Source organism: Myxine glutinosa, chromosome 3 (assembly GCF_964187855.1).
Source record: "Myxine glutinosa chromosome 3, kmMyxGlut1.1, whole genome shotgun sequence".
NCBI classification, from domain to species: Eukaryota; Metazoa; Chordata; class Myxini; order Myxiniformes; family Myxinidae; genus Myxine; species Myxine glutinosa.
The window spans coordinates 129,124,047-129,196,135 of NC_136263.1; the positions used below are offsets into that span (position 1 = coordinate 129,124,047).

General features: G+C 40.9%; 1 protein-coding gene and 2 pseudogenes across 1 annotated transcript; all 3 read right to left on the reverse strand.

Moving 5' to 3' along the window:
- The window catches only part of LOC144891224 (uncharacterized), a 23,331-nt pseudogene extending 16,993 nt beyond the window's left edge, over nucleotides 1–6,338 (reverse strand).
- Nucleotides 6,339–6,685: 347 nt separating this feature from the next.
- Nucleotides 6,686–7,740, reverse strand: LOC137424167 (uncharacterized). The gene is made up of 5 exons (XM_078773610.1): nucleotides 7,688–7,740; nucleotides 7,312–7,551; nucleotides 7,129–7,225; nucleotides 6,863–7,036; nucleotides 6,686–6,769 (listed from the first exon to the last, which is right to left on the reverse strand). Exons 1-5 carry the CDS (start codon nucleotides 7,738–7,740, stop codon nucleotides 6,686–6,688), a joined length of 648 nt encoding a protein of 215 aa, XP_078629736.1.
- Nucleotides 7,741–9,217: 1,477 nt separating this feature from the next.
- On the reverse strand, nucleotides 9,218–25,592 carry LOC144891225 (uncharacterized; annotated as a pseudogene).
- Between the last annotated feature and the right edge of the window lie 46,497 nt (nucleotides 25,593–72,089).

Below are 72,089 nucleotides of genomic sequence, written 5' to 3' on the forward strand. Positions count from 1 at the left end.
TCTGATCATGTGCTTGTCAAAGTGGACATCTCTCTGACCATTCTCAGAGAGCCTCCTCAGCGTCGACGAGTCTGGCATTTCACTCAGGCTAACTGGCACGGTCTTCAAGCAGCCATCAATCATCTGGACTGGTCTCCCATCTCTACCGCCTCTGACACCAACTCATCCTGGGAATTCTTTCAAAGTAAATTGCTCTCTCTCATGCACAGATTTATACCATCTCGTCTTCAGTTGTCATACCCTTCCTCCCGTCCATGGTACATGGAATCTTGTGGTGAGGCTGTTGCCCTGAAACAACTTGCTTTCGTCTCCTGGAAAGCAAATCCAACGGAAGGAAATCTCATTTCCTTTCACAAAGCCCGAAACAAGTGTGTGTCCACCCTCAGGAGAGCCAGGAAACAATATCTCACCATTCTCAAGACCGAACTCTCTTATCTGTCTCACTCTTCCAAATCCTGGTGGCGTCTGGTCAAATCTGTTTCTGGTGTTTGTTCCCCCTCCATCCCCTCCCTCACCTCAAACGGCTTAACGGCTGACTCCGCACGTGAAAAAGCTGAATGCCTCAACTCTGTGTTTGCCTCTAAATCTTGTGTCCCAAACCCATCCCTCTCTGTACCCACCGTACCCAGTCGTACCCAGCTGCTCCTGGACTCTGTGCCCTTTCCTCCTGACAAGGTGGAAAAGTTTCTGGCAACCCTCGACTCTGATTCTGCAACTGGTCCTGACGGCATCAGCCCACAGGTCCTAAAATCATGTTCTTCTGCACTTTCACTCCCTCTTCTCTGTTCTCTTCACCCTCTCTTTTGCTCAAGGTCATCTGCCATCTGCTTGGAAATCAGCCAACATCACCGCTTTGCACAAAAAAGGTGCAAAAACAGATCCCAGCAACTACAGACCAATCAGCCTTCTCCCAATTATCAGCAAAGTCATGGAATCCATCATTGCTTCAGATATTAAATCTTTCCTCTTCTCCAATGGCTTGATCTCTGATCATCAATTTGGTTTCAGACCTGGTCACTCTACTCTGGACATGCTGCTTCTGCTTTCTCAACAATGGATGGAGGTCCTCAACGCCAAACAGGAAATTAGAGCTGTCTCCCTTGACATTTCACGTGCCTTCGATACGGTCTGGCACCCTGCTCTGCTCTCCAAACTCTCCTCCTTTGGTATCCATGGAAATCTCCACGCATGGCTGGCGGACTTCCTCTCTGGTCCTAGTCAACGTGTGGCCCTGAATGGGTTTCTCTCATCTCCTCTTCCTGTTCAGGCTGGAGTTACCCAAGGTAGTGTTCTGGGCCCTGTGCTTTTTCTGGTCTTCATCAATGATCTCTCTGACTCTCTTGAAAATCCTCTCTATCTCTTTGCTGACGACTCTACTCTCTGTCGCTCCATTCCTCATCCCTCAGATCGGCAGTCTGCAGCCTCCTCACTCTCTGCAGACCTGGACAAAATCACAGACTGGTCAAACAAGTGGAACATGGCTTTCAATCCTGACAAATCTCACACTCTTACAATGTCTCTCCGAAAGGACCGACTGGACAACCCTCCCATCTACTTTCTCAACAATCCTCTCCAAGGAGTTCTGTCGCTCAAGCTTTTGGGTCTCACTATCTGCCATGATCTTTCTTGGGAAAACCACATTTCCAAGCTGGCCTCCAAAGCCATTCGCCGACTGGGCATCCTCCATCGTGCGAAGTCCTTCCTTGGCACACCTGAGCTCCTCACCACATACAAGGCTTTCATCCGCAGCTCAATGGAATACTGTTCCCCCCTCTGGGCTGGTGCTCCTGCCTCACACCTTGCTCGGCTTCACGCTGTTGAGGCCAAAGCTTTCAGAATCATTGGAATCTCCTGCGATGTAGTCAACGCCGAGGGCCTTTCACTCACTCACCGCAGGCAGGTTGGTGGTCTTTCTGTCTTCTACCGACTCCTCTCCGGCCTTGCTCCCCCAGCTCTCTCTGTGCTCTGTCCCCCCAATATTCCTTCAGGTCGCACAATATCTGCCTGCAACCCTCTTCTGGTTAAACTGCCAAAGTCTAGGCTCTCTGCTCACCTTCACTCTTTCATTCCCCTTTTCTCCCGCCTCTGGAACAAACTCCCCCACTCCCTTCAATCCCACTCCTCCCTCCAGGTCTTTAAAACAGCTGTTCACCACCATCTCTTATCTTCCCCCATCGAAAACCTTGATCTTTTCTACCCCCGGTAATTCACCCCAGAGTCCTTGCAGTGTTCATATGTTTTAATCCTCTCCCACCTCCCCCCAAGTCCTCCCGATGTCCCTGCTCTCAAATGTTGTGTTTGTGTCCTTCCCCCTCTCTTTTGTGTCCTTCCCCCTCTCTCCCCATCTTGTCTACCGCTCCCCTTGTTTTTTGTGTTTTGTGTGTTGGTTTGTCTTTTTGTGTGATTAATGTTAGCTCTTTCACGAGCCTCGATCTTGTATACAAAAAAAAAAAAAAAAAAAAAAGGAATGATAATGTAAATAGATTGCTTTTGGGGCTGAAAATGCTTTTGGTGAAAATAATAAATTTGTTATTAATGATTTGTGTTGGTATATCAGTGAATATACTCCTAATCTTAAAACGGAAGAGATGTTAAATAGAACACTTGCTGGTTCAAGTGCGGCAGGAGCCTTGACAGGAGGTATTTCAGCTGCGGTAAAAACCGCTAATGAAAGGAAGGCTCAACTGCAAGCTCAAAAGGAGTTGGAAAGACACAACAAAGAGTTGGAGAAACAAATTAGTGGAAATGGTGTAATTGTGGATTTTGCCCAAAAACCTGAAAGCCTACTTGATAAAGCTAGATTGTTGGTTGGAGATATGCTTTCCTCTATCGCTCAAACGGGTGTTAAACTAACTAAAAGGGGTAATGGGTTATATCTTTCTCATAAATATATGGATAAATGGTTTAAACAATTTGGAAAGTATACAACGTCAAATGTAGAACTTGCTAAATATTGTAAAAAACTAAAAATTGATAATGTGGTTATTTGTATGAGAGATGAATTAACAAAGTTGTCCAAGAATACAAAGAATATTATTATGAATTTAGACACACAGAATGGTTCTCATTGGGTTTGTATTCATAATAGTCAGGATAAATATTATTTTGATACTTATGGTATGCCACCACCTGTTGAAGAAATACAATTCTTACAGAATTGTGTTTATCAAACATTTCAAGTTCAAGAAATGAATTCAAAATGTTGTGGTCAATTATGTTTATATGTATTATTTCAACTCAACTTTAATAAAAAAAATTATGATGTCATTTTTAATCTAATATAAATGACATGTTGGAAAATATGGTTCTATCTTTGGAGAATCCCCTCAGGATATTGATTTATCAAATTATTATGCAAAGGCACAGGCTGAACGACAAAAATATAGTATAAGTAAAAATATTAATATGAAGACTACTTATAAATTAATCAATTATCCGGGTCCTACTGACGTGAATGACTTGGTGAGATTAAGTGATTTATTGCAATATACAGTATATTCCAAAAGAAAAAAGCACGTTTTGTTAAACAAGTAAAATTTACAACCACAACACCTAGTTATACAGACCATACACCTTTCCTCATTAAATTTAACTATCTGCTTACAATTGAATTTTATAAAGAAGGAGATATAGTTAATATGCGAATAGATAAGTGGGGGTATGATATGCCTGATTTAGGGTATAATTGGTTTTTTTTCAATAAACTTAGAAGACGTACATGATTTTAATCAGTCTCGTAAAGAAGAATATTATCCGCTTGGTGAGGATAAGGAGTTATGTGGAAGTACTATTAGCAAACAACAAATACACGAGTTAGGAAATTTAAAAAAAAATGATAGCATAGCGATGGTTTGCATGACAAAGAAGGAAGGTAATGAGATAAAGATAGAAAGCCGAGGAATGCAAACCGATTTGGTAGTGGGAAGATGGGGTGGTATTACCTGTCATAATATTAATCTCACATATATTTCTGATACATAAATGGCAGGAAGAAGACAACAAGAGAATTATAATTTTTGTATTCAGGGATACCTACAAGAAAAGGGTGCTCGGTTTTACATACCTTATGAATTGGAACATATACATGGGAATTTTGTAATTAAAAACTGGCCTTATACTGATATTGCTAAACCCACAAATAGAGACTTGATTAAAATAAGAAATGAAAATGATCTTCTCAAAGTTATGAAATATAAAACTCTTTTAGAAATCATGAACAAATCTTATTGGTATCCTATTATGAGAAAAATAATTATAGATACAAGAATATCTCAAAATCCAGATAAATATAGGTATGATATTCTTTGGGGCTCAAACTCAAGGGTAGCAAGGGATGAGGAAGGAGTTGAAGAAGAGAAGGAGGAAAGAGAGAAAAGAGAGAAGGAAGTGAGTGAGAAAAAGGAGAGGGAAAAAAGGGAGAAAGAGGAAAGAGAGAAAAGAGAGAAGGAAGAGAGTGAGAAAAAGGAAAGGGAAAAAAGAGAGCAGGAGGAGAGGGAGAAAAGAGAGAGGGAGGAAAGAGAGAAGGAGGAAAGAGAAAAGAGAGAAGGACGAGAGGGATGAAAGAGAGAGGGAGGAAAAATATAAAAAGATGGAAATCAGTGAGATTAATGAAAGATTGAAGGTATTACAGCAAATAAATCAAACTCAACGCACTGAGGAGGAAAATAAAGAAATGAAAAGACTAATGGAAATATTAGTATCAAGAATAACGACGTCAACGTCTGATGATGTTGGTGTTATTCGCTTTAGTTAGTTTTATTTGTAAATAAATGGAAGAGAGAGTGAAGGCATTCCTAAGGATTCTTTATGTTTTAAAAATTAAGATAAAAATGTATATGTTGAAAACCAAAAAGGTTTTTGTACACTGTAGGAATTTTTCTTCTAAATAAATGAGTTATTGTGTTCAGTGTAAAAAGAAAACTAATACGAAAAGTATATCATATGTTAAAGGTAAAAATAATAGAGTTTATCAAAAAGGAATATGTCAAGTGTATGGCTCTAAAAATTGTCAATTCATCTCTCCTAAAAGTGGAGGAGACATACAAAAGTTTTTGTCAGGGAGCAAATTTACAACAACTGGAATTCCAGGGGAATTACACCTTCCAGGGTGTTCTTTCTGTGGTCCAGGAACAAACTTGGATAAAAGATTAGATGAGGCTGACAATCCTAAACCTTGGTCTAAACCTCTAAATAGGGTTGACGAAGTGTGTATGAAGCATGATATTGATTATGGGAATACCACTACAGTGGATGAAAAACATGAAGCAGACAGAGAAATGTTGTATAATTTGTTTTTGATACGAAATCCTACGTTGAGAGAGAAAGTTGATAGGTTTATTTTGAAAAAAATGATAAGTGCTAAATTGAAACTTGGTCTTGGTTATTCACCCTCAAAAAACTATTAGGCTCTAATGATGTCAACAAGACTGAGGAGCTTTTGGCTGATGAATTGCATAAACCTATAATCACAAAGTTTAAAAGAAGGAAAGTTTATTCTAAAGACACCAACCACATCTGGTCCGCTGATTTAATTGAATTGAATAATGATAGGGGATACAGGTATGCTTTAACCATTATTGATTTGAGGAGTAGATATGCTTGGGTTGTTCCTTTGAAAAACAAAAGGGGTAATACTCTTATGTTAGCTTTCAGGGGAATATTTAGTAAAAGTAAAAGAAAACCAAAGACGTTATGGACTGACGAGGGAACAGAGTTCTATAACAAAATATTCATGAAATTTCTTAAGGGGGAGGGTATTAAATTATACAGCACCTTTAATGAAGGAAAGACAGTTGTTATTGAGCGTTTTAATGGCACTTTAAAAGAGAGATTATATAAAAAATTCACACATCTCGGTTCTCAAAAGTGGATATCTTTAATTCAGAATATTGTAGATAATTACAATAATACAGTTCATTCATCAACAAAATCAAAACCGTCAGAATCATTTACAAAATTAGAATATGAAAAGGAGATTAATTTGAGAAAATCCAAGTTCAAAGTTGGTGATATTGTAAGAATATACAGATGGAAAAGCCATTTTGAGAAAGGTTATACAAAAAATGGACTTATGAATTATTTAAAATCGTTGATGTAATGGATACAGTCCCTTGGACCTACAAATTATATGATTTAAATGGAGAAGAAATATTAGGATCATTTTATTCACAGGAATTACAAAAAACAAAGCTGATAAACCATTAAACAACAACCATCCATACTTTCATCCACCCCACCCAGATTAGTTAATTTAATTAGTAGTAATAAAATAAAAAATAAAAAAATGCAAAAGCCATGCCCACACAGACCACGCCCACACAGACCACGTCCACACCCATACAGACCACACCCGCACAGACCACGCCCACACATACCACGCCCACACAGACCACACCCACACAGACCATGCCCACACAGACCATGCCCCTCAGTGTGCCCCCCCCTTGACCCTCCAGCCCCCTCATCCGACCCCCACCTTCCCCACACACACAAGGGGAGGGGAGGGGTGGGATGAGGGGGTGGAGGGTCGTTGGCAGGTGCGCAATCCCCCCTTCTTTTTTCCTTTATTCTCTTTTTATAATTAAGAATTAAATAATTTGTAGGCAAAGCAAATATAATCATATAATATTGAAAACATAAAAATCTTTATATTATTAAAACATTTTTCTTGAGGTATATATTCAGTTTATTCCCAGCACAGCCAAAGCCATTCAGTTTCTTCCCAGCCAAAGGCAGCTCCACCAGATGTATTTAGGTTCTGAATCTCTTTCTGTTTAAGACAAGGGGGAGAGAAAATATTAATATAGGGTTGAGCAAAGAGAAGGTAAAGTGGAAGAGAAAAATATATAAAAATAATCCACACCTCCAAAAGATCGAGCTTTGTGTTAAGGTCGTTGAGTTGAAAATTTAGGGTATCACAGGTTGGAAGTAAATAACCACTCTTTAGGATCTCAAAATAACCCCAATCAGAGGTGTGATCGTGGTCGTGGTTGTGGTCATCGATCTCAACTATCATCTCTGCTATTGAAGTAATGTTCTGTTGGAAAACAAAGTGAGAAACTATAAAATTTGTAATAAGTAAAGTTGAATCTTACCTCAAGTTTATCAAGATGGAAATTTTAAACTCACATGGGCAGGGAATGGGTTTGCACTCCTCAGAACTTCAAGGTTGTGAAATTCGTTGGTTTCATCATCAAACTTCATGTTGTTTGGTTGGTTTTTAATGCTGGAATAATACAAACAGTTAGTTAAAGTTAATAACACACATACACACAGTATCAAAGTTTGTGAATAACTAATTATATCTCTTACCTCTCGCATAACATCTCAAACAAGGTGCTTAATTCGTTGCCAGTCATTTGTTCTGTTGTTGAGACAGCTTTGGGGAATATTAAAGGGTGAGAGAGGCTGTCCAAACACTCAGCCATCTCATTATGAAGTCCCCTGCGAACTTCAGTTAATTCTGTAAGGGTTTCATTCAGATTCTCCTTTTGTTGGTGATAATCATTGGCTTCATTTTCAACATCAACCACCAACTTTGACAAAGTGAGGCTGTTAAAAAAAAAAGAAAAAACAATAATTATAGAGAGGCTGTTAAAAAACAATAATTGTTAATCATGTTCTATATAAAACAATGAATAACTAATCGTAAAAAAAAAAAAAAAAAAACCAAAAAAAAAAAACTTACCTGTCTTGTGATAAAGCTTCAAACTCAATGCCATCTTCAACGTTGCAAAACATTTTTCGAATGAAGCAACCTCAAGTGAGATTCAGTTAATATAGCCAGGATGGGGTAATTTAATGACATCATGGAGACAGAGTTTCTTGAAAATTCCAGGTGTGTCCCTTCAAGGAAGGGGATTAACATTCTTCATAGGATTTATTGTTTTATAATTTCACTTGACTAAGGGATAATATTTTTGCTTCAGGCAAGAGAAGAGTAAAACTGGTTTCTCTGGTAAAACATTCATGTTCGTTGGGTCTCTGTACGAGTATAATGAAAAATGGTGTGTGGCTCTGGAGGCGCTCAATAGTACATGGTGTTATGTAGAATTATTATATGTAAGTGCAAAATTTGCTACACTCGTGGAACCAATGTTTTTTTGCATCTATATACCCTTGGCAACACGACCTGAGTTGGTTCCATTTTTTTCAATGGCGTCTTCGGCGGCCATTTTGAATTTCAAAATGGCCGCCGATTTTTGCAATTTTGTATGTATTCTAATTTCTACAGTCTTAAACTACACATAGATAACTATAATTACAATAATGAAAGAAATATGAACATTTGCTTTATTCTTTTTTATCTTACAGGTATTCATAGACAAGTTGGATTTGAGCTTCACTGCCGCATAATGTCATCGTTTGAAGAGCCGCCTTCTAAGAAGCAATGCACAAGTTATGAACTTTGTGTATTCTGCCAAGAGAGAACTCCTGAAACTTTGGTTGACGTTGCTCATGCCAATTTCAAATGTGCTTCATATGAAACATTTCTTAGCAGCTTACACAAAAGAGTGCAACTTGGCAATTTAAGCTTTGCATCAGCTAGTAAGAGACTATGTGATGTTTCTTCAGTAGTACTTAAAGAAAAAAAGGCTACATGGCAGTAGTGTATATATGTTGCTTCTGGGACACTCATTTTCCCATTGACTTACATGTTAATTTTCCTCTAAACCTCATTGCCCATTAACACCTCTATTTCTCCCACCCTCATCTTTATGAACCTTTTGTCTATAGTACCTATCCTTAATGTTGTTTATTAGACCACTCAAACACTACAAATATTTGTTTTCCCTTATAGACCTATAATCCTTCTTCTACATATCATCTGGCAGATTATCTTTGACCCACTCAAACATCGACCCATTCACTTACATGTTAATTTTATTCTCACCTCTTTACGAACCTTTTAGCCTTTGGACACTCAAACAATGATTCCCCCTTGGTCTTATGGTACTCTTACTATCAATGATCCCGAGTAGACCACTCAAACATTGATCCTACAAATATTTGTTTATGCGTGGGAAATAATTTAATTCTCTTGCCACTCCCTTCACCATCTAATATATTAACAAAAAAGATGTTTGAGTTTGGTTCTTTATTAAGATATTTTAACTGAGCTAAGATAAAATGGTAAACCTCCCTCAATGTTCTTGTCTGAGTGCCTCCAGTGCCACATACCATTTTTAAATTAAAGTATATATTTTCCTGACAACCATCAAAGTTTTCCGTCCACTCAACAATATTTCCAACTTTTTTACCCAATTCACCGGTATTTAAATTAATTCTCGTATTTGTTTTGTAAATTTTTTTACCAGTTGTTTTTTCAATTATACCTATTTGATATTTTTCACATTCGTTATGTTTACCATTTATATACCAAGGTTGATTACACCTCCACTCTTTAGTCTGGTTGGTACTTGGTTCTATCATTTTTATAATAGTAAAAAGGCGGCGGTAGCCCGTTAAAATCCCTAACCCCCCCTTTTTTAACTTATCACTTATATACTTATATAACCATAAGGAAGACTATCAATTCCATTTTCTAAAATAAACCTCTTATCATCAAAAGCCCCCAATGCTTTCTTATTCACCTCTTCTGAATATAATTTATGTTTATTACTTCTTATTCCATTAATCTTTCTAAACTCTTCTTTCTTTGTTGTTAAACAGTTATAATAATCCTTAAAGTTTATTGTTTCTTTAATAACATTTTTCTTTACACCTTCTAACTTCTTATCAGTTTTTTCAACGTTATTCACAATGTATTTATAAGCATAAGCCTTAGACCTCAATCCCACAAATTCACTCATGACATTTCCTCCTAATTCATCCTTAAACTTTCCAATCACCTTTTTATTTTTAGAAGAGAACAACTCACTCTCTGGACTGTAATTACTAGTGTCATCGATATTAATGTCCTTTTTCATGTCTGAATAAACATCATCAGTATTAATTTGTAAAATAAAACTATCTGTATCCATATAAAGTAGATTAACATCATTTTGATATTTATTCCTCAAGTTATTATAAAAGTAATCATACATTAATGACTTTGATAAATCAAGAATTGATGTTCCAATATAAATAGGTTTGTCCATTTCAATACTCTCTTTAATCAAATGGATCGCACAAAAGTTCTCAATAAAGACCTCAGCTCGAGTAAAACTCGGTCTCTTAATTAATTTTGATGCTTGTTTCCAAGATGTTGATAGTCTGATATTTTGTCTTTTCCTCACATTTTCCATGGTCTTACCAAAGACCGCATTATTCATCAATTTATAAAAGTCTTTCTCAAAATCTGTTTTTGACTGTTCTTCTTTGTGTATTAAAATCAATGTACCCCTTTAACCAATGACTTTGATTGAACTTTAGAACCCTATGAATCTTCTCTACTCTTAGACCTTTTGATAAATATTGTCGCAAATTTATTCGGTGTAGAACATAATTTTTCTTGTTATATAATGTAGTAAGTAATTTTTCTGTTGATTCACCTATATTAAATGATTGTTGATAATCACTTAACCACTCCTTCTTTGGACTTTCCTTTTCACAAGCAAATGGGAGATCTTTGTGTAGGTTATGAAGTTCCTCTGGATATTTCAAATCGACCTCAAAATAATAACCAACCTTTGTATCATCCAATTCTTTTTGTGTAGAGATACATACATCTTGTAAAACCTTTTTGTAATCTTTTTCCTTTACCCATCTAAGTTTTCCATAAGGAAGAGCCTGAGACATTGCCCAGCCATACAGGTTGTTTGCATCATAATACATCAAGCAGGAGCTCTCTACCGATGGATCATAATTTGGAATGTACTTGTTATTTGCTTTAGCATATCTCTTTGAACAGATTTGTGAAATTCCTCCTCTCTTTGCCTTTTCAATCATCAAAAGCATATCAACATCGGTTATTAAATCCAAAACTTGTTTTGTCATTTTCAACATCGCACTCCAAGCCAATCCAGGAGCAGTGTAATAATGAGCAGGATCCAATCCATATCCAGAATGACAGATTGTTCTGAAAGCCTCAAACACATCAGCCAACAAAAGCACATCAGTTTTGAGGTATAAATCGTGATACTCACCAAGATTCTTAATGTTATATTTTTTCCAAACATTTTGTGCGTGTACATAATCTTTATCAGATATATGACTATTATTTAATTTGTTATATAAATTTTCTTTTAAAGGAAGTTGTGTTTCATTGAATCTCTCAAATGAGTCCATATAGTCATAGGGGTAAATTCCCTTTTGTGTTAGTAAATCTTTATCTGAAAAATACTCTGAAAGACATGGAAACTCTTTTAGATTTTGAACCAAGTTAGCCAATGGACTTGCCATGAATTTAAATGTATCAAGAAATCTAATATGAGTAATAGGAGATGTGTGAATTGTTTTTGTGAATGAAATGTATTTCTGATCCGTGTTTGGAATTGCTGAGATACTTCCAGAAGTCTTTGAGAGTTCCTTGATAAATAGATGTGTATCATAATGAGCGTTGTTATGAAGAAAAACAGGAATGAAAGAGGGGAGTTGATAATTAATATTACAACTTTGATGAGCCGGACCTCTATATTTACCAGTGAGATGACAATGGTCTCTAACCTTTAGACCTTTACCAATTTTCTTCTCACAAATATGACAGGCAGCCTTTGGCTGTCTAAATTCTCTTTTTTCTTTACTTGTTAAGGACATTGGTTTATTGGTTTCTCTCATTATCTTCGTTAATCGAACAGTCTTTTTCTAGTCGTTTCACAAACTCCTCTGGGGTATTTGAGCCTCTATACATCTCTAACTTGTATATTCATCACCAACGGATGATTTGATATAATAACAAAAACCACAAGGAGTATGTTTTTGATATTTATTTGTGTATGATTCTTTTGGATCTGGAGAAGCAGTATCAATTTTTTCTAAAATACTTTCAAAATCAGCATATATAACAAATGGATGTTTTATTGTTTTCTTTTCATCTTTGAATGTGATCTTTGAGCCTTTTTTAGGCATGTTGATTACCGTTGATTTATGTTCACCACAATAATTTGAATATTTATCTAATCTTTCTTGTGTATGGAAGAAGTTAAGACAACGCATACAAATATATATTTTATTTGTTCTTTTACATACTTGTGGTAATTAATTAATTTTGTAATATCTTTGATGTATGTATAATGTGAATTTTCGTCTGAAATAAAATATAGAAGATTAATATGAGTTTGTTTACAATTGTCAGAAAGCTTTAAAACCTGAATGTTGTTTGTTTCTGTTAGACCATAAACATTAACTGAAAAATTATTCAACTTTTCAAATTTAGGAATATCATTTAAAGTCATCGGAAACTTTAGATCTTTCGTATTTAATGTATTCTCATATTTTTTATAATAAGATACTCTTTCATCATGAAAATGTGGAGGATGTAAGTGTGCTAGAATAGACCAGAGAAAACATTTATTGTCTTTATTTTTGATATTGATAACTGCTTTTCTATTTTTGATAACACTGGGTAAATCAATGTAAGAAGAAGCTTTTAGAGGATCTGATTTAAGAATATGAATGTCTATGTAAATAATTTTTCCTATATTGAATCCACTTCCTACGATTGAATTATCCACATCTTGCTCTTGTTTAATAAGTTCATCATAGACTCCTGATGTTTTAAAATCTTGATATGAAGATATAAAGTGTGGCTCAGTTCTCATGTATGGTGTATCTATAACTCCTTCATCCTTTGCCATTTCTAATTTTACTCTCATATAAAATTTAAGTGGTTTCATTTCTTTTAGTGTTTTTTCAATCAACGTTTGAACAGCAGGTTTAACTATTTCTACAGCATCAACTATAGACTCTGGTCCAGGAGGTTTGAAGTTAAAGACACTTATTTTAATATGTCCTTTGAATGCACCATCAGAGTTTTTAGTTGTGATAAAATTTGATAAATGTTGATTTGTTTTAAGATGGATTTCGAAGCCTTTCTTGAGGATATTTTTATTACAGGCAGAACAGTGTTTTGTTTCCTTCTGAATAGGAGATAGTAGGTGAAGTAGATTAAATGTGTGTTTGTTAGTTTTAAGGTGTCTTTTGTATTATTTATATTCTTGTTCACAAACGTCACAATACGTTGCTTTGATCATATTTATATAGCAAAATTATACTTAAAGTAAAACACCTTTTTAGAGGCTTTTTTAATGATGAAACTGTGCTTAAAGTAAAACACTTATAGAAGAAAGTGCCTTTTTACAGGTTTTTTATATATGAAACTATACTTAAACTAAAACACTTTTTCACTCAGAATCATCTGAGTCATAACTATCACATGAATACTCAGAATCATACTCAGAGTCATCAATAAAGCTACTCTCATAACTATCATTTGAGCACAAACTATTAGCATCATAACTATCATTTGAGTTCAATGAAATGCTATCAACATTATCGTCCGAGTTCAATAAAATAGTAAAATCTTCACTGCTGTAATGACTCATATTTAATTAGCAGGAAAAACATTCCCATCAATATCTATATACTTTCTTTCATTAACAGATTCAATCTCTACATTTTTAATATCAAAAGTTATCTTTAAATAATCTCTAACTATCATAGAACGAAATGACATTTCACCAGAAATATTAACATCATTCATTTTACTAAAATCTACACCCTTTGGATTATTAAAGTAAATACAAATTTCTCCACGAGTATTGTTGATGGTCTTATCAATATTTTTCAAAGTATCGCGATCGATCACTTTTTCAAGCTTTGAATAAATTGCCAGGAGTAGAGGAGAAACTTTTGTTAGATTTACTTTAATGGATGTCTTTCCAGGTATAGTTAGAGCTCTTCCTTTAAATGAAATAGAGGGGCTCATGTTATTTTTCATAACTGGTTTTACCCAAAAATTTCCATATTTATCTTTGTTCAATTTAACATCTTTGACATATTTTTCTATATCTTTCACCGAAGTAGAGATTGATTGAAATTTGTCTTTTGTGCTTTGAAACATTGTATTTATTAATGAATAAACTTGCGTTTAGTTTAAGTAAAAATTTACCATTTAAATATGATAAGTTCTGAAGGATATTTAGAATTTCCAGACTCTCCATATGATAAATTAGAGAATTGTCTGGCTTGTGATAGAATAGGGCTTAATAATGAGGGTTCATATAAACAATGTATTTTCTGTGATTTAATTTTAATTAATGATAATAAAAAATATATAAAAATATATAACTCTTTTAAATTAGAACCAAAAATGAATTACTTTACAAGATTAATAAGAGAGATGAATGTTAAGTATTGTGATAATACACCATTTCTTTCAAGGGAAGAGACTATTTGTATTGAGGAAATGTATAAGGGTTTAATGATATTTATTATTCAAAATAATTTTAATGGAAATGTTAATACAAGATACTATATAAATAAAATAATGAATTATTTTGAAATTAAACCCGAACTCAGGATAAAATATAGAGTTTCTAAAATAGCTCAAAAAAAGTTAGATGACTTGTTTTCCAAATATATAAATGAATGATTTTTTACCCGTTTGGGAAAATAAGATAAAATTTAATAACCATAAAAACATTCCAAATTCATTGAGATGTCTAATAGTTGGTTCAAGCGGATGTGGAAAAACCTGTTTACTTTTAAAGATGCTCCTTGGTCCTAATTTTTTAGATTATGATAATTTAATAATTTTTACGAAGTCAAGTTTTCAACCCGAGTATAAACTACTATCACAAGGTTTTAATGCGGGTCTTAAAAAGGAAGACATCATCGGTTTATTTAAACTTCAAAACAAACTAAATGATTATAATATTGAAGATATAATACAATTATTTTGTGATACACAGAAATCAAAATCGAAACCAAAACCCATAACTTGTATTCTCAGTGATAATACGGATGATATACCTTCACCTCAAGATTTAGATAAATCAAAAAAGAACCTCGTCATCTTTGATGATTGTGTTATTGAGAGAAACCAAACAGTAATGGACAGCTACTATACAAGAGGGAGACAAATCTTTCTTGTAATTGTATTTATCTTAGTCAGTCATATTTTCAACTCCCTCGACGCTCAATAAGAAACAATGCCAATACTTTTATTTTATTTAAGTTAAATTCAATAGATGTAAATAATTTTTGGAGAGATAATTGCTCTACGTTATGTAGTAAAAAAGAATTTGAAAATTATATGAAACACACGATTGGAAAATATAAATATATTGTTGTGAAACAAGATGAGATATTAAAGGATGTATTTTTATTTTAAACATAATTACATATATAAATGATAACTATTATTATTAATCTTGTGGGTAAATCTGCTTCAGGAAATAACTTTCATAAATCTAAACTCTTGAATAGTAAAAATGAAAAGATTGTAAGTTTTTTTAAAAAACACCCTATGATTCGTTTTGTGAGTAATACAACCAGAGCAAAGTGACCAGGAGAAGTAGAAGGGAAAGATTATTACTACATTTCAATGGAGGAACATATGCGATTGAGGAACGAAGGTCAAATATTTGAGGAGGTCTCTCTTGGTTCTACAAAATATTCACATTGTAAGAGTGAGTTAAATGAAGTAAAATCTAATGGTCTTGGGATTTTAGAAACTAATCCTGAAGGAATGAGACAAATTATTAAACAGTTGTGTGGTGATGGAGTTAAGATTTTATCATTCGGTTTTGATATCGATGAAGAGACTCAACGCAAACATATGAAAAGCAGAGATACAAGTATTAGTGAAGAAGAAATAACAACTCGTATTAATACCAATAAAGAATTTGATGAAATATTTAAAGAAAAGGATTTATTTCAACACATTTACTATAATGATGAAGAAAAGGAAAATTTTCCCATTGACCTTTACAATTCATTAAATGATATTTTTCAATACTAAATGAATGCCGAAGAAAGAGCAAGAAAGTTTAAGGAACATCAACAATTAGTTTCAAAAGTTGTTAAACAACAAGAAGGGATAAAGAAGAAACGGAGACAAAAACTGACTGGCGAAGAAGTCTTTGAAAGAAAACAAGAGAAATTCTTGAAACCACTTTTGAAAACTCAACACTCACCTACAGTTCCCACAGTCGAATTTACTCCAAAAAAACTTCAAATGATCAAAGATTTTAGTCAAATGACAGAGCAAGAACTTGGAGAATTACAATATGATGATGAAGGATTATTTCGGAAACTTGAGGAGGTAAATCAACCACCTAATTATGTTGTGGAAGCTATTCAAAACAATGACTATTCGGCGGGTTCAAAAACCAGAGCAGGTCTCATTCCAACAGAAGAACCAGCACAGTTCCATCTTGTGAAAGAAAAGTTATTGATATTTAATGATAAATTGGTGTTCTTAAGTTCTGCTCAACCAAATGTTGAATTAACTCCAAGATTAATGTTTCTTCTAACAAACTCCGGATTCAGCAGTTCAAAATATTTTGAGGAACCACTTGATATGGAAAGAGAGGAAGATAGGGTATATATTGATTTACTAAATGCACTTGATTATATAGTTTCTGTTGCTGGTAAAAGTAAGAAGAATGAGAAGGAGAAACATATTATTGATGCTTTAAGTAAGCTTGGTTCGGGTGTTAGCTTTCTCCCAAATGACCCATCACAATTAGTTAATAGGTTATTATTGTTGTTAGGTTGTAAGAAGGCTGGAAACAACAATTGTTTTAATGAAGCATCCGCCATTTTAGATCAGTTGATGAATATGAAAATAATTAATAAATGTCAATACAAAGATATTTTATTAGATATTAAATAAGATGAGAAGCACAATTCTTAGTTTTAATTTCACAACGAGTGATTACACAGCTTCATTCCCTTACCCACTACAACTTGACCCCCTTGTCTCATATGAGGCTTCTTTATTGTCGATGGAAACTTATAATACACTTTTTAATATCACAGAGAAAAACAACAAGTTTAGTTATAATCCAGGAAGTGAATATAAAACTATAACCCTTTCACCCGGAGCTTACGAGATTTCTCAAATATCTTCTGAAGTCTCTCGCCTTATGAAAGAAAAAGGTGATGAACCAAAAAACATGGTAATAGATATTCAAAAACACACTTCAAAATCAACTATTAAACTTAAAAATAATTATAAAGTTGATTTCACGATTGAAAATTCGTTTAGAGAGCTATTGGGGTTCTCTTCAAAAAAGATTGAAAATAACGGGACGTTTTACAGTGATAATGTTATCCAAATATCCTCCGGTCTAAATTCAGTATTAATTCATTGTGATTTGATTGATGGTGCTTACAACGATGGAATAAGAACAAATACAATATTTTCATTCAGTGCATACTCAACCCCGATTGGTTATAAATTTAATATGGAACCAAAAAATCTTGTCTATTTACCTGTGTCAGGAAAAACCATATACAGAGTAAATTTTAGGATAACCAACCAAGATAATCGTATGATATCCTTTAATGATGAAATTATATCCATCAGAATTCACCTACGTGAAGTTTTTCAATAAATAAATAATGGTTACTGTTAGAAAACACGAGTTGGGAAAATATAAAATAATTACAGGGGAGGGCATGTACCTTTCACCATACTATAAGGGTGAAGGTATGTTTCTAGGGAGAGGATACTATAAACCTAAGAGACAACGAGGTGTAGGTCATCAATTTCGAAATAAAGGAGATGGGATAATTGATACTCTAATGGGTATTGGTTCAACCATCCTTAAACATAAAGACCTAATTGGTTCAACTGCTTCTGCCGTGGGTTCAGTTGCGGGTGCTATAAAGAGTATAAAAGATGCTCAAAAGGAGTCTCATAAATTACAAGCAATCAAAGAAATAAAAAAAGGTAAAACTCAACTATCTTTACAAGAACGACAAAAAATCATTAAAATACTTGGGTCAGGGTTTCAACAATTTTAATGCTATATAAATACAAGTATGGAAGCGATTGATAGTATCTATGATTTGGATGATACGATTATCATTTCAAACTCCACTAAAAAGGAAGACTATTTCAAGGTAAATGCTATAACAGGAACAGACTGGAATTCAAATGGAACAAAAAGTTTTGAAATAAATAATCAACAAACTTACTTGATTGAATATAGCTGATAGTTTCTTGCTGTGTAAATTTAAATTCACTAAGGCTGCGAATAATACTAATGCTACACTCGTAAATGATTTCTTCTGGAAAATGTTTGATAGTGTCCGCCTGTATATTGGAACACAAGAGGTTGAAGCGGTTGATTATGTCTCTGCTACATCTGAAATGATGAAATTTACACTATATTCGTTTAGTGATAGAATGGGTAAGGGAGCTGTTGAAGGTTTTATTCCTGATATGTCAACGGGTACAAACACAGACCCTGGTTATAGTCAAAGGAAGGCAATGTATAATGATGACACAAAACCAGAGAATAGTTTTACCGTAGCAGTACCTCTTAAAGGTATATTTGGATTTTGTGATTATGATAAAGTTTTGTATGGGCTTAAAATTATATTTCAACTACAAAGGAATGATAATGTAAATAGGTTGCTTTTTGGGGTTGAAAATGCTTTTGGAGACAACAATAAATTTGTTATTAATGATTTGTGTTGGTATATCAGTGAATATACTCCTAATCTTAAAACGGAAGAGATGTTAAATAGAAGACTTAACTCAAAGAAACCGCTAAATGTATCATACCTTAAAAGAAGATGTCAACACGTTAAACTGGACCACACTACCTACACTTGGAATTTGGGTGTTCTTCAAGGAAAGCCACGATACCTCTGGCTCATTTTTAAAAAACCAGATGGAGAGGATGGTACTTATAAGAATAATGTGCTGAGTGATAATGCTAAGGTGAAACAACTTCGGGTTTCTCTTGATGGCACATTTTATCCGCGAGATAGATTGGAAATTGATTGGGAAATAAATGATTATGCGAAAGCCTACAAGTCTTACCAAAAGGTGTGTGAAAGCAACGGTAATAATGATCCTATTTTGGATATGGTTGCGTTTCAAAAACTTTATACAATCAACACAATTGACCTGAGTTCTCAAAAGGAAACTATAAAGTCTAATAGAGTGGATACTTCTCTATACATTGAAAGAGGAGAGAATGAAGAAGTTAATGCTTATTGTTTGCTTTTGGAAGAAACAGAATTACAGATTAATACAGATAATGGTGTTATGATTAATATCACATAGGTTTTTTCTCATAAATAAATGGTAGGGGTATATGTTAATCAAATCAATCTTAATAAATTAACATCTTGTATTCAAAATCAAAAGCCTTGTATTATTAATGTTAATACAATTCAAAGAAAAGGAGCTGTAAGAATTGATGTTTTACTCACACACACACAAGTAAAAACACTAAATGATACTGGTTCACTTAAAATTAAAATGACGAAACCTATGTTAAAGAAATATTCAATAGACGAGTCAAGAGGAGGATTTCTCCCATTTCTAATTCCTTTATTTGCTGTTTAAGTGCGGCGGGAGCATTGACTTGTGGTATTTCAGCAGCGGTAAAAACTGCTAACGAAAGGAAGGCACAACTAAAAGCTCAAAAAGAATTGGAAAGACATAACAAGGAGTTGGAGAAACAAATTAGTGGAAGTGGTGTAATTGTAGATTTTGCTGAAAAACTTGAAAGTCTACCTGATTAAGCTAGATTGTTGGTTGGAGATATGCTTTCCACCATCGCTTAAGCGGGTGTTAAACTAACTAAACGGGGTAATGGATTGTATCTTTCTCATAAATAAATGGATAAATGGTTTAAACAATTTGGAAAGAATACAACGTCAAATATAGAACTAGCTAAGTATTGTAAAACACTAAAAATTGATAATGTGGTTATTTGTATGAGAGATGAATTAAGACATATAAATAAGAATACAAAGAATATTATTATGAATTTAGACACACAGAATGGTTCTCATTGGGTTTGTATTCATAATAGTCAGGATAAATATTATTTTGATAGTTATGGTATGCTACCACCTGTTGAAGTAATACAATTCTTACAGAATGGTGTTTATTCAAGTTCAAGAAATTAATTCTAAATGTTGTGGTCAATTATGTTTATATGTATTATTTCAACTCAACAATAATGAAAATTTTAATGATATCATTTTAAATCTAATATAAATGACTTATGTTGGAAAAGATGGTTCTATCTTTGGAGAATCCTCTCAGGATATTGATTTATCAAATTATTATACAAAGGCACAGGCTAAACGACAAAAATATAGTGTAAGTAAAAATATTAATATGAAGAATACTTTTAAATTAATCAATTATCCAAACCCTACAGATGCGAATGACTTAATTAGATTTAGTGATTTATCACAATATATATATTTAAAGAAAACAGCACGTTTTGTTAAACAAGTAAAATTTACAACCACAACACCTGGTTATACTGACCATACACCTTTCCTCATTGAATTTAACTACCTGCTTACAATTGAATTTTATAAAGAAGGACATATAGTTAATATGCGAATTAATAAATGGGGGTATGATATGCCTGATTTAGGGTATAATTGGTCTTTTTCAATAAACATAGAAGACCTACATGATTTGAATCAGTCTCGTAAAGAAGAATATTATCCACTTGGTGAGGATAAGGATTTATGTGGAAGTACAATTAATAAACAACAAATACATGGTTTTAAGAAAAGAAAAATATATGATAGTATAGCGATGGTTAGCATGACAAAGAAGGAAGGTAATGAGATAAGGATAGAAAGCCGAGGAATACAAACCGATTTGGTAGTGGGAAGATGGGTTGGTATTACCTGTCATAATATTAATCTCACATATATTTCTGATACATAAATGGCAGGAAGAAGACTACAAGAGAATTATAATTTTTGTATTCAGGGATACCTACAAGAAAAGGGTGCTCGGTATTACATACCTTATGATTTGGAACATATACATGGGAATTTTGTCATTAAAAACTGGCCTTATACTGATATTGTTAAACCCACAAATAGAGACTTGTTTAAAATATTAAATAAAAATGAACTTTTCAAAGTTATGAAATATAAAACTCTTTTAGAAATCGTCAACAAATCTTAGTGGTATCCTATTATGAGAAAAATAATTATAGATACAAGAATATCTCAAAATCCAGATGAGTATATGTATAATATTCTTTGGGGCTCAAGCTCAAGGGTAGCAAGGGATGAGGAAGGAGTTGAAGAAGAGAAGGAGGAGAGAGAGAAAAAGGAGGGGGAGGAAAGGGAGAAAAGAGAGGGAGAAAAGAGAGAAGGAGGAGAGGGAGCAAAGAGAGAGGGAGGAAAAATATAAAAAGATGGAAATCAGTGAGATTAATAAAAGATTGAAGGTATTACAGCAAATAAATCAAACTCAACGCACTGAGGAGGAAAATAAATAAATGAGAAGTCGAATGAAAATATTATTTTCAAGAATAACGACGTCAATGTCTTCAGTTTCAGGGAGGAGATTTAAACGAGAAAGTGGGGATAAAGAAGAAGAAGAAGGAAAAGATTATGTGGTTGATGATGTCGGTGTAATTGACTTTAGTTAGTTTTATTTGTAAATAAATGGAGGAGAGAGTGAAGGCATTCCTTAGGATTCTTTATGTTTTAAAAATAAAGATTGAAATGTATATGTTAAAAACCAAAAAGGTTTTGATTCTCTGTCGGAATTTTTCTGATAAATAAATATGAGTTATTGTCTCAAATGTAAAAAGAAAACTAAATCTAAAAATATGTCTTATGTTAAAGCTAAAAATAATAGAGTTTATCAAAAAGGGATATGTCAGGTGTGTGGCTCTAAAAAGTGCCAATTCATCTCTCCTAAAAGTGGAGGAGACATACAAAAGTTTCTGTCAGGAAGTAAATTTACAACAACTGGAATTCCAGGGGAATTACACCTTCCAGGGTATTCTTTCTGTGGTCCAGGAACAAACTTGGATAAAAGATTAGATGAGGCTGACAATCCTAAACCTTGGTCCAGACCTATAAATAGGGTTGATGAAGTGTGTATGAAGCATGATATTGCTTATGGGAATAACCTTAATAATAATAAATTATGGAATGGAAATAAATAATAACTTATGGGAACCACTACATTGGAAGAAAAACATGAAGCAGACAGAGAAATGTTGTATAATTTGTCCTTGATACGAAATCCGACATTGAGAGAGAAAGTTGATAGGTTCATTGTGAAAAAAATGATAAGTGTTAAATTGAAACTTGGTCTTGGTTATTTCCCAAAAAACTATTAAACTCCAATGATGTTATCAAGACTGAGGAGCTTTTGGCTAATTAATTACATAAACCTATAATCACAAAGTTTAAAAGAAGGAAAGTTTATTCTAAATACATTGACCACATATGGTCCGCTGATTTAATCGAACTAAATAATGATAAGGGATATAGGTATGCTTTAACCGTTATTGATTTGAGGAGTAGATTTGCCTGGGTTGTTCCTTTGAAAAACAAGAGAGGTAATACTTTAATGTTAGCCTTTAAGCTAATATTTGATAGGAATAAAGATTTGATAGGAAACCAAATAAGTTATGGACCGATGAGGGAACAGAGTTCTATAACAAAATTTTTATGAAATTTCTTAAAGGGGAGGGTATTAAATTGTACAGCACCTTTAATGAAGGAAAAGCAGTTGTTATTGAGCGTTTTAATCGTACTTTGAAAGAGAGACTATATAAAAAATTCACACAACTCGGTTCTCAAAAATGGGTGTATTTAATTCAGGATATTGTCGATAATTACAATAATACAGTTCATTCATCAACAAAATCAAAACCATCGGAAACATTTACAAAATTAGAATCTGAAAAGGAGATTAATTTGAGAAAGCCCAAGTTTAAAGTTGGTGATATTGTAAGAATATACAAATGGAAAAGTCATTTTGAGAAAGGTTATACACAAAAATGGACTCGTGAATTATTTAAAAGCATTGATGTAATGGATACAGCTCCTTGGACCTACAAATTATATGATTTAAATGGAGCAGAAATCTTGGGTTCATTTTACTCGCAATAATTACAAAAAACACAAGTAAGCAGTTAATACCCTTGAAAATAATAAATAAATAAATAAAATGTAATGGGGATACGTTTTTAAATCTGTGAACCCCAAACACAGAATCCCACAACTTTTTAGTTGGGGCTTAACTTTTGTGTGTGTATGTGTGAGTGAGTCATAATAATATACAAACCCTAACCCAACCCCATCCCTAACCCAACCCCATCCCTAACCCAACCCCATCCCTAACCCAACCCCATCCCTAACCCAACCCCATCCCTAACCCAACCCATCCCTAACCCTCATATTCAAAATCCCAACCCTAACCCAACCCATCCCTAACCCAACCCCATCCCTAACCCAACCCCATCCCTAACCCAACCCATCCCTAACCCTCACATTCAAAATCCCAACCCTAACCCAATCCCATCCCTAACCCAACCCCAACCCTAACACACACATTCAAAATCCCAACCCTAACCCAACCCCATCCCTAACCCAACCCCATCCCTAACCCAACCCCATCCCTAACCCAACCCCATCCCAAACCCAAACCCATCCCTAGCCCAACCCCATCCCTAACCCAACCCCATCCCCAACCCAACCCCATCCCAACCCCATCCCTAACCCAACCCCATCCCTAACCCTCATATTCAAAATCCCACCCAAACCCTAACATAATCTTTTTTTTCTTCTTTTTTAAAATACGTTTTTTTTTTTTTTCCTCTTCCCTCCAATTCTGTCTTTCAAGGCTTTCAAGTTTGAAGAAGTAGAAATGGGAAGAAAGAATTTTCCAGCATTTTCTTCCTCGAACCTTCTTGATATTGCTTAAATCAAGAGTCATTAAACAAAGAACATTGTTCATTGCTTTAGAATCCAAAGAGTCTCCAAGATGGACCCCACAGGTAGAGTCTCCAAAATAAAACCAACTTTCCAAGTTCCCAAGGTATAACCACATTCCTGTTGAGCCTCCAAGATAGGTATCACATTCCGAGTCATCAAAACAAAACCCCCATTCCGAGTCTCCAAAAATATAACCATCTTTCCAAGTCTCCAAGGTAGAACCACAATTTTCAGAAATATTGGGGGTTTCTATGATCTGTCTCACATAGTATAACTGCGGACCATCAGAGAGAACGCCCCTTTCCCAATTTTCAGAAATTTGTGGGTCTCCAATGTATGACTTGTATTCTGGCTCATCAAGGTAGAACTTGTTCAGTGGGTTTTGTTTTGATAACTCACAAGTATCATCATGGTAAAACTCTTTTTCAGGATTTTGTGGATCTCCAAGGTATAAACTCTTTGGCTGGGTCATCAAGGTACAACTCGTTCTGGGGGTCTTGGTTGTTCAAAATGTCTTCAAACAAAAAAATAACTTCATCCCAAGTTGTGTTAAAAGCAGAATTTTCATTTCGTATCTCAGATACAATTTCCTGTGAAAGAAAATAACAGTATTAATTTAATACAATATTTTTATTTGTATAAATCAAGCTCTATGAATATGAAAATAAACTTTGTTAACTCTTACACGAGTCTCATCTAAAAAAAAAAAAAAAAATTAAAAGAAATAATTAAATAAATAATTAAATAAATAAATAAATAAATAAATAAACTTACCTCCATTGATAAGAGGTTCGAGTCCAGTTCATCAATCTGAAGGTTGAGTTCTACACAGGTAGTAGGACTCCAAGGAATAGCAAAGTTATCCCATTCCATTTCGGCATAGTAGTCCATTCTCAAGTGAAGCAGAAAGCGTGTTTGAAAAAGCCTGTGTGGTCGGTGCCTTTTATAAGGACTGGGTGTGTCATTTCCTGTGGAAATTCCCTGGGTGTGTCTTAACTGGAAATGATGTGATGGGAATTCCCTGAAAATGATGTAATGTATTACCTGGAAATGATACAATGCTGAAGAGTTTATAAAGTGGGTGGGGCTTAGCAAAAGTGGGTGGGGCTTGGTAGAAGTGGGCGGAGCTTAGCAAAAGGTGGGCAGAGCCTACCAAAAAGTGTGTGGCGCTGGAGGCGCTCAAACAAGAACATTGAGGGAGGTTTACCATTTTATCTTAGCTCAGTTAAAATATCTTAATAAAGAACCAAACTCAAACATCTTTTTTGTTAATATATTAGATGGTGAAGGGAGTGGCAAGAGAATTAAATTATTTCCCACGCATAAACAAATATTTGTAGGATCAATGTTTCAGTGGTCTGCTCGGGATCATTGATAGTAAGAGTACCATAAGACCAAGGGGGAATCATTGTTTGAGTGTCCAAAGGCTAAAAGGTTCGTAAAGAGGTGAGAATAAAATGAACATGTAAGTGAATGGGTCGATGTTTGAGTGGGTCAAAGATAATCTGCCAGATGATATGTAGAAGAAGGATTTTAGGTCTATAAGGGAAAACAAATATTTGTAGTGTTTGAGTGGTCTAATAAACAACATTAAGGATAGGTACTATAGACAAAAGGTTCATAAAGATGAGGGTGGGAGAAATAGAGGTGTTAATGGGCAATGAGGTTTAGAGGAAAATTAACATGTAAGTCAATGGGAAAATGAGAGCGTCCCAGAAGCAACATATATATACACTGCTCATGGCACAAGAAATGTTACAAGGCAGTGACAAATCGTGCTCATATCAAACGTGATGAAGTGAACTTTAGTAAATCTTGTGAATCAAAGAATATTTCAAATCTGACGAACCGCAAGAGGGGACGACCGTCGAATCCTCAAAATAATTCTCGTGTGTACACTCCAGAAGAGAACAAGACACCCAACCTTGATCAAGATCACACAATGCCTATCATTAAGGCACCAGCTCATGAGTGGACAACACTGGTGACAGTTCTTGAGAAGCTTTCGTACCTCAATAGTGTTGTGTGTCCAGAAAACACTGGAACGATCTTAGTTACATTTGACATGGATCTTTACAAGAGGGCCCTAAAGTTAGAATATCTTCATGACCAATATGCTGGGAAATGGATGGTATATTGGTATGCCCTGGTGGTTTCCACACTGTCTTGTGTGCACTAAGGTGCCTTGGGAGGACTGTTGAGCACAGCGGGCTTGATGAAGCTTGGAGCAAGGATCTGTACAGCACTGTGACAGTAAATCAGATACTCAATGGGAATCACCACAATCGTGCTGTTCAAGCGCATGAGCTCACATTAGAGGTATTCTTTGATCTCTGGCTTTCAGAATTTCTGAAAGAGAAGCCTGCAGTTGTAAAAGCTCTATCTGCCTGTATGGATAACTTGGTAGAAGCAAACAAGAAAGAGGTAGGCATTCAGGAAGCCCATCACCAACTTCTAATGGAGATTGAACATCGAAACTTGGAAAAGCAGCTGAGTGATTTTGACAGGAGCCACAGTAAATTCCCAATGTATCAATGGGCACCAATGTACATGAGGCAAGTGTTGGCGCTGATTAACTTCACACGTTCACTGAAGCAGCCAGATTTCTTCCTGTACTTGGCGTCTAGAAAATTTGTGCATATACTTCTTCAGCTACAACTGACTAGATTATGCTCAAAACAAGTTGTTAGCCAAAGATATTTCTCAAAAAACGTCTGTTAACTGGATATAAGTGTTCTGGTGGATTTTCTGTACAAGGAATGACAAAAATGCCAGAAAAAATGGTTAATCAAAGTGTTTTATGTTAAAAGATACATACAAAATTGCAAAAAATGGTGGCCATTTTGAAAATCAAAATGGCCACCAAAGATGCCATTGAAAAAAATGGAACCAACTCAGGTCTTCTTGCCTAGGGTATAAGGATTCCAAAAAACATTGGTTCCACTAGTGTAGCAAATTTTGCACTACAATGACACAACACCATGTACTACAAACAAGAACATTGAGGGAGGTTTACCATTTTATCTTAGCTCAGTTAAAATATCTTGATAAAGACCCAAACTCAAGCATATACTTTGTTAATATATTAGATGGTGATGAGAGTTGTAAGATAATTAAATTATTTCCTACGCATAAACAAATATTTGTCGGATTGTTGTTTAAGTTTATTAATAGTTAAATGCTGGTTGGAGTAAAGAAGGTTATTATTATCTTTTATTTAAGTCAAAAGATAAAGTTTTGGTAGAGAATTAAAAAGAAGATATTTCTTTTGCGATGACTATACGGGTATGCTAAAAAAAAATTTAACTGAAAGGTTAAATGGCCATTAAAGACCAAAAGGGTAGGAATAGAGTTGATAAGAGAAAATGAAGGAATATGAGGTTAAGGGAAAAATTTACATGGAAGTGCATGGAGAAATAGGGGTGGTCCAGGAACAACATTTTCCTTCTACTGACATGAAAATGGACCATTGGTATATACATGAAAATTGGTTAACTTTTCAGCTAGGCTGACCCCCCTGAGCTCCCGGACTAATACTCCAAACTAACACATCTGCAAAACCAACACATCTGCCAAACCAATGCATTCACATCAGGCAGTTTCCAAGTTTCGACTCCAAGGCCATCCAAGCCCGGTGCTTTTGACCTAAAGCTGCATCCAATTCTTCCATTGAGAAAGGATCCGCCGAGATCTCTTGGTGAGTTTCAAAGACTTTTGTTATGTTCATTGCTTCCTCTGGAGTTATTTCTGGAGCTGCAACAGCGATTATGTTTGAGAAATGCTGGCGCTACACTGGGAGTCAATCTTAACACTGCAGTGTGGGTATGTTGGAAGACTTTCCCGAAATATATTTTACGGGTTTCCAAGATTCAGCATCTCGCAGATTAGTGTTTTTGACCATCGATAGGATGTTGTTGTAATGAGCATCTAGTGCTGCATCATATGTATCGCAAAGTTGTCTTTGTGCTGCATGTACTTGCACATGGTGGACTTCATCAAGTACGCCATATGCAGCTCTTACTTGTGCAGAGTTCCGCACCGACACAGAGAACTTCAGCTTCGGTGCCTTCTTCTGTGCATATGTCAACAAACTTCATGGAGGACTGCTCTTCAGGTGTAGTTTCTCTCCACCTTCTGGAAAAAGCATCATTCATGTCCATTTTCAAGATGTTGTAGTTTTAAGACTGACACCAAATAGGTTATTATAAATGCTGCGTTTACACAAGTGAGATAGCCTGAATGACCCTTTCATGTTCAATCCTCCTTAACTGTATATTGTGTACTTTGTAACTATTAGGGAATATAATTTCTTGTCATGCATTTGTCTTGCAAAATAAATAATATAAAATTAAAATATTGTTATGTTTATGGGGGTAGATAAGAGAATACAGTAGGAAAGGTAGAATTGTCTAGAAATAGCATGTACCGATTGTACCGTGTGATGTGTAGGAGCATTTTGATGTACCAAGTAGGGAAAATGTAGCTTAATGTTGTTTTGATCTGTATATTTGTTTTGATAACATGATGAAGACGTGCTAATTAGCTCTAGGAGTCTAGGGTTTAAGGTTAATTTCCCCAGTGCATGAATTCCCTCTGTGACCAACCCTTAAATTATAACAATCCCGGCCAAGCTAAGCCCGCCCTATGACATGTATGGCAAAATAACCCGCCCAGAGGAGGCAGAGCGACTGTGCAAGGGGCGTCGGGAAGAGAGCCAGCAGGCCACGCCCCCAGAGTGACACGGCCAGGTGACGTCAGTCAGAGAGAGCTCAGTGCTGGAGAAGAAAGGATGTTGAGCAGGATGTTGGCCATTGAGTGTGGGGAGGATTTTTGCAGCTCTGAGGAGAGTTTTTACAGCGGCAATTGTGTTGAGAATTCGCTTACTGTGGACTCACAAGTGGGTTGGAGGCCGCATGTGCCTCCCAGACAATGGAGGAAAAAGGAAGCCATCTTTCGTGACACCTCACACTTGTAGTGCCTTCAACGTGCGGCGCTGTCGGTGCCGTTGCCATCTTGTGCGTTTCCTGCGCGGTTGGCTCTGAGCTTCGTCTTCACCACCAATCTCCCAAAAGCACTCATTGGGGCCACAGCTAAGTGCCAGCCGACCAAGAATTATTATTATTTTCTTATTTTCCCCCTTTCGTGTTTTGTCAGTCAGTCTGTGAGGTACAGACTCAGTTAGGAATCTTATTACTTCGGTTTTATTTCCAACATTTTCATTCCGCACCTTATTTGCTTTCAAAACATTATCGGTGCATTTTATTTGTCGTGTTTTGATTTTGTAGGTTTCGGCATAAAACCATGTTTTGTGAGAATAAACCTCCGTGTCTCTTCCCATCTCGCGCGTGCAAATTAACCACCATAATCGGGAGGTTGTCTCAGGAGTTAAAGCTGGTTCGGCTGATCTGTCCCAGGCTGGTCCTAACTCGCTAGGCACATGTCAATAATAAAAATAAAATATATAACATGAATAAAATAACCACCAAAACAGAATGATGAACTTTTTACAACGACAATACAGCTTTTTACAACATTTATTGAGCAGATTTTAATTTTACGTGTCCATGAGTTTTCATTGGAAAAAGGTTAATGGTGTTTATTTTTAAGAGCCACATAACATGTAGGAAAATACATACAGCACAGAATCCCATAACCCAATGCAGTGACAGCAAACATTTCTGCGGCTACAGCAAACTGTCCATAGGTTGTACTGTATGCCACAATGAATGAGGCAAATATCAGGATGCAAAATATCACACTGAAACTCACAAACTTCGCCTCATTCATTTCATCTGAAACTTTCTGGACTTTCAATGCCATTATTAAGCAAGTAATTGTAAGTAAACCGAGGTAAGTCAAAGAACAAGCAGGCCAGGTCACAGATGCCCCTGAACACTCAATAATTACAGTGCCATGTCGATGAGTAGTGTTTCTGGAGGGTGAATTGTGCCCAAAAAGAACCCATCCTGCGCATATAATTATCTGAGGACATAGGCGGAAAATAATCCAAAAATTGCTTTCACAAAACTTTATCAGCTTGAAAGTTCCATTGAAAGACTTTTTTCCTGTTTGGGAACATTTCGGTTTTGAAGTAGCATTTATACTCATACTTATTATTCAAACATAGCGGACTTTATAATATCCAATGGAAAAGGAGGTGTCTTTATCAAAGTAACACAACACACAAAAAACTAACCATGCATCGAAACTTGAATGTGAATGATGAGCTGGAAAAGACAGGAAATTGCAAGTATAATAAGAGTTGATGCAATGGCCTCCCTCCACTGGCAAACTGCATTGGAAGGTCTCCCAACAAAAAGTAGATTACTAAAAAAGCATCCACCAAGTACCATTAAAAGTACACCTTGAACCTTCAAATTGGTACTTCTAAAAACAGGTTTATTGTGATGCAGGAACATAAGCTTACAGATGAATATTACAAGAATAATGCCCAGCATATCAAAGGCAAGAAGTGTACATGTAAGTGGGTTGCTGAAGGACAAATATTCTTCAGGCATTGGTACACATTTATCATGTATTTCATTGGACAAAAATTCCTTCTCACAGCGGTGACATTGCTGAGAATCTGTTTGGAATGGTGGGAGTAATAAAGAAGAAACACTGGCTGTTGTTTTTATAACTTTAAAATTTCAGATCCAAACCAAAATGGTTTAACGTTCAGAACAAAGCGATCTAAGCAAAGCCCAGAGCCAATCTTGCTTTTTCTTAATCTTGCCCAAGCACAGTACTGTACTTAAATATACAGGCCTATCTGAACATTTGAAAATGGAGGCAGGCATGCAAATATTATCTCTGGTCATGTAAATGTTGAACTGCATATAATACTGGTATGTGCAGAATGGCCCCGAAAATTGGATGGACAAGGACAAGGATGGACAATAAATGATGAAGAATCTTCACAGCTAAGATTTTTCTAAGCATGGATGATGGTCAAAGTTTTCTAATGAGCTTTGTAACACTACGTCCATACTTATCAAGAATAAAGAATATGCAGACTCTGAAGAATGAAACGCATGATGTTCCATAGCTACAGCACAATTGTAGAATTGTTCCACAGCTACAGCACATTTGCAGTAGTTTCAAAACGACTTGTGTCAAATAAAACCAAAGCACTGTGGGCCAAAGGTATGAGCCTCAATAAACATGACTTGGAGACAGCGGCAGAGTGTACCATCAAAGTTGGCCTTCAAAACTAGGGAGCACAAGACCTCTCACTCCATGAGTGAGATGACCCAGATGGCACAACTACATTGGACAATAGTTGGGCTGGGTCGAAATTATCATTTTTGGTCATCTATCTTGTTTTAATGGAGCAACCGTGTGTATATATATATATATATATATATATATATATATATATATATATATATATATATATATATATATATATATATACAGACTTGGCATTTAATATGGAATATCTTTTTGTTCTTGACTTGGGTTTACTTTCTTAACTCAGTATATCAATCTGGTGAGTTTCTTTTACACTTTGGTGATTTATTTGTTAAAAGAACCATGTCACTGATTGTCTGTCGCAGCAAGAAGTCAAATTCAGGATTATATCACAGGTGGCGTGGCAAAATGTACGGACAGGTGCATTTGACGATTGGCTTCACAGTCGGGTATACAAGGGTTGTTGCGTTCTGTATTAGTGGAAAACAACTGCTGCGCGTCTCGAAAAGTTATTGCCGCTTCCTCTGGAGATTGTCTGTCAACTCGACAATGCTGTTTGTCATGGAGTGGTGGCTTTACGAAATTACGGCATGAAAGAGCATGCTATTGCTCGGCAGTATGGCATCACTCAATGTCAGGTGTCAAAGATCCTGAAACGAAATGCTCAGAGGGGTCTGAGCTACTCCAATACCGAGGCCAGGACATCCCCACAGAACCACAAGGAGGGATGATCGCCAGCTGCACCGGTTAGTCCGCAATGGCCGTACCAAGTCAGCTAATCGGCTTAGGGCTGAGTGGCAGCAGCTGACAAATGTGCCTGTATCCAGAAAGCTAGTCAACCAATGACTGGTTCAAGCAGGCTATCGTGCCAGGCGTTCCATGAGAAAGCCACGCCTGACCAGACAACACTGCCAGCGCTGATTGCAGTGGGCCAGAGAGCACTGTCAATGGCAGCCAGGACACTGGAATTACGTGATCTTCAGTGACGAGTCTAGATTTCTGGTCTAACGTCAAGATAGCCACGTCCGAGTGCGCAGACAATTGCATGAAGCCTACAACAAAGATTGTATAGTGCCAAGAGTCCAAGCTGGAGGTGGTGGGGTGACCGTTTGGGCTGCTTTTCATGCAGGGCGCAAAACTGACCTGGTTGTTCTGAATGGAAACCTGAACCAGTTCAAGTACAGGGCCATTCTGGAAGAAACATTGCTTCCATTTGGTCGTGCAGCCTTTCGAGGAAAACTTTGTCTTCCAAGATGACAATGCACGGCCTCATCATGCTCGCATGATCAAACACTTTCTTGCTGACCATGGTGTAGAGCATATGGAGTGGCCTGCCATGTCCCTGGATATGAATCCGATAGAGAACTTGTGGGCAGAATTAACGTGTCAAATCGACCACTTGGACTAGCAGCCGACCTCTGTGCATGAATTGCAGCAGGCTATTGTCACTGCATGGCAAGCGATTCCTGTCCAAACCTTGGCAAATCTCGTGAACAGCATGCCTCAACGTGTAGTGCTCTCCTGAATGCTCGTGGGGGTTACATGAAGTACTGAACTGTAATTTTACTGTCCGTAATCCCAGTCGTAATTTAACTTTTGTTTTTGTTAAAAAAATTTTTGGCTGATGTGCAAAATAAAGAGATACTTCTGGAAAACGTGCAGAAGTTTAACACAGTACTGTCCATGAATTGAGTTCGATATGAGTTTACATCACTTTCAAGGATCAATTTATTTGTTTCGAAATGTCAAACGTGGTTTTTGTTTCTTTTAAAGGTCACATTAACAAAATCTAGAATAATTTCAACATAATTCCAATGAACTTTTGGTTCTAAGACATCTTGTAAAGTAAGTTCACCCCCACAAAAAAAATATTCTATATTAAATGCCAAGTCTGTATATATATATATATATATATATATATATATATATATATATATATATATATATATATATATATATATATATATATATATATATATATATATATATATATATATATATATATATATATATATATATATATATATATATATATATATATATATATATATATATATATATATATATATATATATATATATATAGTGACGTGAAAAAGTAAGTACACCCCATGTAAAGTTTTGACTTTTTCAACATATTTCAACATACAGCTATTTGATCTTCATTTCAACAATATTGATAGATAAAGGTGATATAATATAACAAATATCATGAAAGATTTACATTTTGTAGTCCATTGTATAATTTAAATAAACAAAAATGCAAATTTCTATGTGGAAAAAGTAAGTACACCCTTGGCTCTAGTAGGTGGGTATTGCCCTCTTTGGCAGAAACAACCTCAAGTAGGCGTTTCTTATAACTGTCTACCAGTCTCTGACATCGACTGAGAGAATTTTTGCCTACTCCTCCATGCAGAATTCTTTCAGCTGTGCGATGTTTGAGGGGTTTCTTGCATGCACAGCTCGTTTCAAACTCCCCCACAACATCTCGATGGGATTTAGATCCGGGCTTTGGCTTGGCCATTCCAGAACCCTCCATTTCTTTCTTTTCAGCCATTCCTTGGTGGTTTTACTGGTATGTTTAGGGTCATTGTCATATTGCAAGGTCCACCTTCGGTTGAGCTTCAACTTTCCGACAGATGGCCTCATATTATCCTCAAGCACCAAGATTTCAAATTGTTTGGATATCTTTTTAAATCCCCTCCCAGATTCGTAGGCATCTATAACCTTCTTTCTGAAGGCCTCAGAGAGCTCTTTTGATCTAGGCATGGTGACGCTGCACACTTCACCAACAAAGAGCAAACCAAACTAAATGTCTGAGGTTTAAATAAGACAGGTTCCTCCAAGATCCTCTCTAATGATGTTCTAATCATTTGCACCTGAGCTGGTGCACCTGATTCTAATTTTAGGTATTTGAAGTAGTGATAAATGTAGGGGTGTAATGTAGGGGATAAAGTGGGGTCACCCGTGGGAATCCTACGGGCATGGACGTGTGTGACATTTGGACATCTTGATTTCGATGCTGCACATTAAATTTTACGAAATGGTTATTGGCAATTCATCAGATCCAGAAATGGTGTGATGAACACAATTTATTTATTTCACATAATATGTGAAACCTCACTCCTCTCCACCTGACACTCTCCTCTCTCCACCCTCATGCCTCTCCAATCCCACCCCTCCTCACACCCCTCTCCAATCCCTCACACCCCTCTCCAATCCCTCACACCCCTCTCCAATCCCTCACACCCCTCTCCAATGCCTCACACTCCCCTTCAATCGCTCCTCACTCTCCTCTCCATTCGCTCCTCACTCTCATCTACAATCGCTCCTCACTCTTCGCTCCAATCGGCCCTCACTCTCCAACTCCTTGCTCCTCTATCTCCAACTCCTCGCTCCTCACTCTCCAACCCCTAGCTCCTCGCTCTCCAACCCCAAGCTCCTCACTCTCCAACCCCAAGCTCCTCGCTCTCCAACCACTCACTCCTCACTCTCCAACCCCTCGCTCTTCACTCCACAACTCCTCGCTCCTCACTCTCCAACCCCTCGCCCCTCACTCTCCAACCCCTCGCCCCTCACTCTCAATCCCCTCGCCCCTCTCTCCAACCCCTCGCCCCTCACTCTCCAACCCCTCGCTCCTCACTCTCCAACCCCTCGCTCCTCACTCTCCAACCCCTCGCTCCTCTCTCCAACCCCTCGCTCCTCTCTCCAACCCCTCGCTCCTCACTCTCCAACCCCCCGCTCCTCACTCTAACTCCTCGCTCCTCAACCTCACTCCTCAACCCCTTGATCCTCTCCAATTTCTCGCTCCTCTCCAACCCCTAGCTCCTCACTCTCCAACCCCAAGCTCCTCACTCTCCAACCCCTAGATCCTCACTCTCCAACTCCTCACACTCCAACCCCTCACTCCTCACTCTCCAACCCCTCGCACCTCACTCTCCAACCCCAACTCCTCACTCTCCAACCCCTAACTCTTCACCCTCCAACTCCTCGCTCTCCAACCCCTCGCTCCTCACTCTACAACCCCTCACACCTCTCCAATTTCTCGCACCTCTCCTACCCCTAGCTCCTCACTCTCCAACCCAGAGCTCCTCACTCTCCAGCTCCTCTCTCTCCAACCCCTCGCTCCTCACTCTCCAGCCCCTCGCTCCTCACTCTCCAACTCCTCGCTCCTCACTCTCCAACTCCTCCCTCCTCACTCTCCAACTCCTCGCTCTCCAACCCCTCACCCCTCGCTCTCCAACCCCTCACCCTCCAACCCCTAGCTCCTCACTCTTCAACCCCTCGCTCCTCACTCTCCAACCCCTCACCCCTCACTCTCCAACCCCTCGCTCCTCACTCTCCAACCCCTCACTCCTCTCCAATTTCTCACTCCTCTACAACCCCGAACTTCTCACTCTCCAACCCCTAGCTCCTCACTCCCCAACCCCGAGCTCCTCACCCCCCAACCCCAAGCTCCTCACTCCCCAACCCCGAGCTCCTCACTCCCCAACCCCGAGCTCCTCACTCCCCAACCCCAAGCTCCTCACTCCCCAACCCCGAGCTCCTCACTCTCCAACCCCTAGCTCCTCACTCTCCAACCCCTAGCCCCTCACTCTCCAACTTGTCGCTCTCCAACCCCTCGCTCCTCACTCTCCAACCCCTCGCCCCTCACTCTCCAACCCCTCGCTCCTCACTCTCCAACCCCTCACTCCTCACTCTCCAACCCCTCACTGCTCTCCAATTTCTCACTCCTCTACAACCCCGAGCTTCTCACTCTCCAACCCCTAGCTCCTCACTCCCCAACCACGAGCTCCTCACCCCCAACCCCGAGCTCCTCACTCCCCAACCCCGAGCTCCTCACTCCCCAACCCCAAGCTCCTCACTCCCCAACCCCTTGCTCCTCTCCAACCCTCCTCATCGTTGTTGCACCAGCAACCTGTGTGAGTCTGTGATCACGTTCGTCGAGGGTCTCGTTCTCCCATCTCGTTCTTTTTCTTGCTGCAGTCTAGTGGGTTCAGCCGTGGGAATCCCACGGGCATGGACGTGTGTGACATTTGGACATCTTGATTTAAATGCTGCACATTAAATTTTACAAAATGCTTACTGGCAATTCATTAGATCCAGAAATGGTGTAATGAACACAATTTATTTATTTCACATAATATGTGATGCCTCACTCCTCTCCACCTGACACTCTCCAGCCTCATGCCTCTCCAATCCCACTCCTCCTCACACTCCCCTCCAATACCTCCTCACACTCCTCTCCAATACTTCCTCACACTCCTCTCCAATCCCTCACACTCCTCTCCAATTCCTCACACTCCCCTCCAATCGCTCCTCACTCTCCTCTCCAAACGCTCCTCACTCTCCTCTCCAATCACACCTCACTCTCCACTCCAATCGGCCCTCATTCTATATCTCCTTGCTCCTCACTCTCCAACCCCTTGCTCCTCACTCTCCAACCCCTTGCTCCTTGCTCTCCAACCCCTAGCTCCTTGCTCTCAAACCCCTCACTCTCCATCCCCTCGCTCCTCGCTCTCCAACCTCTAGCTCCTCGCTCTCCAACCTCTAGCTCCTCGCTCTCCAACCACTCGCTCCTCGCTCTCCAACCACTCGCTCCTCGCTCTCCAACCACTCGCTCCTCGCTCTTCAACCCCTAGCTCCTCGCTCTCCAACCCATCACTCCTCGCTCTACAACCCCTAGCTCCTCACTCTCCAACCACTCGCTCCTCACTCACCAACCCCTCGCTCTCCAACCCTCGCTCTCCAACCCCTCGCTCCTCGCTCTCCAACCCCTAGCTCCTCGCTCTCCAAGACCTAGCTCCTCGCTCTCAAACCCCTCACTCTCCATCCCCTCGCTCCTCGCTCTCCAACCTCTAGCTCCTCGCTCTCCAACCTCTAGCTCCTCGCTCTCCAACCTCTAGCTTCTTGCACTCCAACCCCGAGCTCCTCGCTCTCCAACCCCTCGCTCCTCGCTCTCCAACCCCTCGCTCTCCAACTCCTAGCTCCTCGCTTTCCAACCCCTCACCCCTCACTCTCCAACCCCTAGCTCCTCACTCTCCAACCCCTCGCAACTCACTCTCCAACCCCTCGCTCTCCAACCCCTCTCTCCTCGCTCTCCAACCCCTTGCTCCTCACTCTCCAACCCCTCGCTCCTCACTCTCCAACCCCTCGCTCCTCACTCTCCAACCCCTCGCTCCTCACTCTCCAACCCCTCGCTCCTCACTCTCCAACTCCTCGCTCCTCACTCTCCAACCCCTCGCCCCTCACTCTCCAGCTCCTCATCCCTCACTCTCCAACTCCTCGCTCCTCACTCTCCAACCCCTTTGCTCCTCACTCTCCAACCCCTCGCCCCTCACTCTCCAACCCCTCGCTCCTCACTCTCCAACTCCTCGCTCCTCTCCCGTCTCATTCATTTTGGAAATGGAAGTTTCCACACAACGCATGAATTGTCACGATCCTCAAGAGGAAGTGTCTTGTAATCATCAAATGGCAAGTAAATTACATTGTGAAAATTAAAGATTTCAAATAAACCTATTTAAAGTGTATGCGCACATAACTAATAAAAAAAACGAAGAAATATCTCTCGGTAATTTCCTGAAACATATTTTATTTTTTACTTCCGGATAATAATGTTGAATGAAATAAGAACGAAGAAATATATGTCGTTTTGTGACGACTGTCATCAAAACTAAAAGTAATATATCTTAACGGAAAAGAAAAAGCGAATTTTTAATGTATGTCGACATTTTCCCCGACTGTTATTTTAGGTGGTGTATTTTCATGTCATCTTGGCACGATTTAAAAAAATATATCTCTGCATTTTCCCATGTTTGTGTGAATGTTCTCAATTATTTCTGACACCGAGTCTAAAACCATCGATAAAAATTAAATCAGATGGTGAATTCGAGATAAAATCGTGAGGGTGACTCAATGAATGGGCTTTATTTTACAGGCCTTTGGGAAATCATTCCGTTCCATAAACGGAAACTTTCATGGGATTCTCTTCCCATTTTTTTTCAACCGAGTCTAAAACTATGTTAGCGACTGTTAAAAATAAAATGATATCTCGAATTAGAGTTTAAATAAACTGGTGTGAGAGAGAAAGACAACACGGGCCTTACTAAACAGGCCTCAAAGCTATTCGAGTTAATAAAATGGTGGATATTTGTTCACATGAAGCCTCTCCAAGAATGGGTGGAGCTACTCTGTAAACTGAGTAAGCCACACCCCCGGACAGACAGACAGACAGACAGATTCACCTTCGCCTATTATAATATAAGCCTATATTATAATAAACCCTAACCCTATAATATCGTATATATATATATATATACAGTCACGTGAAAAATTAAGCACACCCCATGTAAAGTTTTGACTTTTTCAACATATTTCAACATACAGCTAGCTATTTGATCTTCATTTCAACAATATTGATACATAAAGGTGACATAATATAACAAATATCATGAAACATTTACATTTTGGAGTCCATTGTATAATTTAAATAAACAAATGCAAATTTCACATGTGGAAAAACTAATTGCACCCCTACATTTATCACTACTTAAAATACCTAAAATTAGAATCAGATGCACCAGCTCAGGTACAAATGATTAGAACATCGTTATTGAGGATCTTGGAGGAACCTGTCTTATTTAAACCTCAAACATTTAGTTTGGTTTGCTCTTTGTTGCTTAAGTGTGTGGCGTCACCATGCGGAGATCAAAAGAGCTCTCTGAGGCCTTCAGAAAGAAGGTTAAAGATGCCAACGAGTCTGGGAAGGGACTTAAAAAGATCTCCAAACAATTTGAAATCAATCATTCGACTGTCCGGAAGATCATCTACAAGTGGAGAAGATCCCAAACAACTGCCAACTTGTTCAGGCCTGGCCCCCCCAGCAAGTTCAGCCCGAGAGCAGACCGCAAGATGCTTAAAGAAGTCTCTAAGAACCCCAGGATGTCATTACGGGACCTACAGGTAGCTCTTGCCACTGTTGACGTCAAAGTGCACGAGTCTACCATTAGAAAGAGGCTGCACAAATTTGATCTAAATGGGAGGTGTGCCAGGAGGAAACCTTTGCTGTCCAGAAAGAACATCAGGGCAAGACGAAAGTTTGCCAATGAACACTGAGGCAAAGACCAGCACTTCTGGAACAATGTGCTCTGGACAGATTAGTCAAAGGTAGACCTATTTGGCCACAGTACCAGAAGACATGTTTGGCGAAAACCAAAGACAGCATTTGACCACAAGAAGCTGATACCAACTGTAAAGCATGGTGGTGGAAATATTATGGTTTGGGGCAGCTTTGCTGAATCAGGGCCAGGGCAGCTCACCATCATATAATCCACGATGAATTCTTCATTGTACCAGAGGGTGCTTGAGGATAATGTGAGGTCATCTGTCGGAAAGTTGAAGCTCAACCGAAGGTGAACCTTGCAACATGACAATGACCTTAAACATACCAGTAAATTCACCAAGGAATGGCTGAAAAGAAAGAAATGGAGGGTTCTGGAATGGCCAAGTCAAAGCCCGGATCTAAATCCCATCGAGATGTTGTGGGGGGATTTGAAACAAGCTGTGCATGCAAGAAACCCCTCAAACATCGCACAGCTGAAATAATTATGCATGGAGGAGTCGGCAAAAATTTCTCCCAGTCGATGTCAGAGACTGGTAGACAGTTATAAGAAACGCCTACTTGAGGTTGTTTCCGCCAAAGGGGGCAATACCACCTATTACAGCCAAGGGTGTACTGTGACGTGCTCCCCCCCCAAACCCCGGTCACGGTGTACCTCCGAGCCCCGAAAGGAGTCACGGCAAAAAGATGTGTTATTCTGTGTGTCAAAGATCAATGGTGAAACCACATCAATTGTTACCAACAAACAAGTATTGTATTAAGATCACACAAGAATAACAGTACAATAACAATATTAATCAATTGTACAACCAATATATTGTTGCGGATATGAGGACTGTATTTTTTTTTGATTGTGTGCTTTATTATTATTATTATTGTTATTCTGCGCCCCCTGCCTCCGGAGCTGTGTAAAGGTCAAAGGGCGTCCCATAATTAGTCCACAAGCATACACGTCAGCCAATCATAGAATACCCCTGTTCGATAGTTATATCTTATTCTGTGTTTTAGGGTAAGGCTGTGCCTCCCATTAATAGAGGTACTCCATTGCACCAAGTGAAAGAGATAGATTCCCTTCATTCCCATTCCCAAAACCTCCATTCCCCCTTCTCGTCAATTGCCAACTGCATTTTGGGCGGTTTTCCCTTCATCCGCCATTGACCACGAGGCAGGGTTGGGGAAGAAAGGCGGGTCCCCACCTCGTCATAGAGGGGAGGAGTGAACCAGCCCTTGCCGACCAACCCAGAACGAGGGGTTGGCTTTAGAGGGCGGAGAGAGAACGTTTTGGGGAGGTTCGCAAAGGGTCAAGGGTGGGGCTTATATAACCCGAGGCAGAGGCCCCCGGAGAGAGTCGAGGAGGGAGGAGGTCAGAAGACAGAAAGGCCTTGAGTTGGACTAAGCAAGAGAGGAAGTTGTTGGACTGGGTGGGGCTTATATAACCCGAGGCAGAGGCCCCCGGAGAGAGTCGAGGAGGGAGGAGATCAGAAGACAGAAAGGCCTTGAGTTGGACTAAGCAAGAGGGGAAGTTGTTGGACTGGGTGGGACTAAGAAAGAGAGAGAAAGAGTCCTGAAGCTCGTGAGGGAAGGAGAGAGAACCCGTCACACCAACCCCCCACCAGCCGCGTTGGCTCCACCAAGCGTTCACCTCCACCAAGGCTCCACCAAGCTCCACGTTGGCTCCACCAAGCGCTCACCTCCACCAAGGCTCCACCAAGCGTTCACCTCCACCAAGTCTCCACCAAGCTCCGCGTTGGCTCCACCAAGCGTTCACCTCCACCAAGCTCTGCGTTGGCTCCACCAAGCATTCACCTCCACCAAGGCTCCACCAAGCTCCGCGTTGGCTCCACCAAGCGTTCACCTCCACCAAGGCTCCACCAAGCTCCGTGTTGGCTCCACCAAGCGTTCACCTCCACCAAGGCTCCACCAAGCTCCGTGTTGGCTCCACCAAGCGTTCACCTCCACCAAAGCTCCACCAAGCTCCGCGTTGGCTCCACCAAGCGTTCACCTCCAGCCATCCACCTCCTGCGATTCCTGTCATCATTCCCCGCGTGAGTCTGTCTTTTGTTTGTTCTGTCCTGGGTTAATTAAGACTGTAGGTAAGCTAGTATTTTCACTGTGTCACCTGCGTCTTATGTGCTGTAAATAAACGTGACTGCTTTCTTTTTGCTTATGTGTGTAAATAGTAAATAAATTTAGTAGTATTTCCAAACCTTTCTTTGCCTTCGTCTTCCTCTTTGCATTCGTCGTTTTAGTCTTTTCCCTCATTGAGCAGCCGCGGTGCGATCCGGCCAACGTTTGGGTGGAATCGGGTTCTAATCGGGGAGTAACTGTTCGGTCGCGGCAATACCAACCGCTCGGTAAAATAACATCTTTAACCGCGTCCGCAACAATTGGTGTCGGGGAGTGGGATACGAGGCCCGAAGCGCGCTTAACGCGCTCAAAATTACAAAGTGCTGGAAATTTGTGTTGTTGTAAAGGAAAACCCGAATTTTGAAATCGCGCCATGGCTGGTCAAGGTGATCGGATGCCGGTGGGTGAGCTAGAGGAGGGGTTAGGAGTAACCCAGGATCAAATGGAGGGGAGCAATGAGGAGGCGGTTGAGGGAGTATCAGACGCACAAAATGGCGTCCTCACACACGTGGTTGTAGCGGCACCAAATTTTGCCGCGCCCGTGACCGTAGCAGCATCAAATTGCGCTGCGCACGTGGTCGCGGCAGCCGAGCCAGAGATGCCAGAGTACATGCGAGTCTTTATGATTCAAATGATGGCAAAAATGGATGCTCAGGGTGAGCGAATGGGACAAATGGGGAACCGGATGGATGCTCAGAGTGAGCAAATGAGGGCTCAGAGTGAGCAATTTGGGGTAATGGGGGGCGAAATGGGGAGCAAAATGGGAGAAATGGGGGAACGGCTAGAAGCTAAATTTGAGAGGCTAGGAAGCAAAATGGAGCGAATCGGCAAAATTGCGAACAGAATGGGTGACCGCATGCAAGGATGTAGGGAGACCATGGATCGCATGGTGGGCGAGAGGGTCCCAGGGGTGCACGAGGAGGTAACGCGGGTCGAGAAGCGCTGGTTGAGCGAAGCGGAGGAAAGCGCGGGTACAATGACGGGGGTAGAAATCGCGACACGGGGTTTGGAAAAGCCGGCGACCGATGAGGTCGAGGGAATTTTATTAAAACCAACGGTCGTCGAGGTGAGTAAAGAAAAAGTGGAAGTGGGCATTGAAATTGAAGAGACCGGGGACTTAGAAAACCACTCGCGGCGGGAGGAAGAAATGGAATATGTGCAAAGACCCTGCTCACATCACGATTCTGTGCTTAACCCGAATGGAAGCTTGCAGGTTTTGGTGCAGGGAGGAAGAAGAAGCCCGAAGGTGAGACGTGCTGTGTATTGTGCGGGGAGATTTTGTAAAAGGATGTTTGGCGACAAAAGAATTGTCGCGCGATTGGGATCGATATGGCACCCGGGCGTTGGTGAAGGGTCCCGTGTGAGTGGAAATGGCACGCGTGTGAAAAAAAAGTGTGCGTCGGCGAGTGGGTGTGTTATAAAGTGTGGGAGTGAAACCGAGTGCGAGCGAGAATGCACGTCGGGGTGTACGGAGTGTACGTGCGAGGATGAGAGTGACCCGGAGAGTGAGTTGGTGGTGGAGCGGGTGCGAGAATGCATGCTTGGAATGGTTGAGGGTGTGCGAGGAAGCACACCTGAGTTGGTGGTAGCGCGAGTGTGGGAGAGCCCATCTGAGCGCGTTAGTGGGTGGATGCCAGAGTGCACGCCCATGGTGAGTGTTACGGAGGACGTAACGGAGGAGAGGTGTGGACCGAGGTGTGCGCGCGGCGAGTGTGCGCAAGAGTGTGCGCGAGAGGAGTGGTGTGTAACAGGGAGAGCGTTGGTGGAATGTACGGACGGCGTTGGAACGCCGGGTTTGGTGAGGGTGAAAGGGGTAGCGTATGCGTGTGAGCATGCAGGTGAAGCATCGACGGTAACCGGGTTAGCGGTTAGGGCGACGGATAGCCGATGCGAGCACTCGGGGCGCGGTGTGCTTTGTTGGGTGCGAGGCCCGGCGCGGGTCGATGCTGCGTCGCTTCTCTTCGAAGCGTCGTTGCCGATTCGGGCTTGGCCCCGCCCCGCACGGTCGAGTCCGGGCCTTGGCGGGCGAGGCGACCGGTCCGGTTCAAGGGCGAGTGGGAGGAAGCGGACGGTGCACCCTCGTGGGGACGGGGTTCCGACCGGGGGAGATTGAGCCATCGGGCCCGGGACCGCAAGGTGCCGCGCCGAGATGGTGCGTGGAATCTCGGCCCAACCAAACCACCTCCCTTGAACCGAAAGCCGGACGGATTCAACCTGCAGGTGACCAAACCACCCGAATTCATTGCTCGGCTTTACGAACCGAGTTTAATGATGTCACGACGCACCGAGGCTAGGATATAGTGGACTGTGATGATGGTGATAGTGATAGTGATAGTGATTTGATACGAAATTTATAATAGTGGGTAAAATTGGCAGTAAATGGAAAATTTTTGAATTGGTTGGAATTTGGACGAGCAAAATTGATAGTGGGACCTCCCCGATGTGGTGGGATGGCAACTCTGTCATCCCTCACAACGAGGGGGGCAAAGGAGCACTAGGTTTATGGGGTTTATGGCAGTGAAAACTAGCCCGGGTGGGTTAGGATATATCGTGTGTAGAGATCTAGCGAAGATGACATTAGGTAACGTTAAGATTAGTTAGTGACAAGGATACCTGTAGTGGGGACGCAGGTAGATAGAGTGGATGATAATGACGTGTATGTGCTTAGTTTAAAGGGACGACTGGGAAGCGCAAGTTTCAGAGGGGAGTAGTTAGCTGAGATGATGCCGTGTGGGTGAGGATTGAACAGGTGTGATTGAACAGGTGTGATTGCACAGGTGTGCAACTGAACAGGTGGATGGAGCAGTGTATGAGTGAGTGAAGGTGATTGTGTATTGTGATGACCAAATGGTCCAGGAAGAAAGGAGGGTGCAGGTGGCACCAGGTATGATTGCACAGGTGTGCAACGACAGGTGGATGGAGAACAGGTGTATGGAATAAATGGTATGGAGTATTGGAATGGATGGTCGTGGAGTGAGTATGGTGGAAATTGTGGAGTGGAGTGGATGGTGCGAAGGTGTGAATGGGGGAAGAGTGGACCCCCATCACGGATACCCGGGGCGGGTAGTGTAAGTGTTAGGTAGAGGGTATAGGTAAATTGTGGTTGGATATTGGCATCTGTGGTGCGAGTGGAAGAATGATGTTTGGATGGGTGCATTAGTGTTGTGGAAATGGCTGGGCGTGTAGCCTGTTAGTGTGTGTAGTTGGTTTGGGCACTCCACCACTGTGAGGATGTCGGCCAGGTGAGGCCGCAGGTGGGCTCTGGGAGCCGGTAGTTGTGGATGGGGCCCGAGGATCCGGAGGTCGGACCCGGGTAGCCCAGTGCCAGAGGGCACCAAGGGGTGACAGAGCCAGGAGGGGCCTTCCCCAGTTAGATAGGTTAGGGTGAGGAGCAGGTAAGCTCGGGAGGCAACTGCAGTGGTGGAGGTGTGCAGGTGGGTAGACCTGCTGGGAGAGCTACACGTCACAGCCCAGAAATTGTGCAAGGGCACCGGGAGATGAATCGGGGGAGTGAGACCCCAAATTGAGAAGCACCACAGTTTGGTCAATGGGAATTTGGTTTTTAGAACCCATAGTGTAAGTTGGCAAATGGATTGGCAGGGAGAGACCCCGGGTAGTGTAAAGTGTGTTAATGTCATTTAGAGGATAGTTAGGATTAGGAAGTCTCCTCGCACCATCTGCATCTACTCACCTGAGGTGACAGGTACTCCACACCATGCCATGTTTTGATTATTTTTTACTGTGCAAATGTTTGGAATGTGAGACGCATCATGACGTGGGTGTGACATTGTGCTTCATGTTCCATCTCTTCCTCCTTATGAGGATTGATGATGAATTGGGTGATGGGAAATTTTGGTTAGAGGGATTGTGGTGACGAATTTGGTATAGAGGAAATATGGGGAGACGTGACAGTAGCGACGGATTGGTAATGTGTAGATTTTGTACATATGGGGTAAGGGCAAGGGTAGTGTAGGTTACAGGGGGTGATGTACGGTAGGGACGAGCTTTCTCACTTCGCTCTCCGTACGCATTTCGCCTTGCATTGCCTTATTGATGTGTACCCTTGTGACCTTACCCCTCGCTCATTTGTCTCTTTTGTCTCCCACATGACCTGTGCGCCATTGGGCGCCGAGGGGAGCGTGCATGAGTCCTCCATTGTGCGCCCGGAATTCCCAGAACCAGCTGTCTGCATCGATGCACCACATTATGGACCACATGCCTGTGGCCGAGCACCACTGATGGACCCCATGGGTTGGGGCATGGCCCCTCTGCTGGAACCGGCCATGAGGGCCCGAAATCTTGCTGGCGGACCTTGGCCACAGGGCACCGATGCCCCACAGGTGAACCACACGTAGTCGGCCCTGTGGGCCATAAATAAAGAAAATAAAATGGACACGTTGGGCACACTTTATTGCAAATAGGCCGCCAGTAAGAAAATGAGAGAGAATGACAACAACTGGAAAACAAATAATAATAACCAGCAGAGGGAGCCGAAGAGCAAGAGATCACCTGCAGGGTTAGGGGTTGTTGGTTTTATTTTCTTGAACAATGGTGACTGCACCGATTGGTGCTTGGGTGTGTATTGGTGCGTTTTTGGGTGCTTTAATGGTGCATTGATGCGGAGCAGACTGTCTCCCCCCCAGAAAGAACAATTACAGGTCCTGGGTTAGTCTTGTAAATAAAAGCAGAGTCATTGTAAATAATGCTCCCCACCGTCAATGTATAGTTTGAAGTCCATTCCGCAATTCGGTTAACTGTGGGCGTAAGTCTGTTAGGCATGGTGCAATGGAGCAGCGGGACACATTTATTTATGTTTTAAAAACTGTCGCACTCAGGGTCAGGTTAAAAGTAGAGGGAACTACACCTACGTGTCACACTAAATAAAAGTTGTAGGCCCGGACCGTGCCTAAGAGGAGGAGGGTGCAGTGTTGCGGATATGAGGACTGTATTTTTTTTTGATTGTGTGCTTTATTATTATTATTATTGTTATTCTGCGCCCCCTGCCTACGGAGCTGTGTAAAGGTCAAAGGGCGTCCCATAATTAGTCCACAAGCATACACGTCAGCCAATCATAGAATACCCCTGTTCGATAGTTATATCTTATTCTGTGTTTTAGGGTGAGGCTGTGTCTCCCATTAATAGAAGGACTCCATTGCACCAAGTGAAAGAGATAGATTCCCTTCATTCCCATTCCCAAAAACCTCCATTCCCCCTTTTCGGCAATTGCCAACTGCATTTTGGACGGTTTTCCCTTCATCCGCCATTGACCACGAGGCAGGGTTGGGGAAGAAAGGCGGATCCCCACCTCGTCATAGAGGGGAGGAGTGAACCAGCCCTTGCCGACCAACCCAGAACGAGGGGTTGGCTTTAGAGGGTGGAGAGAGAACGTTTTGGGGAGGTTCGCAAATGGTCAAGGGTGGGGCTTATATAACCCGAGGCAGAGGCCCCCGGAGAGAGTCGAGGAGGGAGGAGGTCAGAAGACAGAAAGGCCTTTAGTTGGACTAAGCAAGAGAGGAAGTTGTTGGACTGGGTGGGGCTCATATAACCCGAGGCAGAGGCCCCCGGAGAGAGTCGAGGAGGGAGGAGATCAGAAGACAGAAAGGCCTTGAGTTGGACTAAGCAAGAGAGGAAGTTGTTGGACTGGGTGGGACTAAGAAAGAGAGAGAAAGAGTCCTGAAGCTTGTGAGGGAAGGAGAGAGAACCCGTCACACCAACCCCCCACCAGCCGCGTTGGCTCCACCAAGCGTTCACCTCCACCAAGGCTCCACCAAGCTCCGCGTTGGCTCCACCAAGCGTTCACCTCCACCAAGGCTCCACCAAGCTCCGCGTTGGCTCCACCAAGCGTTCACCTCCACCAAGCTCCACGTTGGCTCCACCAAGTGTTCACCTCCACCAAAGCTCCAACAAGCTCCGCGTTGGCTCCACCAAGCGTTCACCTCCAGCCATCCACCTCCTGCGATTCCTGTCATCATTCCCCACGTGAGTCTGTCTTTTGTTTGTTCTGTCCTGGGTTAATTAAGACTGTAGGTAAGCTAGTATTTTCACTGTGTCACCTGCGTCTTATGTGCTGTAAATAAACGTGACTGCTTTCTTTTTGCTTATGTGTGTAAATAGTAAATAAATTTAGTAGTATTTCCAAACCTTTCTTTGCCTTCGCCTTCCTCTTTGCATTCGTCGTTTTAGTCTTTTCCCTCATTGAGCAGCCACGGTGCGATCCGGCCAACGTTTGGGTGGAATCGGGTTCTAATCGGGGAGTAACTGTTCGGTCGCGGCAATACCAACCGCTCGGTAAAATAACATCTTTAACCGGGTCCGCAACAATATCATTCCTATGATGGTACCATCAGTTTCGTACAATATAACTCACTGTGCTCCAAGTGAGCGAAAATAACATTCCCAATGTCTCTGTCCTAGCTTCAAACCAATGTTGATCCACGCTCCAGTAATCGTCAGAACGATGTTGTTTCGAGGCCAGAATACCGCTCGGTTGACAGTCACACTGCCAAAGATAGGCAACAGTGTCCTCAAGAGGCGGCTGGGAAATCACACCTTCGGGTATGGACGTTCAATGGCTCCCAATCAGCGAACCGCAAATTCACACTCAAAATCCACGTTACACACACACACCAGGTTAACGTCTGGATGCGGTGTAATAGTTGAAGCGAGGTGAAAATCCTGGATCGAGGCGAAATCAGGCGCGAGGCATAATGGCCAACGGTCCGTTCTCGAGACGTAACGGCACTCGCATGATTCTCTTCAGAATCAATCGCAAAACCTTTCGCACAGGTTTATCTATCACAGCGATAACAACTCTTTCACAGGAATCCCTTTCCCAGGAAACCCAAAGCTCACTCATGACCCTCGTTCGCCAGCGTTTGCTCAAGACCTCAAAACAGCTCGGCTCCTTGTCCACTTCACTTGCTCCGCCTCTTCTTCCTCCTCCTCTTCCTCCGGTTTTCGATCCGGTTTCCGGTTCCTTTTAAAACATTAATTTATTTTACCTTTTGAAAACAGATCTCCATTTCACTTAAACCATAACAACAATAGTACATGGAACCAAAAATGTTTACAGTGGATGAGACCCACAACAACGGAAGTGACGAATCCATAACACTTCCCCCCCTCCCCTCAAGAAAGAAAGTTGGAACATAGTGAAAACTTTCTTTGCATGCAAAAACTCTTTTAACAAACAAAAGTAAAACTCACCCCCAAATGATCAATTCACGTGAGCAACAATAATTGATATTCCCCAAAATAAAGCATCAAAACTTCCAAACAACATACAGGAATTTCCAAAGTTAGTTCCCTCTGGATAAAGCATCCGCAACGACATTGTCCCTGCCCTTTACATGCTCAATTTCCAAGTTGAACTCCTACAAAGCCAAACTCCATCTCACCAACCTCTGATTTTTATTTTTCATTTTTTGAATGAAGGTTAAGGGGTTGTGATCAGTGAAGACTTTTATAGGAAAGGTAGTAGTTCCCTGATAAACCTCATAATGCTGAAGGGCTAGCAGGAGAGCAAGGGTCGCTTTTTCCACGGTGGCATAATTTGCCTGTATGGCTGCTTAACTGATGAATTGTGCCTTTTCCCTTAAAAGCATGAAACTTGGCACATGGCTAGAATACCCCAAAAGAAAGATTTTTAGTCCAGGGGGCATCTCCAATTTCACCCCATATGGCGGCCATCTTGAAATTAAAGATGGCCGTCATACAAGACCTGTTTTGATGAATATCTCCATAATTAGAACAGATATCAAAATGGTTGAAGTGCCTATACCTACATTTTTAGGGTCTAGGAATCCAATGGCAACATAAAATATTCAATAGTATATGGCAGCCATCTTGAAATCCAAGATGGCCGCCATAACAGACCTGTTTTGATGAATATCTCCATAATTAGAACAGCTATCTAAATGGTTGCAGTGCCTACACCTACATTTTTAGGGTCTAGGAATCCAATGGTAACATAAAATATTAAGCAGTCATATGAAAATATTAATTTTGCATAGTATCATGCATACTGGGAATGCATATAAATACTCTTAACAGGTTGGCATTCTTCCGTGATTAAAAGTGGCTATGACATCGCAGACTGTAACTGTGCCATCTTGTGGTTTTCTAGTCTTTGCTGCATTCTCCATCACATGCGCAGAGAGAAGTGCAGTAAAGTGCAGCTTTCTTACACCGGCAACGACCAGTACATCCTTTTTTGCACCCACACTTAACAAGTTCATTGCAGATCTTTGCAGCCTCTGGAACTACAGATCCTTTTACACTCGTCTGAATAGGTGGTACGTTCGTGTAGTAATTTGGCAAAGGTTCAAGTTTCTTCATGCCGACAGCACCACCAAGTATGGCTCTTCCACGATCAGTACCCTCATCATGTTCCTTTGGATGCTGGAATAATGAGATGCCAGTTCCATGGAAATGGTCTTTTGCTGTTGTCGAGCTCTTATTGACATCTATGTTGTCAACGGCAGATGTAGAGAACAGGTTCCCCTTAAGTTTAAGTGGACACACGACCTGTTCCAATCTGTATAGCCGGCAAACACTATTCCCCATTTCGGTAGATATCTGAAGAACCCTATCATACGAAATGCTGACACCAAGTTGGGATAGCTTTTCGACCAACTCTCTTTTCCTAGTTTCTGCATGCAACTTCAACCCAACATAAATTGGCACTGGGGTTTCCCGTTCCTGACTGTGTCTTACATAGGTGGATTTATCCTTTTGCTTGCGGACATGCTTTACAGCATTGAACTTAAGAAGCTGTGCTAAGCTTAGTGCAGCTGGACTGGAAGGTTGGAATGCCTGGTCCTTAATACTTGGACCCTCTAGAATCATGTTGACTAGCGATACCAGCAAATCAGGCACAGATTCCTCCTGACATGTTTCACTAAATGAACCATCAAATGGCTTACACTTATCAAACAACTGTCGGCGGACGATTTCAGCTGCCCGAGCAAGGTGATACTATGCAAAATTAATATTTTCATATGGCCGCCACATACTGCTTAATATTTTATGTTGCCATTGGATTCCTAGACCCTAAAAATGTAGGTATAGGCACTTCAACCATTTTGATATCTGTTCTAATTATGGAGATATTCATCAAAACAGGTCTTGTATGACGGCCATCTTGAATTTCAAGATGGCCGCCATATGGGGTGAAATTGGAGATGCCCCCTGGATGAAAAATCTTTCTTTTGGGGTATTCTAGCCATGTGCCAAGTTTCATGCTTTTAAGGGAAAAGGCACAATCGATCCGAATTTTTTAGCTAAGCCGCCCAGCTACTGGTGCTTGTTAAACTTTTTGGAAAAGTAGCACACCGGTGATCCACTCCATCCTCATCTTCCTGTAATAGAACTGCCCCAGCCCCCACATCACTTGCATCAATGGCCAACTTGAAAGGTGCTTGAAAATCCGGGGCTGCTAGGACAGGAGAGCTCATTAATATTGCTTTGACGTGGGCAAAGGCAGCCTGACATTTGTCATCCCAAACAAACTTGGTCTCTTTCCTCAGCAAATTCGTTAAAGGGGCGACCACATCAGAAAAATTCCTGCAGAAACACCGGAAACAACCAGCCATACCCAAGAATCTCATGAGCTCCTTCTTCCCTTTTGGAACTTGGAAGTGATCAATGGCTTCTATCTTGGCTGTCACCGGTTGCACCTGACCCTGACCTACTACATGGCCTTGGAACACCACCTGTGCTTTTACAAACTCACTCTTAGATAAGTTGATGGTCAACCCTGCCTCGGTCAGTTTCTTGAAAAATGCATGAATTTGTTTAATATGATCTTCCATGGTCATGGTGTGGATGATGACATCATCCAGATAAGCCTCCACCCCCTCAAGGTCTGCAATGAGCTTATTAATCAGCCGTTGAAATGTAGCAGGCCGGTTTTTCAATCCAAAGGGAAGAACCTTGTACTGATACAACCCAGTTGGTGTGACTAAAGCCGAGATTTCCTTGGCTCTATCAGAAAGAGGAATCTGCCAATACCCTTTCAGCAAGTCAAATTTAGTTACAAATTTAACTGAGCCTATTCTATCAATAGTCATCAATCCTCGGGATGGGATATGAGTCGGTCTTGGTCACTGCATTAACCCGTTTTAAATCCATACAACAGCGAAAACTGCCATCGGGTTTTGGAACCAACACACATGGTGAGCTCCATTCACTGCTGCTTGGTTCGATGATGTCATTCTCCAACATATACTGAACCTCCTTCGGAAGATACTCCATCTTCACAGGGTTCATCCGAAAGGGGTGTTGCTTCACATGAGTGGCTTCCCCCACCTCAATATCATGATATACCAAGTCAGTACGACCAGGTAATTCTGTGAACAAATGTGCAAACTCAAAAATTAGGCTGGATAGTTGTCCTTGTTGTTCCCTCGTCAAATGAGCTAATTTCTCATCTAAATGACTCAACACTTCTGTGTTCGTCAAACTGGGACAAGCCTGGTCATCAAAGTTATCAAACTTCCCACCGGCCTCAACCTCTGGATTCTCTTGCACACCGACTGCAGGTGAGACAGGTGAGACATGAACCAATTTCCCCACGGGCTTCCTCTCATAATATTTCTTCAGTCGGTTGACATGACACAGCTGCCGCTTTTTCCGTCGGTCGGGAGTTGTCACCACGTAATCTGTTTCATTCACCCTCCTTTCGATTGCATAGGGACCAAAATACCTAGCCTGTAGTGGCTGACCTGGAACAGGAAGCAACACTAACACTCGGTCCTCAGGACTGAAATTTCTTATCTGAGATTTCTTGTCATGTCTCACTTTCATTTTATCCTGTGTCACTTTCAAGTTTCTTCTTGCAACTTCACAAGCTTTTTCCAATCTGTGCCTAACTGTTGACATACTCTACCACTGTTGACTGTGACTCCTCCTGTAGCCACTGTTCTTTCACCAATTTCAGCGGTCCTCACACTGCGTGTCCAAACACAAGTTCAAAAGGACTGAATCCCAATGACTCCTGAACAGATTCCCTCGTAGCAAACAACAATAAGGGTATTCCTTCATCCCAATCCTTGTCACATTCAAAACAATACGTTCTGATCATATTCTTCAATGTCTGGTGAAACCTTTCCAAGGCCCCTTGGCTCTCGGGATTGTAAGTACTTGATCTTACTTGCTCCACTCCCAACAGGTGTACCACTTGCTGAAAAAGTGTTGACATGAAATTGGAACCCTGATCAGACTGGATGACCTTAGGTAGGCCAACCAAAGTGAAAAATTTAATCAAGGCCTTCGCAATAACTGCCGCAGTAATTTTTCTAAGAGGCACTGCCTCTGGGAACCCTGTAGAAGCGCACATGATGGTCAGCAAATACTGATGTCCAGCCTTAGTTTTAGGTAAAGGGCCTACACAGTCAATAATGACTCGGCTGAATGGCTCTTCAAAAGCTGGAATTGGTTTTAAAGGTGCGGATGGGACTTTCTGATTAGGTTTTCCCACCAGCTGGCAAGAGCGACGAGATTTACAGGATTCCGCCACATCATGTCGCAATCCGAGCCAGAAAAAATGAACCAATATTCTGTCACAGGTCTTCTTCACTCCAATGTGTCCAGCCAAAGGTGTCTCATGCGCCAAACCCAATATCTCCTTCCGGTACGGCGGTGGCACCACAATTTGGTAATGAACTTTCCACTCATCGTTTGCTGGCACCTCCGGTGATCTCCATTTTCTCATTAATATTTCCCCTTTCATGAAGTTGTTAGGCTGGAATTGTTAGACACCTGTTACACAACAGGTGTCTTCATAGCCTCTTCCTCTGTAACGGCTTTACAAATTAAACTCCGGAGCCCAGAATTTCCGTGTTGTTCTTCAACAAGTCTCTTTCGGACCAGCACCGTTTGTTCAACCTCGCTCCCAGATGTCTCCGACGGACACTCAATTTCCTCTTTTGTTCCAGATGCCACCTTTTTCTTCGGTTCATTGATGTCACTCCCTTTCCTATTACCTCCTTCAGAATTTTCCTCCAATACCTCTAAGGAACCCAAATCCACATAGCCTCCCTTCTCCTTCTCTTCAGAGCGCTTCCTACCCATAGCACAATTCACTGCACAGGATGGAAAGATACCCAGAATCTCCTGCTCTAACTGTGCGGTGTTATTTTCCATACTGGGCTTTTCAACCAACATTGGATTTCCAGAAACTCGACCCCCGGCCAAATCATTCCCGAAAATAAAAGAGATTCCCTCTACAGGAAGAGTGGCTTGAAAACCTACGGTGACCGGTCCTGACACAAAATCAGACTTCAAATGGATGACATGAAGAGGAGCTTTAACATAGCCCCCAACCTCTTGTAAAAGAACACTAACACCAGTTGCCGTCTTCTCTGTCAATGGAAAAATGCCTTCAAGCATCAAAGATTGATGTGCTCCTGTGTCCCTCAATACCCTAACAGGTCTCTGGTTAGTCAAGTCTCCATCCAGTGACACAAACCCCTCTGAAATAAAAGGTTTGTAACCCTCTTGAACAAGGTCGTTCTGTGATGCCATAACTTTGGCATGGGAACCTTCACAATGCACTGTCCTCCAAGGAAGATTTCTCGCATTGGCAAATGCATTCGGAGTTGCACTAGTTTGACTCCGTTCCTGATTTTTCCTTTTCAGCGTGTAACATTGGGACATCAAATGCCCAGGTTTCTTGCAAAAAGCGCAAGTCGGCCTGGAGGAAAAACCCGTGGTCGAACTCCGGCCCCCCGGAAGATAGGTATGTCTTGGAACTGCAGTCTTCTGATCCCTAAAAGTCGCGGGCTCAGATTTGTCCCCATAGTCCTCTCTAGGTCGCCTCCATGAAAATCTGTTCTCCGAACCTGATTTACCATAACTCCCCTGGCTAACTCTAGGCGAGAAGTTAGGTTTGTGGAACCCCATCCTGTGTGTCAAAGCATAGTCATCTGCCACAGTTGCTGCCTCATACAACTCTGGTACTTTATTTTCATCCAGATGTACTTTAATTTCCACGTGGACACACTGTTTGAATTCCTCCACCAAAATCAATTGTCATAACAGGTTGAAGTCTTTCCCAATCTCCTTCGAGTCACACCACCTATCAAACATGGTTTCCTTCATTCTGGCAAACTCCACATGGGTTTCACTCTCCCTCTTCCTGGCATTCCTGAATTTTTGCCGGCAAGCTTCAGGGACCAATTCATAGGCTTTGAGAATGGCTTTCTTCACTATCTCATAATCTGCACGTTGGTCAATCGGTAAAGCCGAAAATATATCTTGAGCTTTACCGACCAGAACACTTTGCACTAACATAGTCCAGGACCCCACAGGCCATTTTAGAATTTGAGCCACCTTCTCAAAATGTAAAAAAAAAACTTGGCATCCTCCTTTTCATTGAAGGGTGGAACCAGCCTCACATGCCTACCAACATCCCAAGAGTTCTCACTAGTTGTCGAACTAGCCGGCATGGCTACTACTTCTCTCCGTTCTCCCAGTAATTCCAGCTCCTTGAGTTTAAGTTCCTTCTGATACTCCATGTCCCGTTCCTTTAACTCCCTTTCGGCTCTCCTTTCCTCTGCTCTTTCCTCTGCTCTGCTTTCTTCTTCAGCTCTCCTTTCCTCTGCTCTTCTTTCTTCTAACTTTTCCTTGCTCTGCAGTTGCATCTCCATTTTCCGGAGCTCCGCATTTCCTTTTTCCTCTGGTAACCAATCCAAGGCTACCTCTTCCCATGTTCCTTGTCCCACTAAAGACTCCACCACCAATGTCTGCATCTCTGCTTTCTTCATAGTAACTCGGACCTCCAAGTTAAAATATTTGGCCAATATCATGAGTTCCGATCTTTTTAACGCCTGGAACTGTGCTTCATTAGGGGACGCCGCAAACTTTTCTGCGTCAAACACCATGGGGACTATCAGTTAGCACCTGTTAACCTATCACACAAAAGAAATTCTAATTATTTTGGAAAAATTTGGGAATGTTAGAAAATTCCAAATTTGGGAATTTTGGGAATGTTAGGGAATTCTATCCCGGACGAGCTCCAAATTTCTGTTACGTGCCCCTCCCCAAACCCCGGTCACTGTGTACCTCCAAGCCCCGAAAGGAGTCACGGCAGAAAGATGTGTTATTCTGTGTGTCAAAGATCAATGGTGAAACCACACCAATTGTTACCAACAAACAAGTATTGCATTAAGATCACACAAGAATAACAGTACAATAACAATATTAATCAATTGTACAACCAATATATCATTCCTATGATGGTGCCATCAGTTTCGTACAATATAACTCACTGTGCTCCAAGTGAGCGAAAATAACATTCCCAATGTCTCTGTCCCAGCTTCAAACCAAAGTCGATCCACGCTCCAGTAATCGTCAGAACGATGTTGTATCGAGACCAGAATCCCGCTCAGTTGACAGTCACACTGCCAAAGATAGGAAAAAGTGTCCTCAAGAGGCAGCTGGGAAATCACACCTTCGGGTATGGACGTTCAACGGCTCCCAATCGGCGAACCGCATATTCACACTCAAAATCCACGTTACACACACACACCAGCTTAACGTCTGGATGCGGTGTAGTTGATGAAGCGAGGTGAAAATCCTGGAGCGAGGCGAAATCAAGCGCGATGCAAAATGGACAACGGTCCGTTCTCGAGACGTAACGGCACTCCAATCATTCTCTTCGGAATCAACCGCAAAACCTGTCACACAGGTTTATCTGTCACAGCGATAACAACTCTGTCACAGGAATCCCTTTCCCAGGAAACCCAAAGTTCACTCGTAACCCTCGTCCGCCAGCGTTTACTCAAGACCTCAAAACAGCTCGGCTCCTTGTCCACCTCACTTGCTCCGCCTCTTCTTCCTCCTCCTCTTCCTCTTCTTCCGTTTTTCGATCCGGTTTCCGGTTTCTTTTACAACATTAATTTATTTTACCTTTTGAAAACAGATCTCCATTTCACTTAAACGACAACAACAATAGTACATGGAACCAAAAGTGTTTACAGTGGATGAGAACTACAACAACGGAAGTGACGAATCCGTAACAGAACTTACTTTTTCCACATGTGAAATTTGCATTTATGTTTGTTAAAATTATACAATGGACAACAAAAGGTAAATGTTTCATGATATTTGTTATATTATATCACCTTTATCGACCTATATTGTTGAAATGAAGATCAAATAGCTGTATGTTGAAATATGTTGAACAAGTCCAAACTTTACATAGGGTGTACTTACGTTTTCACGTGACATATATATATATATAATATATATATATATATATATATATATATATATATATATATATATATATATATATATGTATATATATATATATATATATATATATATATACATATATATACACATACATATATATATATATATATATATATATATATATATATATATATATATATATATATATATATATATATATACACACATATATATATATATACATACATACATATATATGCATACATATATATATATATATATACTTATATATATATATATATATATATATATATATATATATATATATATATTTATATATATATATATACATATATATATTGTTGCGGATATGAGGATTGCATTTTTTTGATTGTGTTGTATTATATTGGAGATGGTGATGAACATCGTTGGATATGGCCCCTCCTGCCTCCAGAGTTGTATAAAGGTAAAAAGGGCGTCTCGGTAATTAGTCCAAAAGCATACACGTCAGCTAATCATAGAATACCCTTGTTCAGTAGCTTATATCTTATTATGTGTCTTAGAGTAAGGCTGTGTCTCCCATTAACTTAAATACTCCATTGCACCAAGTGAAAAAGATAGATTCCCTTCATTCCCATTCCCAAAAACCTCCATTTCCCCTTTCGTCAATTGCCATTCGCATTGCCAACCAACAATTGCCGCCATTGGCCACGAGGCAGGGTTGGGGAAGAAAGGCGGGTCCCCACCTCGTCATAGAGGGGAGGAGTGAGTCAGCCCCACTCAACCAACCACGAACAAGGGGTTGGACTTGGAGAGGGTGTGGAGAGAAACATCAAGGAGGTTCGCGAAGGTTGAGGGGCGGGGCCTATATAACCCGCAGCTGGGGCGTTCCAAAGAGGCAGATGAGCTTTTACGGGATGAGCTACGACAAGAGCGGAGTGTGTGGTTTTTTTGGTCAGAGCTGGGTTGGTCGTCAGTGGTGGTCAGTGTTTGCGTAGAGTGGAGGGGTTGCGTTGAGTTGTCGGTGGTGAGGAAGAGTGGGACTAAGCAAGAAAGAGTCCTGGAGTTAGTGAGAGAGGGAGAGAGAACCCGTCACGACAGACCCCCCACCAGCAGCGTTGGCTTGGCTCCACCAAGCAGCTCCGACCCGCTACCCCGCGCACACGACAGGATCGGTGGCATCGGCGGCCGTCGAGGTCCAGCCCGACGTCCTGTGCGGGATCAAACTCCAGCCAGCTCCGTGCCTTCCTCCAGCCACCCACCTCCTGTCATTCCTGCCTGCAATTTCCATCCATTTGCGTACGTGAGTTTGTTTTGTTCGTGCTGTCCTGGGTACTAACAATAAGTCTGTATAAGCTAAAGATTTCACTGTGTCACCTGCGTCTCATGTCCCTATAAATAAACGTGACTGCTTTCTGTTTGCTTATGTGTGTAAATAATAAACCCAGTTACTCTTCTGTACGTCTTCTTCCTCTTTGCATTCGGTCGCTTTAGAGGTTTCCCGATTGAATAGCGGTGGCGCGATCCGGCCAAAGTTTGGGGTAAATCGGGTTTTAGTTAGGGGAATAACTGTTCGGTCGCGGAGCCTCCGCTCGGCAAACATACCATCTTTAACCGCGTACCGTAACAATATATACATATATATATATATATATATATATATATATATATATATATATATATATATATATACATATACATATATATATACATATACATATATATATACATATACATATACATATATATATATACATATACATATACATATACATATATATATATATATATATATATATATATATATATATATATATATATATATATATATATATATAGTCACACGAGAAAGGTAAGTACACCCCATGTAAAGTTTTGGCTTTTTCAACATATTTCAACATACAGCTATTTGATCTTCATTTCAACAATATTGATAGATAAAGGTGATATAATATAACAAATATCATGAAACATTTATATTTAAATGCAAATTTCGCATGTGGAAAAAGTAAGTACACCCCGACATTTATCACAACTTAATATAACTAAAATTAGAATCAGGTGCACCAGCTCAGGTGCAAATGATTAGAACATCGTTAGAGAGAATCTTGGAGAAACCTGTCTTATTTAAACTTCAGACATTTAGTTAGGTTTGCGCTTTGTTGTTGTTGTTTGTTGTTGAAGTATGCGGCGTCACCATGCCTAGATCAAAAGAGCTCTCTGAGGCCTTCAGAAAGAATGTTATCGATGCCGACGATTCTGGGAAGGGATTTAAAAGATCTCCAAACAATTTCAAATCAATCATTCGACTGTCCAGAAGATCATCTACAAGTGGAGAAGATTCCAAACAACTGCCAACTTGTTCAGACCAGGCCTCCCCAGCAAGTTCAGCCCCAGAGCAGACCGCAAGATGCTACAAGAAGTCTCTAAAAACCCCAGAATGTCATCACGGGACCTACAGGTAGCTCTTGCCACTGTTCATGTCAAAGTGCACGAGTCTACCATTAGAAAGAGGCTGCACAACTTTGATCTGCATGGGAGGTGTGCCAGGAGGAAACCTTTGCTGTCCAGAAAGAACATCAGGGCAAGACTAAAGTTTGCCAATGAACACCGAGGCAAAGACCAGCACTTCTGGAACAATGTGCTCTGGACAGATGAGTCAAAGTTGGAGCTATTTGGCCACAGTACCAGAAGACATGTTTGGCGAAAACCAAAGACAGCATTTGACCACAAGGACCTGATACCAACTGTAAAGCATGGTGGTGGAAATATTATGGTTTGTGACATCTTTGCTGAATCAGAGCCTGGGCAGCTCACCATCATATAATCCACTATGAATACTTCATTGTACCAGAGGGTGCTTGAGGATAATGTGAGGCCATCTGTCGGAAAGTTGAAGCTCAACCGAAGGTTGACCTTGCAACATGACAATGACCCTAAACATACCAGTAAATCCAACAAGGAATGGCTGAAAAGAAAGAAATGGAGGGTTCTGGAATGGCCAAGTCAAAGCCCGGATCTAAATCCCATCGAGATGTTGTGGGGGCAATAGAAACGAGCTGTGCATGCAAGAAACCCCTCAAACATCGCACAGCTGAAAGAATTCTGCATGGAGGAGAGGGCAAAAATTTATCCCAGTCGATGTCAGAGACTGGTAGACAGTTATAAGAAACGCCTACTTGATTGTAGGGGAGCCGTCGACCCAAAATTCTGAAGGAGGTGGTCAAACATGTTATACTTTTTTCTTATATGTTTTGGGGTAGGTATATACATTCCTCACATGAAATGACTTGTTAACTCGACCGATCTCCTTGCGAACTCACGGTATGGGCTCGAATCTGAACTTGCGTCCCGATTTGATTACAGCCAAAAATTAGTGGTAGGTGAAATAAAAATGCTTTTTTTATATATTTATTATTAATAAAACTAATTGTGTTGGATATCATTAGAAAGGTCTTGTGCCAGGATACAAATTGGTTGTATGCAAATGTTGATGACGTCACCGATGACTAAGGTCAGAGGTCAAAAGGTCACTAAGTTGAAGGGGAAGTGAAAATGGGGGTACCCTTGTAGTAAAAGGGGTAATATCCAAAAATGCAAAGTTTTTAAAAAGAAAACTGACTCATATTTTAGAGGTACTATATAGGAAGTTTTTAATATCAAGAAACTTTACAAATATATTAGCGTTACGGTATTAACCCCTCCTGTTTCAGAGACAAATTTTGAGAAAATGGTAAAAAATGGAGATTTTGAGATATTTTCAGAATAATGCTACAAAGTTGATTTTGAAGCAGGGAAGAAAACCAAACCAGAGTATCTTAATGATGTAATTACTCTGTACGTGCTAAATGCCTCTTTTAACCCTTTGTATGACAATATTAACCCCTTTTCACCTTTTGCATGAAATTCAAATACTTTATAAAGCAATCAAAAATTGTATTTCGTACGTCGTATATATACACATATATGCATTCAGGTGAGGGATGAATGATGTTAATTATTATACTTTATACAATATACCATGCCAAACAATATACCATGCATACAATATACCAAACTGTGGCTGATGTACCTTGAAATGGTCAGCATTCTGAGAAAATATTTACATGCCGAAAGAACTGGGAACTGGAATCTCCACATCACAACAGTTGAGCAAATGCTTCCATACTTTGTTGCTGCTGGTCATCACAAGTATGTTTCATGTCTCCCTCATTACATCCAGGCCATGAAACATCTACCAGCAAGTGTAGAAGCGGATTTCAGAAGAGGAAACTTTGTGGTTAGGCAAAGAGATGGCAAATATAATGGCGTTTGGACAGATATGGCGCTTGAACAGATCTAGAACAAGGATGCCAAAACGAAATTGTTCTCCGGTATTTCCCAAAGCCAATCAGCCATCAACAAATATCTGAAAGCATTGCCTGAGCTTACCACCATTTCTGAACATACACTCCGAATGGCAAACATGACAAGGGACGAGTTGTTTCCTGGAAAAGAGACAGCCTCAACAGACCGGGAGATCGTTTCTAGGATCCAGCTCGTTATCAAAGAGAAGATGATACATCTATTCCATTACAGCCTCGGAAAAGATCTAACCAATATTGCTACTGGCCATGTTGCATCATCCACAGAACAGAGCATCCACAGAACAGAGCTATCAGCCAAGGAGAAGGGACTTGAAGCACTTGCCCATGCTGAACAGAACAACTATGAAAAGGTAGTGCCGGTTCACCTCAAGACATTCACCGAAAAGGGAAAAAAGCCTGCAACAGCCGCATTGAAGGTGAAGCGACTTCACATTGAAGAAGGGTCGGTTGTGAGATCATTATGCTTCGCACAAAACCTCGACGAATCACAGAAAATGGATGCCTTTGCCCATGAATGGGCCAGTTACCCAAGTTTCCTATTCGACCAAGATGACGACCATCCTTGTGGGTATGCAATGCGGAAAGGAAACAAGGCCGATTATATCACAGCGTTGAAATCATCAATGGGTAAAGACTGGGAAGAACTAGACGATTCACCATCTACAGATCAGGAAAGTGCCATGATAGTGGAAATGATGTCATTTGTCCAGCGATTTAAGGACATGGGTTGTGCAGACTTCACCCAGCTTCAGCAAAAATATCTTGATAGGATAATTAGCATGAAGCCAAATGGATGTAAAACGACACACATAATTGGAGATAGATATGATATCAGCCCTCACAACAGCCGAAAACAGGAAGAAAGATGCAGGCGAGAAAAATAGGCAAAAGGATAAAGACATTCATCCCACATCCGCCCATACCTGTGCCAAAATGGAAAAACTACATTGGAAAAAAAGAAAACAAGGAGAACCTTTTGAAGTACCTCCCTCAGTCATGGTGTCATGAAACGAATCGGATCCCTGAAGGATGTCAAATTGTCATTGGGGGATTCACAGAAATAGCAATGATGCTGACCAGAGAATCGGCCCAGGAAGTTCCATCCCTATCAGGTTCAGGCCATGAAGAAGCTGATACTCTCATTTTTGCCCATGCTGCATATATAGCGAATGAACAGAAAGTTAAAAGAATTGTGGTACAGGCAAATGACACAGACATCATTGTCATGGGTATCTACCATATTACCCATACATCTGGTTGAAGGAACTTTGGGTTCACAAAACTCCATCTGCATATGTGTTCTTGCCTTGCCACAGAATTTCTGATTACCTGCAATCAACCTTTCCCAGTCTGAATATCACTGCAATGATACGTGCTGCGTATATACTCACAGGGTGCGACACAGTCAGTTACCCGTTCTCCATTGGTAAAAAAAAACGGGCTCTTAAAGTGGCACATGCATGCACAGATTGCCTCGGTCCCTTGGCAGAATATGCTAATCCTGGAGAGGATTTGGAAGCAAAACCAAGCGTAATTCAGTCAGCTCAGATATATTTCTGCACTTTGTATGGCAAAAAGGAGTTATATGGCACACTGGATGAACTGAGATGTCATTTGTTTATGACAACAAAGGAGACATACGTTCACTGCCAGCTACAGAGGATGCATTTCAGCTACATCTTCTTCGGGCACTGCATCAAATAGCTGTTTGTAAACGAGCAACAGAAAGAATTCCGATTTTACCAGACCCAACAAAATCTGGACGAAAAATTGAGAATGGGTCCTTGTTTGCAATCACAATGACAAAGGCTCCCAAACCCCACATTATCGTGACGTCATGCAAATGCCAAAAAGGACGTTGTCGACTTCGCTGTCCATGCAACTTAGCCAATGTCAAATGTACAATTGCCTGTGTTTGCTGTGGGAATCCTAAGCTTTGTGATCTAGCTGAATGAGATGGCCAAATGTGCATTTAAAAACATTGAGAATATTTGTAATTCAAGTTCTTTTTCTCGTTTCTATTGGTCATTGGAAGCTCCATGAAAGCCTTCCATGTACAACATTGCATGATACTCTGATACGCCTGTCGGCTGTTCATGAAATTGCTTCATTAGCGTATCGTCTGGTTTTGGCTTGGACTTTTGTTTTGACCATTTTTGCCTTTCTCAGTGTTCTATTATCACTATTTTCCTGTCAGTAATATCTACATATGCAAGGCTGGTTTATTTGTGAGGATATGTTTGCCTTTATAGGCGGCAGTTATCATTTAGAGCAAATACCAGTAACCATCATTTAACAATTAACGTATTAAAAATCAGGTTCATGTTATCAGTCAATAAGGGTTAACTGCCAAACAAAGAGTCAAAAGAGACATTCAGAACTTATAGAGTGATTAAAGCATCAAGATACCCTGATTGGATGTCTTTCCCTGTAGTGGGGCAACTTAGCATAACAATTGTGCATTTTGTGAGGAAAGCACCAAATGTGGCACACGAGTAGACTATCCTATTATGAACAGATTTGGATATTGGGCCATCTCAAACTCAGCCGCTGATGGCTGTGGCAGCCATTTTCCAAAATGACACCTTCAGCTTCTTCCGATGAATTGCATCATCAATTGGCTTGGTCCTTTCCACCAGGCATTCTCTGGTGAAAGCCTGGAACTGCTCTTGGCCAATCTTCTTCACATTCCTGACAGTCTCAACTGCAGTAGGACCTGTAATTTCCTTTGTGTCAAGGACAACCAGATCCATGCTCTCTTCCTCAAAGGGGTTGCCAAGCTCTTCTATGACGCTGACAAGGGCGCGGACATCCTTGGCAAAAGAGGTCTGCACACTTGGTGTCTGGGCATGATGATGTGTGTCCTCTCGCCTCCCCCAGTGTTGATGGCCATCTTGGAATTCCTCTATGGCCCCGGCAACTTCTGGCCCGGCAATCATCCAAAGCCGCAGGGCACTTGGGTTGTCAGTGAGGCCGACTGCTCCACCATCTCCTTTGATGCAGGCGTTATTCTGTTCATGCGCCTGGTCGATTGGGATAGAAGAGAACACCTTCTTCATCTTCTGTACAGTGAAGTTGCCAGCCCTGAATTATCTGGCTACATCTGGGTGCTTCATTGGGAGTGCAACCATGTCCCTCAGGTGAACAGGGACCCACCTGGCATAGTGTGTGTGGTCTAAGGCATGGAACCATGGGACCAGTTCCGTCAGGGCATAAAGGTACATCGTGAATGAAGCCTGCCACAGAGAACGCACGTAGACCAGTACCAACATCTCTAGTTCCAGCACAGTTGCCCAGTACTGAAAGTTGGGAATGTCTTCTCCTCTCTGGTGACACAAATCTTCGAACTCAGGCAGGTCTTCTGCATCATCAGCATATGTCATACAGTGGCGTTCATATGCACGGTGTTGCAGGATGTGCAGTGCCGCTGCAGTGATTTGATGAGCTCTTCTTGTGCGGGTGACGTGGGCAGTTCGCAGGAAGGAGTCGGCCGTCCCTGGCATTGCAATCTCAGCTTGCAAATCTGCAAAATCTGCAAATCTTGCAAAAAATAAATCTCTGAATCTGAGATGGCCCAATATCCAGATCTTTTCATAATATGATAGTCTACTAGTGTGCCAAATTTGGTGCTTTCCTCACAAAATGCACAATTGTTATGCTATATTTAGCTTAGCTGCCGGACTACTGCTTCAAAAGAATCTTTGTTTCATTATTCTGAAAATGTCTGAAAATTCCAATTTTTTACCATTTTCGCAAATTTTGTCCCTGAAACAGAAGGGGTTAACACTGTAATGCTAATATATTTATAAAGTTTATTGATATTAAAAACTTCCTAGATGGGTTCTCTAAAATATGAGTCAGTTTTCTTTTTACAACCTCTTTGCATTTTTTGATTTAACCCTTTCATTGCACAGGTATCCCAGATTTTCACTTCCCCTTCAACTTCGTGACCTTTTGAGCTCTGATGATGTCATCGATGAGGTTATAAAAATTTGCATACCACCATTTATTAGCCTGATACAAGACCTTTCCAATGACACCCAACGCAAGTGGTTTTATTAACTAAAAATATATAATAAAGCCATTCTTATTTCCCCTACCCCTAATTTTTGGCTCTAATCAAATCGGGACGCAAGTTCAGATTCGAACCCATACCGTGAGTTCGCAAGAAGATCGGCCGAGTTAACAAGTCATTTCATATGTGGAATGTATATACCTACCCAAAAACACATAAGAAAAAAGTACAACATGTTTGACCACCTAAAACCTTAAATAGGCACATTTTTGCACTTTGGCTCCCCTATGATGAGGTTGTTTCTGCCAAAGGGGGCAATACCACCTATTAGAGCCAAGGGTGTACTTACTTTTTCCACAGAAGGAAATGGCATCTCTGTTAATTTTTTGTTGAATAAATTATTGCAAAGTCCATCTTTCATTGTTTTTTGTTCAATTAGATCACCTTTATCTATAGATACTGTTTAAATGAAGATCAAATATTGATATGTCCACATATGTTAAAAAGATTTTAAAAACATTTCATGGGGTGTACTTACTTTTTCCACATGCAAAATTTGCATTTATGTTTATTTAAATTATACAATGGACTACAAAATGAAAATGTTTCATGATATTTGTTATATTATATCACCTTTATCTATCAATATTGTTGAAATGAAGATCAAATAGCTGTATGTTGAAATATGTTGAAAAAGTCAAAACTTTCATGGGGTGTAATTACCTTTTCATGTGACTGCACATATACAAATACATATTTTTCACAACTTGTTTATTGCATGTACATGTGTAACAACTGTTATTTTTCAACATAATCTTCATTCCGTTCAATGCATATTTTCCAGCTCTTTACTGAGGCCTGGATTCCTCTCTAAAAAAATATATTTTGGCTGCTTGTGTAGCCATTCGTGCACCACCTCTTGGACCTCTTCGTCGGATCGGAAAGTGGTTCCACCAAGCGCCTCTTTAAGTGGCCCAAATATGTGATAATCAAAAAGGGCGAGATCTGGCAAGTATGATAGATGACTCAAAATGCAGGTCCTCGATTGTTGCAGCTGTAGCGCGGGCAGTATGGGGCTGAGCATTAACATACTGCAACAAAACACCGGTCGTGAGTCGTCCATAACGTTTTTATCCGATTGCTGTTTTCAGATTATTTTTAAGGAGGCCGCAGCATGATGCACTGGTGACTGTGGTCCCACTGGGCATGAAATGCTCTACAAGTGGGCCTCAGCTATCTGAGAAGTGCATCAGCATCACTTTTCCAGCGGACGGCTGTGTGCTGAATTTTTTGGGCTTCGGCGAAGTTGAATGGCACCAATCTTTGCTTGCCCTCCTCATTTCTGGCTAAAAGTAGTGGACCCAGCTTTCATCCCCAGTCACTACGCGCTGTAAGAAAGCGTCGCTTTCTGTTTTGTAATGTCACAGAAGTTCTTCACATGCGTCCACTCGTTGTTTATTCAGTTCGGTTGTGAGTTGTTGAGGCACCCACCTTGTAGACACTTTGCAGAATCCCAGCAGGTTGTGAATGATATGGTGTGCTGAACCATGGCAAATGTTCAATTCGAAGACCACTTCATCCAGCGTAATGCAACTGTTTCCCGTTAGCACGCGATCAACTCCTGCAACCAATTCTGGGGAGTTGGCTGTGTGAGGCTGGCCTGAGCGAGCAGCGTCTGCCACACTGGACACTCTGCTTTTAAACTTGCTGTCCCAGTCGTACACCTGCTGCAGCGATAAACATGCATCACCATATTGCATATTGCTTCTTCATTCTGCGATGGATTTCACTGGTATTTACACCCTCACTTCCCAAGAAATGGATGACAGAACGTTACTCCTCCCTGTTGGGCTTCTAAGGGAGCCGCCATGTTGGAACTGCTCTACTAACGTCATACACTCAATGTTGCCAGATCTAAAACAGGCAAAACATGACTCTTACCCAAAGATATAACATATGTCGTCTACAACTACACACATTACATCATCAAATTTATGAAGCTTGGATTACACGACCCAAATAATCGAATTTATATCGCCATTTTAAGGTTACTTTTTGACTGGCCATCGTATATATTATCGAGGCTCGCGTAAGAGCTAACAAATAGAACATATAATAAAGGGAGCAGGGGAGAGAGAGGGAAGCACAACAACAGTGGAGAACAGGGACATTGGGAAATCTGTGGAAGCGAGAGGGCTGGGAAGGGGGTACACGGGATAAACAAATGGACACCACTGGGACTTTCAGGAATTAAAACATAATTTGAAAAGGATGGCTTTGGGATGTATTAACGGGAATAGAAAACATCAAGATTTTGGATGGGAGAAGGTAAGAGATGGTGGTGAACAGCTGTTTTTGAGACCTGTAGGGAGGATTGGGATTGAAGAGAGTGGGGGAGTTTGTTGCAGAGTTGGGAAAAACAGGTATGAAAGAGTGAAGGTGCTCAGAGAATCCTGACTAGAACAGGGTTACTGGCAGACATTGTCTGTCCAGTAGGAATATTTGGGGGACACAGCACAGACAAAGCAGGGGGTGCTAGGCTGAAGAGGAGTCAGTAGAAGACAGAAATACCGCCAACTTGCCTGCGGTGAGAGTGAAAGGCCTTCAGAATCAGCTTCATCACGGGAGATAGTCATGAGTCTAAAAGTCTTGGTTTCTCCAGCGTGAATCCGAGTTAGGTGTAAGCAGGAACACCAGCACAGAGGAGAGAGCAGTACTCCATAACGCTGTGGATGAAAACTTTGTATGTGGTGAGAAGCTCAGTTGTGCCAAGGAAGGACTTTGCCCGACAGATGATGCCCAGTCGGCGACTGACTTTGGAGGCCAGCTTGGAAATGTGGTTTCCCCAGGAAAGATCATGGCAGATATGGAGACCCAAAAGCTTGATTGATAAAACTTATCCAAGAGAATTTTTGAGAAAGTTGATGGAAGGGTTTTCCAGATGGTCTTTTCAGAGAGACAAAGTGAGAGTGTGAGATTTGTCAGGATTGAAAGACATGTTCCACTTGTTTGACCAGTTTGTGATTTTATTCAGGTCTGCAGAGTGAAGAGACTGCTGCCTGTCGATCTGACGGTTGAGATATGGAGTGGCAGAGGGTGGAGTCGTCAGCAAAAGGAGAGAGTGGATTTTCCAGAGAGTCGGAGAGATCATTAATGAAGGCCATTAAAAGCACAGGGCCCAAGTCACTGCCTTGAAGAACTCCAGCCTGGACAGGAAGGGGAGATGCGAGAATTCCATTTGGAGCCACACGTTGATTACGATAGGAGAGGAAGTCCGCGAGTCATGCATGGAGATTTCCATGGATACCAAAAGAGTAGACTTTGGTGAGCAGGGCAGGGTACCAGACCGTATCAAAGCCACTACATATGTTAAGGGGGCCAGCTATGATTTCCTGTTTGTCATTGAGGATCTCCATCCATTGTTGAGACAGCAGAAGCAGCATGTCCAGAGTAGAGTGGCCTGGTCTGAATCCAAATTGACGATCTGTAATTAATCCATTGGAGAAGAAATGGTATCAGCCTATATGGCCTAGTGCAATTGCATTTATCCGAGTTATATAAACACGATGTATCAAATATGCACATAAGCAGTAGGTTTATTTTGCTTAATGTACGTAACCCAGATTATTTTTATTATCGAGAGTGAATGAGGTGGCTGTCTGGTACACCTCCCAAATAAATGGAGGTGTCAGAAGATTGTGGTGCACGCTGTGCCCACAAATGGGTACTCTGCTATGATCACAGGAAGGAATAGACATAAAATGTCAGCCCCTGCTGTGGTTTTAGTAATTTTGCTGTGCAGAGTTAAAGGCTGCCAGTTGGCCATCTTTTGTCAGATGACAAAACAAAATATTTTGCATATGTCTACTCATGCATTGACTTTGTTTCAATTTTGTAGAAACTTGGTCCATGCATGTCCGAGAGATGGATGGGGGATGGAGGAGGGGGGGGGGGGACACGTTTATGGAACAAAATTGCCTCCAGTCGAGCATCTTGAATCTGATCTCAAAAAAAAGGACGTGCATATGGGAGCCATCATTCATTATCTGTGTGCTGAATTTGAACAATATTGGTAAATGCATGTCCAAGGAATGGTTGAGGAAGTGGTCAATATTGGGTTTTTTTACAACTAAAATGGCCGCCAGTCTACTAGTCGGCCATCTTTGATCAGATCACAGAATAAAGTGAGGTGCATGTGTATGCCATCATGTGCTGTACTTCTGCCAAGCTTGTACAAAATCGGACAATGCATGTCTGCGAAATTATTGGATACACGTTTAAGTATTATCTGTAATTATTTTATTGTCTCCTGACAGAACGACGGATTGATGGCAACAAATATAGAAAATGCCAGCCAGGGCTGACCCCCAGATTGAGAGCTAAAAATCTCACCAGTGATATTTGAAAATTCATTTTCTTTGCAAGGGATGCAATAATAGCAGCAAAATGGTTCTCCTTTGCGAAAAGCTTTTCGTGTTCCAGGAGTGCATGAACTTGTACATATTGAAAATGGGACCTGAAATCCAGAAAGCAATCACAGGAGCAATGCATTTTTTGCTTTAAATATTTTAAAATTTTAGATCACTAAGACCACCTCAATTTTGCATTCAAATTATAACTACTAGCACCGTTACCCGGCCTACGGGCGGGGCTTCAATTGGGAGGCCCAAATTAAAAGACAAAATATCAAAAATTGAAGGCTTTTTTATTTTAAACGATTTATATAAACATCCGTTAAATCATATCACACGCAAATCATCAAAATCTAAACAGTACATGGCGCCCATTTTGAAAAAAGATTGAATTCGGCAAAACGGAAGTGGCCGCTACACATCTTTCTGAGTCGCACGTTTATGTGTGAAGAGTGCGTGCCGAATCTGTAACACGGAAGCGGCCGCTGCATCTGTTTCTCAGTCGCTTTGCACACGCTGCCGTGTTACTTCGGAGCCGCACGTTTATATAGGAAGAGTTTGTCAGGTGTCAATCTACTCTCTCCTGGTACATAGAATTTAAACAAAAGCCACATCACTGATCATATCGGTAAAAATTATTCCATTGTGTTTGGAAAAACTTGAAAATTGGGGAAAAATTGGAAAAACAATATAGTCTATTTTACTTCAATGGCTCCTCGGACAACCCACCCAAAATATTGTTGCGATCGGTTCAGCCGTTTTTGCGGTACCTTCAAACGGACAGACAGACGGACATTTGGTGAACTATAGTAAGATAAGTTCACCTCATTATTTTTATAATTCCATGAAATTTCCTTTGAAAAAGTCAGCAATTTGTCCGACAAGGCATTCGATGCATCATATATTCCGACAACATGGAATTCAAGTCCTCCGATGATATTTTCCTTCCAGTTAATAACATCATACATTCCTGGAGGATCTCCATTTTTATCAAAACTGAAGGCTTGTCTGGAATTAAAGAAGAATCGCACCATCTTCAAGTAGTACAAAAACTAAGAAAAATAGGAAAAACAACCTCCTTAAGACTTGTTCAGTTTAAGCAGTTAAAACCCAATCACAATATATTCGCTTATTGCAGATGTACAATAATTGCAGCAGACATCACCCTTACTGATTTACTCAAAATATATATACAGACTTGGCATTTAATATGGAATATTTTTTTTGTGGGGGTGAACTTACTTTTCAAGATGTCTTAGAACCAAAAGTTCATTGGAATTATGTTGAAATTATCCTAGATTTTGTTAATGTGACCTTTAAAAGAAACAAAAACCACATTTGACATTTCGAAACAAATAAATTGATCCTTGAAAGTGATGTAAACTGATATCGAACTCAATTCATGGACAGTACTGTGTTAAACTTCTGTACGTTTTCCAGAAGTATCTCTTTATTTTGCACATTAGCCAAAAAAATTTTTAACAAAAATAAAAGTTAAATTACGACTGGGATTACGGACAGTAAAATTACAGTTCATTACTTCGTGTAACCCCCACGAGCATTCAGGAGAGCACGTACATGTTGAGGCATGCTGTTCACGAGATTTGCCAAGGTTTGGACAGGAATCGCTTGCCATGCAGTGACAATAGCCTGCTGCAATTCACGCACAGAGGTCGGCTGCTGGTCCAAGTGGTCGATTTGACGCGTTAATTCTGCCCACAAGTTCTCCATCGGATTCATATCCGGGACATGGCAGGCCACTCCATATGCTCTACACCACGGTCAGCAAGAAAGTGTTGGATCATGCGAGCACAATGAGGCCGTGCATTGTCATCTTGGAAGACAAAGTTTCCTCGAAAGGCTGCACGAGCAAATGGAAGCAATGTTTCTTCCAGAATGGCCCTGTACTTGAACTGGTTCAGGTTTCCATTCAGAACAACCAGGTCAGTTTTGCCCCCTGCATGAAAACCAGCCCAAACGGTCACCCCACCACCTCCAGCTTGGACTCTTGGCACTATACAATCTTTGTTGTAGGCTTCATGCACTTGTCTGCGCACTCGGACGCCGCCAACTTGATGATGGACCAGAAATCTAGACTCGTCACTGAAGATCACGTGATTCCAGTGTCCTGGCTGCCATTGACGGTGCTCTCTGGCCCACTGCAATCGGCGCTGGCGGTGTTGTCTGGTCAGGCGTGGCTTTCTCAGGGGATGCCTGGCACGATAGCCTGCTTGAACCAGTCGTTGGTTGACTAGCCTTCTGGATACAGGCACATTTGTCAGTTGCTGCCACTCAGCCCTAAGCCGATTAGCTGACTTGGTACGGCCATTGCGGACTAACCGGTGCAGCTGGCGATCATCCCTCCTTGTGGTTCTGCGGGGACGTCCTGGCCTCGGTCTTGGAGTAGGGACACCCCTCTGAGCATTTCGTTTCAGGATCTTTAACACCTGACCTTGAGTGATGCCATACTGCCGAGCAATAGCACGCTCTTTCATGCCGTAATTTCGTAAAGCCACCACTCCATGACAAACAGCATTGTCGAGTTGACGGACCATCTCCAGAGGAAGCGGCAATAACTTTTGGAGACGTTCAGCAGTTGTTGTCCACTAATACAGAACGCAACAACCCTTGTATACCCGACTGTGAAGCCAATCATCAAATGCACCTGTCCGTACATTTTGCCACGCCACCTGTGATATAATCCTGTTGTTGACTTCTTGCTGCGACAGACAATGAGTGACATGGTTCTTTTAACAAATAAATCACCAAAGTGTAAAAGAAACTCACCAGATTGATATACTGAGTTAA

Bases quoted from the DNA above. Each gene is read 5' to 3' on its own strand.
- LOC137424167 (XM_078773610.1), bottom strand. From the start codon at position 7,740: ATGTTTTGCAACGTTGAAGATGGCATTGAGTTTGAAGCTTTATCACAA. The intron at 7,552-7,687 runs GTAAGTTTTTTT...TTTTTTTAACAG, and splicing joins GAAGCTTTATCACAAGACAG to CCTCACTTTGTCAAAGTTGG. The intron at 6,770-6,862 runs GTGTGGATTATT...TGTCTTAAACAG, and splicing joins CAAAGCTCGATCTTTTGGAG to AAAGAGATTCAGAACCTAAA.